This window comes from Camellia sinensis, chromosome 4 (genome assembly GCF_055761805.1).
Source record: "Camellia sinensis isolate YWXY chromosome 4, ASM5576180v1, whole genome shotgun sequence".
NCBI lineage: Eukaryota > Viridiplantae > Streptophyta > Magnoliopsida > Ericales > Theaceae > Camellia > Camellia sinensis.
The window spans coordinates 47,657,581-47,729,669 of record NC_138964.1 but is presented as its reverse complement, the minus strand read 5'-3'; the positions used below and the strand labels follow the sequence as shown (position 1 = coordinate 47,729,669).

Genomic DNA, 72,089 nt, shown 5'->3' with positions numbered 1-72,089 from the left:
ACCTTGCCTCGGGATCTCTCGACTTGCTTGTTCTGTGCTTGGTTTTACCCCAAGGACTTGTTTGTTTTTGCACCTGAGGGTAGAGAGTAGCTTGCTAGCTACCCCTGATACCCACCGGCCATGGCTTGAGGCCACCGGCCGTGTTTTGAGGCTACCGGCCATTGGTGAAATAGTCAATTGGCCGGTCGGCACTTTATGTGGCCAGCCGACCACCTGTTTGGCCGATGGCTTCCTTTTCTGGCCAGTACCACCTTTTTTCCTTTTTCAGGCATGGTGGATGCCAACTGTGCCAGCTGGAATGCACAAACCCTGCCCCCGTGCACATCTGTGGCTGTTTTGCCCCTTTTGCACCTTTTTGGTCTGGCTTCTTGAGGAAGCTTGGACCTTTTTCTTAGCTTTCTCAAGAAGCTTGGACACCTGTCCCAGCTTCCTAACGAAGCCTTGGCCCCTTTGCCTTGGCTTCTTTAGGAAGACTTGACCCTTTTTGAATAGCTTCCCTTGGAAGCTTAGTCTTTACATTGTCTATATAAGAACCCCAACCCTCTCCTTTGTGAGGTTCAGCAAAAACCAGAGAAAAATACATATATATATATATATATCTGATATACACTTTCTCTCTCTATATCTCCTTCTCTCTCTCTTCATTTGTGTGGGTTTGAGAGCCTAAAGGTGTGTTTTCTTCTTAGTTTTGCACTAAGACACACACCATTACACCATACTTCGACTTGGGAGGTCTTGAGCGTTTATTCTTGAGGTTTTGAGCTGGTTTTGATCAAAAGAGGCTGGCTGGACTTGCTGTTCTTGAGGTGTTCTTCAAGGGTAACACTTTTGCTTTAGATTCTCCAATCTTGCATTAGCTTTTGACCTATCTTGCTTACTGATTTAGACTTTGTGTATAACTAAAAAAGGTCTTGTATTTTCATGCTTAAGATACTTCATTAAGGTTGTTTTGTTCTTTGGGGTCGACCTCCCCCTCTTAGGTCTTGTTTGGCTCTTTTTGTGCTCTCTTTGTTAAGCTTTGAATACTATTGTGCTTTGGCCTTCTCACCACTGAAATCCAATGGATTTTCAGTGGTGATGAAGAGGGTTTGAGGTCTTGCATAGGGGAGGGACACCCCTCTCCCTTTGTCTCTCTTTTGTTTGCATTTTTGGCTCATAAGGGTAGCATGTATGCCTAGCTTTGTTTGGCTTCATTTCAGAAGTTATTTGGTGTTTATTTAGCATGTTTTACCTCTGTCCCATGTCGGTTTGTTGACCTCTTGCATGCATAATACACTTGCCTTGTATCCCTCCATTTTGCCTAGAAATACATCTTGACTTTGGACCATCATGTTTGCATACTTTGGCTTAGCTTTGTGAAGTTTTTGGTCATGTTCTAACATGCTTAAGGTCTGTCTTGAGTCTTTGGAGCCATGCTTGCCATGCTTTAAATAGCCTCTTTGTATTCTAACTTGTTGGCTTCGGGTGTGTGAGTTGTTAGCATGCCTCATTTGGTCTATTTCAGTGATTTTGAATCATTTGTCATGCCATTTCAGTTCATGTCTTATGCCTACATGCTTGCATTTGTTACCCTTTTAATGCCTTGAAGAGTTGTGGTCTTATGCTCCATGTTTGGGCTTGTGTGCATGCCCCTTTGTTTAAGTCATTTGGGCTGCCATATCAGTGGGTTTTGGGGCATATTTTGATGCATAAAAACTCTGTTTTGGATTGCTTAGCTCATACCATGTTTTCTTGGGGTAGGTGTTGAGCAATGCTCTCTTTTGTGGCCTTGAATACCTTCTATTTTGCATCCATTCCCTAGCATATCTTGGTGTCATCTTTTGCATACTTCTCAGAGTTTAACATGAGCGTTTAATGTCCAAACCTATTGCCCTTAAGTATGCTTAGAGTTATCTCCTTTCATGCTTAGGTGATAGGCCCTGGTGTGTGTATGCTTGCATACATAAGTTGGGCCTTTTTTTGACTCTTTTGGCCATTGTTTTAGGGTGGGCTGAGGCGTTCTCATTTCAGTATGAGCCCATCCTTGCACACTTTGCATGTTTGACATGTTGCATTGCATTGGTTGCATGCTTACATTGCATCATGTTCGCATGATTACACGTTACATAGCTGAATTACATTATATAGTCTTGTTGTATGCTTGACATGTTCATATTGCATTAGTGTAGCCTTGTATGAGTTGCATCAATTTGCATTGTATATGGCATACATGCATTACATCTCTTAGTTTGGGGTGTCAAACCAAGCATGAGGGAAGAGGTGTGTTCGTACCTGAAGTGACAAAACATGTCTCAACCCTCGGTCGCCAATACCCTTGATCTCAACATGATAGGGTGTTAGCACTCATTTGTTTGTTGCACGCATCTATATTAAGTTGCTAACTTGGCTTCTTAGGCCATCATGCCTCGAATTACGTAGTTGATGGCCCGAGGGTCGAGGGCCATGCTCTCTTGAGTCCATTGCATGATAAGGAGTGTGGCCATGCTCACATTTGCTTGAAAATTCTATGCCATACACTGTTTGCCCTCTGTTGCTGTCAACTGCAGGATTCTGCAGGAAGCAATGGCCGGCCGGCCACCTACAGTGCCGACCGACCATCAGTGGCTGGCCGGTGGTACAAAAGTTGGCCGATAATCCCATTACCATGGCCGATGAACTTTAGTTCTGGCCAGTGACATCCCAGAGCACTCAGAGGATGATCCAAAAGAGGTCTAGAGACTTTCAGAATTTTCAGAGGAGTAAGGCAGTAAAAACAGAGGCAGCAGTGCTGTGGCAGCGAGTTTCCGGGCGAGACAAGTCGAGCATGCATCATTCACACATTCCGAGACAGGGCTGCGGCCACCTTTCTTCTGCATTTAATTTGTTAATTAGTTAAGAATTCTGTAATAATTACTTTAGCGGTATTCATTTGGTTGTGTAATATTTATTCAGACCCTCCGAGTGAGGGCAATTGTGTAATAAGTGTGCATGAGTGTGTGTATGTCTCCCAACCCCACGTCTTTCTTCCCTTTTATTTACTAGCTTTCGTTGGTTAGTCTAGGGCATGTTTTAATTAGCATACAGTATGATAGCATGTTTGCATCCATTCATTCGTTTTGCATGCACCAGGCTCGGCCCATCATTCTAACTGCATTTGTATTTCAAATCCAAATTGAATACGTGCTAATTGTAGCATTTCACATGTCATTGTAGATTAGCCGAGCCTATCTTAGTTGCATTTGAGCCCATATGAACAGAACGGGATTCATCCTCCCGAGACGTTCGGGGTCGTCTACACACAGTACCCCAGATAGACTCTTCCACTTAAGCTACTTCGCCTTAATTCTATAGACCACATCTGCTCCAATATCCCCAGTTGTTGTGATAATCGATTCTAGATAACAAAAATGTTTACTCTTAGGTAGTTCTTGGTTTTTAATTTTGACTTCTCCTCTGTTTCCATTGTTACTGTTACTAAAATTACACTCCATGTACTCTATCTTAGTTATGTTTATCCTAAATCCTTTAGATTCAAGTGCTCCTCTTCAAGTTTCTAACTTAATGTTAACTCCTTTTCTAGTCTCATCTACTAACATGATATCATCTGTAAAAAGCATACACCATGACACATCATCCTGAATATTTCTCGTTAACTCATCCCGAACTAAAGCAAAAAGATAAGGACTAAAGGTTAATTTTTGGTGTAACTCACAATAATTAGAAATTCACTTGTCTCTCTAAGTGAGCTATATGCCCAGTAGGAATATATTTATCCAGGTATCTAATCCTTTGAACAATATTATGGCATCCATGTGATAAAACAACACAATAAAATTTGTTTCGCAAATATATTCCACATTTCACAAAGAGCTTTTATAATCTAATACAGATAAATTCAAATAATGTTATTTTGTTAAACAATCCACAACTATGAAATCAATTCACATACATTCCACCACATGAGTCCAATTGAGAACAACCATTTCTTTTACATCGGAAAACAAACTCCCACATTTGTCGGCTACTATACGGCGAGAGGTGGGCACCCTAAGGAAAACCATCTGTTTTTCCACTTTCGCCGGCTATTATACGGTAGGACTATGTGGACACCCAAAAACATTTTCCCACATTCGTCCAACGATAAGCCTAGACAGGGCATTTGGACACCTTTTTAACTCCCCGCGCGGATACCAACACAACACCACATTTACTTACTCCCGACTCACACTTGGACTCATACATGTTCAACAATTATATCACATTTCAATCACACAATTAAACATCACACATCATCACATTTAAATATCACATATTATTCAAAGAACAATAACATTCAAGTCACCATTTCCTTAATTACATCAATATCCACATTTTCATCTCTCCAATTGTTCATCAAATTTCATAAATCAAGAGGTGTTTCCATTATCTTAGGTAATTTTTATCCAATTGGGAACTTAGGGTTTTTACCAAATTTGGGGATTCTCATTCCTTGTCACCAATCTAGTTTCTTAGCCACATTTCTATTCATATTAAAAAGGGAAGAGATGAGGAATTTCAAATAATTTGTTAAGCAAATGAGTAATATGAGAAATAAGTGTTTAATCACACAAAATGTTCAATTAGTTCACAAATCACATCAAATGCCATGAGATTCTTCAATAATGAAGACATACAAAGATAAAAGTATCCCTACCTCAACTATCAAGCCAAATATCCAAGCTCATTCACGGATCTATCGCAAACCCACAATCCAATCGGTTGATAATGACACTCTTCAAGTGTTCTTCGCCCCTAGCAATTTCGGGTGGGTTTCAAGTGTATGAGAGGTATTTGATGGTAGAAATTTAGGGTTTCAAAGAGAGAGGGAGAGGAGATGGAGAATAGAAAAAGAAGTGTGTGAGAATGACCTAGAATCGTTGTGTTTAAAAGCTGATATCGCGTTCCCTGCTCAAGCTTGACTTCCTACGCTCGAGCGTCCAGACACATTCAAGAAGTCCTGCTCGAGCGACAACTTCCCTGCTCGAGCGGAGAAAGAAAAGTCTCAGAAGTTTTGCAGTGCTATAGCAGAATTACTGGAAGCTAACAGTTCACGCTCGAGCAGGACTTTCCACGCTCGAGCAGACACGCCTGCGATGTAACAAAATACTGGCAGCAACAATTCTACGCTCGAGCAACAGTTTCCCAACTCGAGAAGACCTAAAAACAAAATATCACAATCTAGGGGCGTTACAGACTGCTCAAGCGGTCAAAGCTATGCTCGATCAGTGAATGAATGCTTTCAGTATCTCTACTTTCTCGAACAAATCGCTCGAGAGTTTATGCTTGCAGGATCTTAGACAATTTTGAAATTCAGAGTTTGCAAGGGTCTATGGACCACTCAAGCAGTAAATCTCGCACTCGAGCAAAGTATGTCCACAGTTCAAATTTGCAAATTTCGAACGGCCATAACTATCTCATGCAAACTATGTTTTAGGTCGTTTTTGTATCTAAATCAAAACCCCGAAAATAAGCTTTCCAATGGTTCTAGCCTCACATCAAGATTCAAAGTGTGGAGAGAGAAAAAGGTAAAAGTGTGAGGACTACTCATGGGACAATTATCTGAATCAATGTTTTTGGTCCAATCTTACTCTACCGTCGCAATACCATACCAATCAATGTTCTAACATCAACTAAAGAGATTATAATTATGATAATAAGGGAGTCAAAGGTAATCCCATTAGCTCAAAGAGTACAAGTGTTACAAACTCTTTAGGCTTGCAGTTTCTTAGACTAGTTTCTAAGATACTAGACAGTTGCATTGGTTGCCAGAGCGAAGAAATGAGCGCTCAAGCGAAGTCATAGTTTCTTAAGTGGTTCATGTGTTGAAAGTTTGTTACTATTGCTTATCTTGATACATCACTCGAGCAGTCAACTCGAACTCAATTTGTAGTAATTGTTCCAACTCTTCAGATCTAGATCTAACTATTTTGAATTTCTCTATGAAAGCTCCTCAAACAGAGAATGAGATATAGGATTGAGTTCTTCGAGTTTTTCCTTGATAATTAAGCGATGTATCTCATACTTCTCAAGTGATTGATTTTCAGTTCAAAGGAGAGTCATTCATGATCATTCTTCAATGTTATTTTGGTGGAATCCGAGCTTTGTTCGAGGTTGTAGAATCAACTTAATAAGCTTCAAATTCTAAAAGCAAATTGGTTTGAAGATGGGATAGAATCTCTGGATCAACTAGATATGGATTCACTAGGAGGTAGATTGGGTGAGCTTTGTCATAGTGGATTTTCTTAGCCTCTTTGGCTTGTATTTTTTTTTACCAATTGCATTTGGTGGACTCCAGTTGGAATTGTTTTTTCCTCGTTAAATCCCTTGTGTTCCATCTATTGATTTCTGAGTTCAAAGCTAAATGAATTTTATTGAAAATGAGCATTAACTTAGATTTGACTTAGTGTGTTGAGAATTGTAGTATCCATGATTTTGATTTGTGTATCAGATTGGAGATAATCATAAATCACATATCTAGAGTTTAGGTTTTCCAAGTGTGCACTGGGTAATCAACGAATCCAAAGCCTAATCTAATGATTGTTGTTTAACTGTGTTATGCACAAATGAAACCAGATCTCAAATACCTTTAGATTTAAACCACCAAGTAGAAGAGGAGAAATAGGAAATATAAATTATAGATAGAAAACAAAAAGTTCCATCTCCAAATGGCAACCTTTTCCATCTTTGTGTTGGGATGGGTTATTCCATAGATTCAAAAGTTACTACTTTCGATTTAAACTCAAAAGTTACACCACTTGGTTTAAACTCACAACTCACGTCTCTTTATTAATTCATAAAATAATATATATATATATATATATATATTTAAATATAAATTATTCAACAGGAGTTAGGATGGGATTGAAGGTCCTGTTTGGCACTAGAGTAGATTTAGTTTAAAATCGCTTTTATAGTCCTTCAAAAGCTTTAAGGTTAATGCATCTTTAAAACACTTTCATGTTTAAGCACATACCAATTAAACAATAACTATTGTGAAAGTCCATTAAGTGCAACAATCAACAGTGCCAAATCTTTTTAGAACATAAGAATTGGTATCTCTCGTGGTTAATGTCAAAATATATGCAAATTACACTTAGGTTCCATTTATTTTGACGTAAAATATTTTTGTCAAAAATATTTTATTCATTTTCATTGTTTTGTTGAACAGAAAGTAAGCAAAATATTTTTTAAAGAAAATATTTTTGCATCATTTTTTAAAAAATGACTTACTTTTAAAAAATTATGTAAGTCAATTTTTACAAAGTTGACTCTCACTCACCCCATTCTCAACACATTTATCCTTTGCAAATAAGTATCTTAACTCACTAAAAGAATCATAAATGACACTATATTGAATTAAAATTTCTCTTTTAGGCAATAAAATATTTTTGTTTCCAGTGTCAACCAAATGCCGAAACACAAAAACAAAAACATTTTGTGTAAAATTAATTTACAAGAAAAGTATTTTTTATGTAAAATATTTTACGTCAAAACAAATAAAGCCTTAGTAACCTACTTTATACTCTGTCTCACTTTATCTCTTAACCTTTTAATTGTGATACTAAACCGTTCAAACTTTTCATCAAGTTCCAATCTAAGTCCAATGATTAACCCATTTTAGAGAAACAAACGAAAAATCCCGGCATGACTGTCAGGTGATATTATTGAAAGGGTAAATAAAAACATAAATTCACAATCCTTTTCTACCCAAACCACACATGTACTGCCAACTGCACTTTAAAAAGCTTATATACATGTATATATATTCACTTTGTAATTTTCATTCAAATTTATTTCCCCTTGGTCCTGTACTTTTTAATCGTAGCAAATAAGTTCTCAAACTTCAAATCTTGTCTTTATGTAATTTTTTCCTCACTCATTATTAAAAATTTGATAGAAAGTGTTAGAGAAATAAATGATTTTCCACAAATGTAAATCAATCGAAAGGAATAAAAATAATGCTGAAAAACAAATCAACAACGACAAAAGAATTTTTATGTAGTTCCCTCAATGTAAGGTACGTCCACGGGACCGTAGTCCGATTTTACTATCAACCAAGAGTTTTCAAATGATTACAAACAAAATACAAAAGTTTCACAACTACCCTTAAATAAATTCTAAATAATTAAGAGTAGATATCTCACCAAATAGACCAACAAATTATATTCAAACAAGCTATTGAAAAACCAAGATAATAGATCCAAATTAGTCTCCACTAAAGCAGCCAAATAAGCACCCAAACAGTAATCCGATGCAGCCAGAAACTGAAAATAGAGAAGACTTCGAAGCACCAGCTGTAGACGTCCCCGAACGCCCTGGGAGGAACGAGCTCCCGTTCCGTTCATTTTGGGGTCACTACAGCTCAGGACTCTCAAATTTGTCACGGTTCTAAGTCTGAACCAAAGAGTCCAAATCCGGCAAATCGTTTTGAGAAAAACAGATTTTTGAAAAGAAGTGTCAAACATGGACTGCTTTGCCAGATACAGAGTCGCCACCTAAATATTTTTTTTAATGGGAAATTTAGGAAACCCTGACTCGGTGCCAAAGGCCACGTGTCCATCATCACCAAAGTTGCCTCGGCTCGGGAACTTGGGTACGATTGGGGAAGGTCACTTCGTGAGCACCCCCGCTCGCCCGATCAAAGATCGGCCTCTACTAACCATGATATCCATTTTTGAAAACTTTGTGTGTCCTTATTCCGGTTATTAGCCTAGGTTACTATGTGATGTACACAGCATATAAGTATAGACCCGGGTTGCCTAAATTGGAACAAAACATTTCATGTTTATTTTTGAAAGATGATTTGCTACTCGCAAGTAGGCTTAAAATGAAGATTTTGCCACCCGCAGGTGGGCTTAGAAAAGATGGTTTTGCCACTATCTAGTGGGCTTAAAACAAACAGTTGACGATTTATTCCAATCCAAATAACCCAACCTTCACCCATAGGCATTCAGGCAGTTATATCACATAAGCATTTAGCCTCATGGTAAGCATGCTATTCATGGCATTCACTCACACGCATGCAAGGATGCTAAAGCATAAAACTTACCGAGTACTCCAAGCCAAAACAAAAACTACATTAGAAATCATGCATGATCCTAAGTATACTGAAATGCCTAATGCAACACATGCAAAATGCAACTATAGCAGGCTTGGCTATTCTAAACATGGCATATGAAATGCTACAACTAACATGTATTCACTTTGGAATTGAAAGTACAATGCAGTTAGTATGATGCGCCGAGCCCGGTGCATGCAAAACAGATGAATGGATGCAAACATGCTATCATACTGTATGCTAATTGAAATATGCCCTAATCTAACCATCATAAGCTGGTAAATAAAAGGGAGAAAGACGTGGGGTTGGAAGACATACAACACACACACGCACACTTATTACAATTATGCCCTCGCGCAGAGGGTCCGAATAAATATACAGTCCCGAATAAAAGAATATTACAGTCCAAATATTACAGTCCGAATAATATACAAATTCCTAATTAATTTACAAATTAACTAAGAAAGCTGTAAAACTGGCATGCAAGCCAGGGACTGCCTTGACTCCGCTCCGGATGATGAATGATGCATGCCCAGGTGTCTTTGCGCAGAAATCCACGGCGATGCCCCGATTAGCCTCTGTTTGCACTTTTTCTTGAAATGCGCGCCAAACTCCGAAAAGTTACTGATTCTTGATTTTTTTGCTGCAACAGAGAGCAGGGAAGGGGCATAGCAATGTATTTCACAAATATATGCATGCCTCGATCCTCGTGCCACCAATCACACATATCGATGCATGATGGCCGAGGAGCTGAATTGCACAATTCAATGTAGAATGAATGTACATGAAAACACAACAAAACCTAACTCCATCATGGATGATCCGGAGTGTCGGTGACTGGGGAATTGAGACGCGTTCCGTCACTCGGAGTACGAAACACACCTCGTTTCCCGTGCCCGGGCTAACTCCTATCCCGAACACGATGCAATATGCATGATATGCATGAATGCAACTAAGATACAGCCTAGTATGCACAATGCTATGAAAATGAGATGTCTCGAAGTGCGTACACACGGGCATGCAAACCGAGGCAATGGCATACGCAATGCAAATGACATGGAAATATGATATGGGCTTACACTAACATGAGAGAGCCTCAGCCACACTCACATAAGAGGTCGATGGATGAAAATGAAGTGCCTCGAAATGCGTGCACACGGGCACGCAAACCGAGGCAATGGCATACGCAATGCAATATGGCATGGAATGGCATATAGAATGCAACATGGACTTATACTAACATGAGAGAGCCTCAGCCACACTCACATAAGAGGCCGATGGATGAAAATGAAGTGCCTCGAAATGCGTGCACATGGGCACGCAAACCGAGGCAATGGCATACGCAATGCAATATGGCTAAAATGGCATATAGAATGCAACATGGACTTATACTAACATGAGAGAGCCTCAGCCACACTCACATTCACATAAGAGGCCAATGGATGAAAATGAAGTGCCTCGAAATGCGTGCACACGGGCACGCAAACCGAGGCAATGGCATATGCAATGCAATGGCATGGAAAATGATATGCAAACATGCTAATGGAATTTCAGCACTGAAATGTGGGGGAAAACAGCCCCGAAATGAGGCGAAAGTACACCCGATGCACGGAATAGTCCCGAAACATGAATTTTGGCACCCGAAATGGCCTATAGCTATACCAAACATGCACAATATGGACATGCAATTAATAGACAGTATCAAGGCAGCCCAAAAAATAAGCATTTTTCCAATTCAAAGCATGGCCAAACGGCAAACATAAATAGGGCAAAACTAGTATGCAAAGATGGCCCTAAATATGAGGTTATGAAGCAACTCACAGCTGCTGACTCCAAACAGGTTAGGGCCCTTCAACAACATTGAAGAGGGGCCCAAAATAAGCCACTTTACAGAACTGTAAAAACCCTAAAAACAAACATAGATATGGCTAAGCTCTTATGCAAGAAAATGGGCCAAAAGGTGGCCAAAGAGGCAAGTGGTATATGCAAACCCCAAACTGAAAAATTCCATTCTACAACATTGAATAGGGACCAAAAATATGCACATTCACAGTTTATGTCAACCCCAAAATCAGTATACAAACGTGCTAGAAATGCAATGCAAAATGAGGCTCAAAAGTGGCTATAACATGAGGTATACAAAGCATTCACCAAACAAGCAAAAACCCTTAATAAAACATGTTAATAAGGTCAAAATAAGGCCACTTTCAGTTCTGATCATGGTCCAAAAATAGAAAAATGATAGGCTAATGAAGCATGCAAGAATATTGACATACAAAGAGATATTGAAACAAGTGTGAGATAGGGTTCTCAAAGAGGGTTGAGCCCTTCAACAAACATGTAGAATAGCTAAAATAGACCTAGTTTCAGTTAAGGTCGGAGCCTAAAACAATAAGCAAATTGGCTAAGAAATTGGTGCAAAAATGAGCTACAAAAGGGGGAAAGTCTACTTACCCTTGAAGACCAACACTTTTGTTGCTTCTTGGACCAGATTTGATGACTCTAAGCTGCTGGAATGCCTTCCTTTGCTGCTGGAATGGAGTGTTGATGGTAGAGCTTGAAGATGATGAAGAAATGGAGCCAAAACTTAGGAGTTTTCAAGGAAAATGAGAGAGATGGATGGAGATATGTATGTATATGCTTGAAGCAATTTTTCCAACCCTTCAAACAAATGTTGGAAGCTGGTTATAAGGACCAAGGAGAGGGGGAGCATGGAGGGAAAGGGTGGGGAAAAAGGACCAAAGCTTTTCCCCAAAAGGTGTCCCCCGGATTTAGATATTTCTGGGGGACAACAGCTATACAACTGTAAAGTGCAGATTGTGAGGATCATGGCCGGCCACCTTTTGGAGTTGCAGGTGGCCGGCCGGCCAGCCCCCCCTAGCCGGCCGGCTAGGGGTCAAAAAGGTCAAGTTCATTTTCTGGCCGGCCACCACAAAAAGGTGTCCTCCCAGGTGTCCTCATCACAACCCTGTGGTTCGAATTTGGAAACTGTAAAACAGGAGAGAGAACAAGCCATTTTTAAGAGGGGTTCAAAAGGGTCAAATGGAATTTCTGGCCGGCCATATGATATTAGGATCCTCCCAGGTGTGTACAACACAAATATGTGGTTTGGGGTTGAAGAAAGTGGCCCCAAGGTGTTCAACATTGGCTCGGAAGTGAGAAAAACGGGTGCCGGAGGGCGAAAATGGAATATAACTGGTTGCCAAGATAATTGCTGGCCTCCCACCCTCCAGTGACCTTCCTGGTGATAAAACAGAGGTACCTGCCAAAGATGAACGAAAACCGATGCAAAACGAATGCTCGGGGGCCAAAACACGCAGTTCGGGGTCCCGAAAATGGGCTGTTAAGCACCGAAAGTGGCGTTCGGCCACGAAGTGGGTTTCTCAGACCCCAGTGTCCCTCAAAAGGGAGTAAATAAGATGCATGCCAAAAAATCAGAGCGAATGGAGATGGTTGAGCGGTCCCGAACTGAGGCACATGGCCTAACGGCTCCGAAAATCGGGAACCGGGCTCCGAAATGGGCAAAATGGCCTATAGCCACAAAATGTAGCCCACGGCCACTGAGAGATGGTCTACGGGACCTCTCTCTCCCCTCAGGAAAAGAAAGAGAGAAAACCGAGCCTGGTTCGCAAACCGAGGCAAGGCACAGAAGAGGGTTCGGAAGTCCGGAAGCAGGGCTCACGGCCGCGACTCTGAGACTTCTAAACGAGCATAATATGTAGTATCACCGAGCGCTCAACTGGTGACGTCTAAGTCTTATGGTCGGTCAAAAATGGGGTGTCTACAGTTGCCCCTCTTTGACAGAACTCGAAAGTCATAAGTGACGGGAGTGAATGTCAAAGCCTAGAGACGACCCATTTTTGACAAGGCCGAAGACTTAGACAAACATACAAGATAAACAGAGATGTGCCCGCAGGCAAAGGGGGCAAAATGCAAACGATAATGCAAGAAGCCGAACATAACTTATGATCATGCAAAGAAACATGGGGACGTATCCTGGTGTTTAGGGACGTATCCCGGTGTTTAGGGACGTATCCCAAGGTTAGAAAAGAAGGAGAAACAAAGGGACGTATCTCGGTGTTCCGCAAGAAATGAGAAACATAGGGACGTATCCCGGTGTTCCGCAAGGAACATGAAACATAGGGACGTATCCCGTCGTTTCAGAATGGTGTGAGCATTGGAACGTATTCCGAACACTTTTAACCGAGGAGGAAAAAACATAGGGACGTATCCCGGTGTTTCAGAATGGTGTGAGCATTGGAACGTATTCCGAATACTTTTAACCGAAGAGGGAGAAACATAGGGACGTATCCCAGTGTTTCAGAATGGTGTAAGCAATGGAACGTATTCCGAACGCTTTTAACCGAAGAGGGAGAAACATAGGGACGTATCCCAGTGTTTCAGAATGGTGTGAGCATTGGAACGTATTCCGAACGCTTTTAACCGAAGCGGGAGAAACATAGGGACGTATCCCGACGTTTCAGGATGGTGTGAGCATTGGAACGTATTCCGAACGCTTTTAACCGAAGCGAGAGAAACACAGGGACGTATCCCAGTGTTTCAGAATGGTGTAAGCAGTGGAACGTATTCCGAACGCTTTTAACCGAAGAGGGAGAAACATAGGGACGTATCCCAGTGTTTCAGAATGGTGTGAGCATTGGAACGTATTCCGAATACTTTTAACCGAAGAGGGAGAAACATAGGGACGTATCCCAGTGTTTCAGAATGGTGTAAGCAGTGGAACGTATTCCGAACGCTTTTAACCGAAGAGGGAGAAACATAGGGACGTATCCTAGTGTTTCAGAATGGTGTGAGCATTAGAACGTATTCCGAACACTTTTAACCGAAGGGGGGGTCTAACTCGTCGCACGCGCGAGGAGAAAGAATGATAATTGCAAGTGAAATTGGTGCATAAAAATGCAAGAAATTGAGCATAACAATGCGAGATAGATGTGCATAATCAATGCAATGAATGGGTATAACAATGCTAGTGAAGTGGGTGCATAACAATGCAATTGGAACGTGCATCACAATGTAAGCATGAGAAGTGCATAACAATGCGGGCGGAAGGATGCAAAACAATGCAAGGGGAGTGTGCGTGACAACGCATATTTGAAACAAAATGCCGAATAAGGGAATACAAGCCTTAAGTAGACCAATTTCCAAACATAACCTTTGATTTACCTCTCGGAGGGGTCAAGATACATTCCAAAAAGGATACACCTCGTGCATGCCGACCGACGATGAGCTACACATCGAAGACACGAGTTGAAAATTCCGCAGAAACCTTTTGAGCTGAAAAGAGTAGGTTCTTCTTGCACTTTCTTGATTGTACTCCTAAACCGCGATTACTACCTTTCCTTCCTGGCCATGTTCACAACTTTCCCTATTCTCCAACGGGGTGACAGACTAGGTTGATTCAGTATCCAGGATTGAGGCGCATTCACATGCTATCTCAATCTATGGGGCTGCCATACAGATTTCAAGCCGAGGATAGACCCCTGGGTATTTAAACCAGACTTTAGTCTCGGAAATTCCGAACCTTTGCGTTCTAGGCGATAGCCGTCCGAACTCTAGTTTCCACCGTCGCAGTTGGTCTCCTAGGAACTCATTGCGAACACAGCCAAGATGCCTCTGGCAGGGGCTGGTATTCAGAGAGAGCATTTCTGATTGCCATTCTGGCTTGAGGCAGACTTGATCTTGAGCTTGAGGTAGAGGCACACTCATACTTCGGAGCATTGGCAAGACTTGAAGGGGTACACACGGAATGTAGTCTCAGAACTTACTGAAGTTGAAACAAACTCAGATGCCTGATATTTTCCTCTTTTGCTTTTGCTTTGCAGTCCGGAACCATATATAGCTTCAGATAGGTCCTAGTTCTACTGTTCTCACATGACCTGGGTTGAATCCTGCGATTTTATGAAAGAACAAATTTTGTTTTGTACAAATGTGGAGAATGGCATGGCACTCAGAGTGCAAAATGATTTTATTTTGGAATTGATAAATGAGCTTTTGACCGGGTATCGAGCCTACGACTGAACACAGCAAGACAACTCAACACGGAAATAAAAGGCACACAACCTAGACACATCGAGTAACACTCGAAACGACTCAAAACAAGAATCGAGATAAAACAAAAAGACACGACACTCAAACGTGCACAGGGAGCCTGTTTCACCGGGTAGTGTTTCCCACCCTCTTTCATTTGTGGTTCTCACGTTACTCGGCCCTCAAGCTCTGTTTTTCCTGAAAAAGCCCTCTTCTCACTTTTCCTCTCATCGCACATCCTCTATTCTTCAATCTCTCATTTTTCATCCCTCCCCTGGGTGGTTGATGGATAAATAGCAAATTGTGGGCTCGTGTCCCTAGCATTCTGCTAGATTCTCTTTCTTTCGCTCACAATTAGTGAATTCTTCCCACGGAAAGGTTGCGCTACAACTGGGTGTGTAGCAAATCTGCAGCTAACATCAGTTGATGATGCTTTGTTGGGGAGTTTGGACGTGATAAGATCTGTCCAGATGATGGAGTGGAATATCTTGCCCCATTCTAGTTCGTGCTTCGCAATTTGCTTGATACCTCGTTGCTTGGAGGATGTGAGAGCTTTCTGTCCTTAGTTGTGCCCTTTTCTGGCAGGTAGAGTGCCCTTCTTGGCAAGTATGTTGACAATGGGAAAGACAGGAAGCCTGACTCAACTGTGCCCTTAGTTCATCATTTTGACCATTTTTTGTTTTAGTTTTCTCCTAAAAAATTTTGACCAAAATGAGAGTTAGATTAACATGCTTGTTCAATTTTCTGATTTAAAATCATGCAAGTTAGGCTGTGAGCACTGAAAATTTTCCTCTTTTGGGTCCAAGAAATGGTCCAGTTTTGAAAATGGAATACTTTTCGAAAAGGTTAGTCAACCTCAGTAAAAATTCTCAAAAACTATTTTTGCAAACGACCACTGCTCAACGAGCACGGAACCTACTCTCGAGATGCACAACCTCGGATTCGAAGGAAGATTGCCCCTTGCTTGAGGGGAACTGCATGGCAACGGAAAGTTGCCCCTTGTTTGAACGGCACCGCGGTGCATTGAATGGGAACGGAAAGTTGCCCCTTGTTTGAACGGCACCGCGGCGCATTTGAATGGCAACCGAAAGTTGCCCCTTGTTTGGATGGCACCGCGGCACATTGTAGTCAGTCCTCAGAGCGACGAACACAACCAGACTCTCAGATACAGAGAAGACAAAGATGACCAGAACCATCGCATGGACACAGTCGATTTGGAAGTGTTTATGGCTGGACTTCAGAATGAAGTTGCCTACGTATCCCAAACATGGGAATCAAGCCTTACGTAGTTTGGGTTAAGGTACACTCGGGTATTTAACCTCTCTTTTTGCGCTCTAACTTTTGCCAAGGCGCCCGTCGCGGGTTTTCGACCTTGCGAGCTTTGTTCTTCTTTCTTTTCATTTCTTTTCTTTTGATTTTTTTTATATTCTTTTTTTCTTTTCTTTCTTTTTTGTTTTCTTTTTTTTTATTTTGCATTTTTTTTTTTTGCTTTTTTTTTTTTTTGTATTTTTCTCTTGCTCTAACTTTTGCCTGGGTCACCCTTCCGGGTTTTCGGCCCAGCGAGCCTCTCAAGGGTAAAAGTAAAGCTTGGTCCATGCCAAATGGTTATAGGGTTTCGAAGCCATCCGTATCCAGGAGAGTGGCTGTTGATTTGCAAGAAGACTCATCTTCAGCTCTTCGAGCATGTCTGATATCTTTGCCCCTAGTTCGAGGGGTGTTTCTGTTCTAGCTTCGCTAGCTTCTTCTGATGAGGTCTGATCTTCTTGATCTGACTTTCCTGGCTTCTTGTTCGAGAGCTGCTTCAAATCTGGCCACACAAGCCTCACGTCGTAGTTGACCGTTGAACCTTCTGAATTCAAGTTCAAGGTTTGGAAGCAAAGGGGTTAAGTCTCGAGGCTGAGAGCGATCCTAGGCTATACAATCTCAAGAGCGATTCCACACAGGTCTTCGCAGGACCGCGCAAAATATTTTGTTTTTGAAAAAAATTTTTAAGAAAGCGACAAATCACTCGCGCTGAAGATAGTATGAAACCAGTCTGGATCAAGCCAGGGTCCTTCTCAGTACTCACGCTAACAAGCATGATTTCATTCATTAAGGGCTTAGCACGCCTCTCTTTCTCTCAAATGATCAAAGTTTTGCAAATCCCGAGGAATTCCTTCCTCTTCGTTTTCACCGCAGTGTTCAAAAAAAGTTTTGAAAAACTCAGGTCATTACAATGACTTCAAGGCACGAGAGAGCAGGTGGAATGTACTGCCGTTTCATTCAAATCCCGGCACAACTAGCACATGGCAGAAGCAAATGCGAGAGTGTGGAAATCACTGCTGTTTCATTCAAAATCTGTTGGTACAACTGGCTCCCTGGCTGAAACAGACTCAAAACAAAACGAAAAGACAAACAGAAAACAAAATGGTGATGCCCGAGGTAACACCCCCCGGAATCACCCGACTCCTATACAACAGGACAGACTCGATACAACAAGACAGACCCAAAACAAAAAGAGACTGACTCAAAACAAAAAGACAGACTCAAAACAAAACAACAAGACTGACCCAATACCCGAGTCAGAAACTGGCATTCGCAAATGCTCAAAACAGTGCCTGTCCTTCCCACATCTGGAGTACAGCGAGTGCCACCAGCAGCTGGTTCAATCTCTGATTAGATCACATTATCCCCCCCACAAGTTCACTTATCAAGTGCCGATAGACTTTGCAGGACCTGGTGCGGGGATGACCCCGTTGTCAATCAAATTTTGTATCTCATGGCGGAGACGGACGCAATAGTCGGTGTCATGACCGGTTTGTTGATGGAAAGCACAGTACTTAGTCGGGTCAAGCTTTGCAGGGAGAGGATCAGGTAGAGGCCGTTGCTCTAACTATTTCAGGTGTCCTTTCCTGAGTAGGACCCCCAGGGCTTTAGACAAAGACATATAGAGTGGGGTGAAAACCCTCTTGCCTTGGGGTAGATAGTCCGAAGTTCGGGGGTTTGAAGTAGACGCACCAACAAAGGTGGTGGCTGCTCTTGGTGTGGTGGTGGCGACCATGCCCACTTCGGAAGATCTTGCAGCTGCGTCACCGCTGGTGGTCGCATTCGAACTGCAGGTAAACACCCTTCTGGGCTGTTCCTTCTCCTGGTCAAAGAGGCCCTGCTTCATAGCATCCTCGATCTGCACTCTCATCTCATGCAAGTCTGGAAAGGTAGGGAAGAGGATCACGATCATTTTCTGCATTAGCTTGGGCTGGAGATTGCGCACAATCATCCGAATTTGATCTTTGTCAGTGGGCCTAAGGGTCATCATTGAAGCCTTGGCCCTCCAGCGGGCTACGAATTCTGAGAAGCTCTCCTTCGGCTCCTGCCTCATCGTCTCAAGATCACGGGTCGTAATCTCGATTTGGGTATTGTATGAATATTGTGCGACAGGCCTCGGCCATCTCCTCCCAGCTTCGTTCCACTGAATCCTCCAATTTGGCATACCAGGTGACCGCAATACCCGACAGGGTTCTACCAAAAAGGGAGAGCTTCTGTAATCTTGTCAAGCCCATCGGGCGCAAAACATCTGAAAACAAGCTCAGGTGGACCATGGGATCTCCCGACCCATCAAAACGGTCGATGTGAGGCATCTTGAACCTGTCCGGCAGAGTTACAGCTGCGTCGGTGTACCCGTCCTCAATGCCCGGGATGGACTTTACCCCCTGGGATTTCTTGAACAACTTTTCAAGCTTGCTCAACTTCAACGCTGTGGGGTCGACCTCGAACTCGAAGGGAGAGTCCGGTAGATTGGTAGGTGTTTTGGATAGTTGGGGTAAAATCGGGGGCGGAGCCGGCCCTACCGAAATGTCCGTACCTTCCTGGACATTTGGCGCCTCCCCAGGTGCTGGAGCTCCTTCTAGGGGAGGAACTTATTGTGAAGCGGACGCGCCGCTTTGCTGTTGCAGCTTGGTGATGAGCTCGGCCTGCTGAGCCATGATCGCAGCCTGCTGTTTGGCAAATTCCTCCTGACGGGCAGCATCCTGCTGCATGAGTTTCATACTTTCTTGCATCTGGCGCATCATTGCCTCCATCCCTAACGTGTTCTGCTGATCCATCTGACTGATTGGTATCTATCCCTGCAGTAGAAACTGAGACCTCAGCCTGACTGTTCGCTGGTGGGGTGGATAAGGGCCACTGATCTGGTAACTGCTGAACCAGTGATTTGTGCCCGACTGGCCCTCTTACCCCACCTCTGGCAAAGGAACACTGATTGCCCTTGAACTGAATCTCTGACCTGACAAAGTCTATCAGCACAAGTTTGATGAACCTCGGGAGATATCGGAGCCTTCTGAAGCTATGGTTCCCAGACTACCAAGCAAAAGAGAAAACAGACAGCATCTCAGCCTGATTCCATCTGAACAGATACGAGCATAGTTGAATGAGTGTGCCCTCTACTGAATTCTGCCCCAAAATTCGGCCTCAGAATCTGAGTCTGATACCCACAGGTAAAGCTGACTCCCAAATACTGATAGTAATGCCCGCAGGCCTGATGCCCAAATTCGCAAACTGGTGCCCGCAGGCCTGATGCCCAAACTCATTCACTGATACATGCATTCCTGTAGAGACGCACTCTAAAGCACATAACAGATAAGTGAAAGCCAAAACACCCCTATGTTGGGGTAGGGTTTCCCTGTCCTATTTTGTCAGGAGCTAGGGTTTCACTATGCACGCAGCGGTTTCAAACAACCTATAAACGGGTAAGCAACCTGTCCTAGTTTGGAATGGTCACTATGGATCCGAATATGCACTAGGTCGAATGGTCAAAGAGGGTGCCCCGGTAAAACCGGGGTTTGTGTTCCCATACTGGCAGAGCCCACAACCGGTTAGCCTTATGGTCATGCCTTGACAAGACAAGCCTCCGGCAAACCGTTCAGGAATAGCAGATGGCAAACACGGTGTCCTAGGCGCACCAATGCAAATGAAATGCAAAGAAACGCACAAGTGTAGTCAAAAAACAGATATCGTGAGTTCGAGTCAAGTTCTCTAATTCCCCAGCGGAGTCGCCAGAAACTGTAGACGTCCCCGAACGCCCCGGGAGGAACGAGCTCCCGTTCCGTTCATTTTGGGTCACTACAGCTCAGGACTCTCAAATTTGTCACGGTTCTAAGTCTGAAGCAAAGAGTCCAAATCCGGCAAATCGTTTTGAGAAAAATAGATTTTTGAAAAGAAGTGTCAAACATGGACTGCTTTGCCAGATACAGAGTCGCCACCTAAATGTTTTTTTTAATGGGAAATTTAGGAAACCCTGACTCGGTGCCAAAGGCCACGTGTCCGTCATCACCAAAGTTGCCTCGGCTCGGGAACTTGGGTACGATTGGGGAAGGTCACTTCGTGAGCACCCCCGCTCGCCCGATCAAAGATCGGCCTCTACTAACCATGATATCCATTTTTGAAAACTTTGTGTGTCCTTATTCCGGTTATTAGCCTAGGTTACTATGTGATGTACACAGCATATAAGTATAGACCCGGGTCGCCTGAATTGGAACAAAACATTTCATGTTTATTTTTGAAAGATGATTTGCTACTCGCAAGTAGGCTTAAAATGCAGATTTTGCCACCCGCAGGTGGGCTTAGAAAAGATGGTTTTGCCACTATCTAGTGGGCTTAAAACAAACAGTTGATGATTTATTCCAATCCAAATAACCCAACCTTCACCCATAGGCATTCAGGCAGTTATATCACATAAGCATTTAGCCTCATGGTAAGCATGCTATTCATGGCATTCACTCACACGCATGCAAGGATGCTAAAACATAAAACTTACCGAGTACTCCAAGCCAAAACAAAAACTACATTAGAAATCATGCATGATCCTAAGTATACTGAAATGCCTAATGCAACACATGCAAAATGCAACTATAGCAGGCTCGGCTATTCTAAACATGGCATATGAAATGCTACAACTAACATGTATTCACTTTGGAATTGAAAGTACAATGCAGTTAGTATGATGCGCCGAGCCCGGTGCATGCAAAACAGATGAATGGATGCAAACATGCTATCATACTGTATGCTAATTGAAATATGCCCTAATCTAACCATCATAAGCTGGTAAATAAAAGGGAGAAAGACGTGGGGTTGGAAGACATACAACACACACACGCACACTTATTACAATTATGCCCTCGCGCAGAGGGTCCGAATAAATATACAGTCCCGAATAAAAGAATATTACAGTCCAAATATTACAGTCCGAATAATATACAAATTCCTAATTAATTTACAAATTAACTAAGAAAGCTGTAAAACTGGCATGCAAGCCAGGGACTGCCTTGACTCCGCTCCGGATGATAAATGATGCATGCCCGGGTGTCTTTGCGCAGAAATCCACGGCGATGCCCCGATTAGCCTCTGTTTGCACTTTTTCTTGAAATGCGCGCCAAACTCCGAAAAGTTGTTGATTCTTGATTTTTTTGCTGCAACAGAGAGCTGGGAAGGGGCATAGCAATGTATTTCACAAATATATGCATGCCTCGATCCTCGTGCCACCAATCACGCATATCGATGCATGATGGCCGAGGAGCTGAATTGCACAATTCAATGTAGAATGAATGTACATGAAAACACAACAAAACCTAACTCCATCATGGATGATCCGGAGTGTCGGTGACTGGGGAATTGAGACGCGTTCCGTCACTCGGAGTACGAAACACACCTCGTTTCCCGTGCCCGGGCTAACTCCTATCCCGAACACGATGCAATATGCATGATATGCATGAATGCAACTAAGATACAGCCTAGTATGCACAATGCTATGAAAATGAGATGCCTCGAAGTGCGTGCACACCGGCACGCAAACCGAGGCAATGGCATACGCAATGCATATGACATGGAAATATGATATGGGCTTACACTAACATGAGAGAGCCTCAGCCACACTCACATAAGAGGCCAATGGATGAAAATGAAGTGCCTCGAAATGCGTGCACATGGGCACGCAAACCGAGGCAATGGCATACGCAATCCAATTTGACATGGAATGGCATATAGAATGCAACATGGACTTATACTAACATGAGAGAGCCTCAGCCACACTCACATAAGAGGCCGATGGATGAAAATGAAGTGCCTCGAAATGCGTGCACACGGGCACGCAAACCGAGGCAATGGCATACGCAATGCAATATGACATGGAATGGCATATAGAATGCAACATGGACTTATACTAACATGAGAGAGCCTCAACCACACTCACATTCACATAAGAGGCCAATGGATGAAAATGAAGTGCCCCGAAATGCATGCACACGGGCACGCAAACCGAGGCAATGGCATATGCAATGCAATGGCATAGAAAATGATATGAAAACATGCTAATGGAATTTCAGCACTGAAATGTGGGGGAAAACAGCCCCGAAATGAGGCGAAAGTACACCCGATGCACGGAATAGTCCCGAAACATGAATTTTGGCACCCGAAATGGCCTATAGCTATACCAAACATGCACAATATGGACATGCAATGAATATACAGTAGCAAGGCAGCCCAAAAATAAGCATTTTTCCAGTTCAAAGCATGGCCAAACGGCAAACATAAATTGGGCAAAACTAGTATGCAAAGATGGCCCTAAATATGAGGTTATGAAGCAACTCACAGCTTCTGACCCCAAACAGGTTAGGGCCCTTCAACAACATTGAAGAGGGGCCCAAAATAAGCCACTTTACAGAACTGTAAAAACCCTAAAAACAAACATAGATATGGCTAAGCTCTTATGCAAGAAAATGGGCCAAAAGGTGGCCAAAGAGGCAAGTGGTATATGCAAAGCCCAAACTGAAAAATTCCCTTCTACAACATTTAAGAGGGACAAAAAATATGCACATTCACAGTTTATGGAAGCCCCAAAATCAGTATACAAACGTGGTAGAAATGCAATGCAAAATGAGGCTCAAGAGTGGCTATAACATGAGGTATACAAAGCATTCACCAAACAAGAAAAGACCCTTAATAAAACATGTTAATAAGGTCAAAATAAGGCCACTTTCAGTTCTGATCATGGTCCAAAAATAGAAAAATGATAGGCTAATGAAGCATGCAAGAATATTGACATACAAAGAGATATTGAAACAAGTGTGAGATAGGGTTCTCAAAGAGGGTTGAGCCCTTCAACAAACATGTAGAATAGCTCAAAATAGACCTAGTTTTAGTTAAGGTCGGAGCCTAAAACAATAAGCAAATTGGCTAAGAAATTGGTGCAAAAATGAGCTACAAAAGGGGGAAAGTCTACTTACCCTTGAAGACCAACACTTTTGTTGCTTCTTGGACCAGATTTAATGACTCTAAGCTGCTGGAATCCCTTCCTTTGCTGCTGGAATGGAGTGTTGATGGTAGAGCTTGAAGATGATGAAGAAATGGAGCCAAAACTTAGGAGTTTTCAAGGAAAATGAGAGAGATGGATGGAGATATGTATGTATATGCTTGAAGCAATTTTTCCAACCCTTCAAACAAATGTTGGCAGCTGGTTATAAGGACCAAGGAGAGGGGGAGCATGGAGGGAAAGGGTGGGGAAAAAGGACCAAAGCTTTTCCCCAAAAGGTGTCCCCCGGATTTAGATATTTCTGGGGGACAACAGCTATACAGTAGTAAAGTGCAGATTGTGAGGATCATGGCCGGCCACCTTTTGGAGTTGCAGGTGGCCGGCCGGCCAGCCCCCCCTAGCCGGCCGGCTAGGGGTCAAAAAGGTCAAGTTCATTTTTTGGCCGGCCACCACAAAAAGGTGTCCTCCCAGGTGTCCTCATCACAACCCTGTGGTTCGAATTTGGAAACTGTAAAACAGGAGAGAGAACAAGCCATTTTTAAGAGGGGTTCAAAAGGGTCAAATGGAATTTCTGGCTGGCCATATGATATTAGGATCCTCCCATGTGTGTACAACACAAATATGTGGTTTGGGGTTGAAGAAAGTGGCCCCAAGGTGTTCAACATTGGCTCGGAAGTGAGAAAAACGGGTGCCGGAGGGCGAAAATGGAATATAACTGGTTGCCAAGATAATTGCTGGCCTCCCACCCTCCAGTGACCTTCCTGGTGATAAAACAGAGGTACCTGCCAAAGATGAACGAAAACCGATGCAAAACGAATGCTCGGGGGCCAAACACGCAGTTCGGGGTCCCGAAAATGGGCTGTTAAGCACCGAAAGTGGCGTTCGGCCACGAAGTGGGTTTCTCAGACCCCAGTGTCCCTCAAAAGGGAGTAAATAAGATGCATGCCAAAAAATCAGAGCGAATGGAGATGGTTGAGCAGTCTCGAACCGAGGCATATGGCCTGACGGCTCCGAAAACCGGGAACCGGGCTCCGAAATGGGCAAAATGGCCTATAGCCACAAAATGTAGCCCACGGCCACTGAGAGATGGTCTACGGGACCTCTCCCTCCCCTCAGGAAAAGAAACAGAGAAAACCGAGCCTGGTTCGCAAACCGAGGCAAGGCACAGAAGAGGGTTCGGAAGTCCGGAGGCAGGGCTCACGGCCGCGACTTTGAGACTTCTAAACGAGCATAATATGTAGTATCACCGAGCGCTCAACTGGTGATGTCTAAGTCTTAAGGTCGGTCAAAAATGGGGTGTCTACACCAGCCAAAAGCAACAACAAAAAGAGCACTAAAGTTTTAAAAACATCACTATTGTAATGCCCCAAATTTAATTACTCGAATATTATTGTTTAATCTCTAATTATAGTCCATTTCCATAATAATAATAAAAGCAAAAGCAAGAATAAATAGTTAAACAATAAATGTTCTCTCTCGTATGTATGGTGATAAACTGTTCAACTACAATAATTTATAACATGTGCCCTTAGGCTTACACAGAAGAAAATAAAACAAAACAAATAAATAAAAAGGGATCAACCCTAATTACACTGTAGGAATTTTTGGCATTAGCGACGTTTAAAAAATGCCACTATAAGCCTTAGAAACGCCGTTAAAGGATACAGTGACGTTTATAATTTGTGTCGAGGATACGACCACCGTCTTAGGTATATGACGTTTGTTAAACGTCACTAATGACTTTAGCCGGCGCTTTTTAAAACGCCGTAAATTTCAAACATCCGTTATGTACAAACCGTTATAGTTAAACGCTGACGTAATATGATGACATTTAGTGACGTTTTTGAAGAAACGCCATCTTTTCCGTTACAGGTAGACACTGACATCATATGACGACATTTAATGATGTTTTTTCAAAAACGCCATCTTTTCTCCTTATTTTAAAAAAAAATAACACTGCTATTTATAGAAAGAAAAAATATAAATAAATTTCATTTGAACTCACTAAATCTGTAAAATAATGCTTCAAAAAAAAAAAGAAAAAAAGAAGCAAAGTAAGGATTCAATTGTCAAATTGCACTACTAGCTAAATAAGGTCAAATCTAAAAGTCAAGGATTCTATACAAAAACACATAAATTAAAAATAAACCAAACAAGTTTAATTCCTCTTCCATCCTCTTCCAGATTGCTAAAATTTTACATTTGACAAACAATAGAAGAAAAATTGTAATATTTCCTACCTATTTATATTTAACCACAAACCATACCCCAAAAAATGTTACAAAACCATCAAAATATTGGATAACTCATTCATGGGCCAATGCTTATTTCAAGGAACAAGCTGGCCAATGCTCCTAAAAAAAAAAAAAAAAAAAAAAAAAAACACTGGAATCAGTCATAAAAAAAAATAAAGAAGCTAACCCAAAAAAAAATAAAAAAAATATATAAAGTTAGCAAATTATAATCATTGTCAATAATAAAGGTAGCACATCAATCGCAAGCCAGATTCAAAACTCTCACCTCCACTTGCAAGCACCACATTCAAACTTCACGTTCATCACATAAATACAGATAGTTCAACACACTATCCACATGTTACCTATGTAATGAAACCATTATAATTCCAAAGCAATGACCATAATAGAACCATATCACCAAATCCAATCAAACCAGAAGGCTTCTGAGCCAACCTTTTATGACAGATTTCTATAGAAGAATAAAAAGAAAAAGGATGAACACAATAATACATATTCCAGCTCTGCTTCTTCCTCCCAAGATTCAAATTTCAAAGTATGGCCTCAGGCAGAGAAATAATAATCCCGGGTAATCCTATAAGGTGTTGCAAAAACATACAGATCCATACAGGTCCATTTGTTACTGCCTCCCAAAAGAGTTTCACCTACATTTGTATATGCTTTCCAAAGCCTGTGAAGGCTTGTTAAAACAAAACACATCCAGATAATGGCTAGATTTGTTGCAAGAGTGCTTGGTTTAGCTCAAGTCAGTAGGCATGACTAGCATTCTCATCAATAAGTTTTATTTTATGTTCTAGTCCAATTATATAACTTTATGCTCAGAGAGAGAGAAGGGGAGAAAGAGAGAGAGACTTACTGTTCCAACAACAGATTTTGAAGATATGAAAGTGTTTGCTTTGAATCTGGACAACCCAAAATCACATACCTGAGCATAATGTATAAGATAAAGCTTGAGTTTGTTGTTTGACTAGCAACAGGGAAAAGATTATAACATTCATAGATGTACCTTCACCATCTAATTTTTATCAACCAACAGATTTGGAGATTTAAGATCCCAGTGAACTACCGGAGGGCTAAGACAATGAAGATAGTTAATACCCTTGGCCTGCATCGAGTGCAATATCGTAAATTAATAATACAACAGCAAGTGTTAACAATAGAAAAGGTTCATAACAGTAAAGCCCACTACAAACCACATCCAGAGCCATGCGTAAGCGCCTCCTTTGGTCCAAAACTTCACCAGCATCTGCCCTATGGATGAGGCGGTATAGACTACCCCTGTTCCACAAAATCAGGATTTGTGCAAAGTTAGCCTTCCATCACTTGCTTTAGATAGAAGTAGTTCAAATAATAAAATAATTCAGGAAGCAAATTTCTAAATTCACAACAATTTTGACTGCGTCCAGCAACCCCTCTCTCGTTGCAGTACCAACCCATGTGAGAAGGATGGCAGTGGCACAGCCATCAAGACTGCGGGACAATGAATTAGGAACTCAAAAATGTCTTTACCTTGGTAGATATTCTGTCACGATTGACAAATGTGGTCGTTGTGTAACCGCACCCATGAAGAGCACAGCATTAGGATGACGAACACGCTTCATTATCGCAACCTAAAAAAAGTCAACTACAACTTAAGCTACAGATAAACAAGAAAGGCACTGAACACTTGCGTTTTGGAAATAAATGGATTCAATTCATAGCTCAAAAAATATGTTGATACATGAAACCACATGCACAAATCTAGCAATTCAGATGGAAGTTCTAATTCAATCAACACCTATCTAATAACAGAGCAAATACTCTTAATAGTGTCTACTAAATACATACCTCCCTCAAGAATTCCTTCAACTGATCATCACAAAAATCTTGGACTGTTAGAACCTTGACTGCAACATCCTGTAGCATGCAATATATTTTTCTTAAGGAAGAGTGAATACGGTGCAACAATCAAGACCAATACCAAATTTGGACAGAATTTCTGTCTGGAGTTTCTCAATAGGACTCAATAATATCCATTACTCACTTTTATTGTACCTGATAAATTACTAAACCATAAACAACAGAGAGTCAATTTGATTTTGTATGCAACAATTCCATCACACTATTAATCGCTTTCTCATTGTGCCAATCAAACAAACTCCTAATGTCGATGCCCTTATTGCACACATTCATACTGAATTTCTAGGTGCCTGGGATCCTTACACCTCTCAAGCCAGAGAAGGATATCTCAACATGAAACGTTGTTCTTTCAAGAGGAAACATGTAGAAATGCATTAAGAGCGCATGTCTAAACGCTTCTACGCCCTCAATAGCATTGATGATGTCAATTTGAACCAAGCCTGGTTACGACAAATTGGGCACTCACATTTTATCCAATCTGATCCCTGCGCTTGAAGGAATTTCCAAACCAAAAAAAATCAAATACTATATGAACACCAAATCAATAATCAAATTTTATTCCAATCCAAAAACTCAAATACAAAATAATAATCAAATCTCACTCCAACCAAACACCAAATAAATAAACAATCTCAAAACTAAAACACCAAATACAAAGTCAACAATCAAAAGCTCATTTAAAACTTAAAACTATATACCGATGTTGGAGCATGATTGATTATTTCTTTTTTTTTATTTATTAGAAGTGATATATTGAGGGATGTAGTATTTTTTTAGAGAGAGGAGAATGAGAAATGTGAATTTTTCTTTTATATGACCCATTCCATATCAATGGGGGTGAATTGAAGCGTGCTCAATTAGAGGCTCTCAAAATGAGAGTGATATGTTGGGAGATGTAATACCACTCTAAAAATTAGTAGGTACTAAAAAGTCATATATATATAATTTTGAAAAAAAAAGTCAAAATTTCTTTTAATTTAGTATATATTTTTTCATAAAAAGTCAAAATCATTTTAAAACACTTTATATATTTCCACTTCATAATTTAGTCAAAAAATTACTAAAAAAAATCACTTTCCAAAAGAATCCTAAGTTTGTTTTTTCTCATTATGGGCTATTTTCTCTCTTTTATGTTGGTAGTTGATATTGATTGCTAAGCTGAGAAATTTGTGTTGGTTATTATTTGTACGGTTTGATGAAATCTTCCTCAATTGAAAATAAAAAGTAAGTAAAAAAGAGAGAAACACCTAATATATTATCCTTGTCATGTAAGTAATGTGGGATGTTATTTTGGTATGATGTTCCAAAGGCTATTTTAAAATCTTTTCTTAACCAATGTGGGATTATAACATATGTACCTACAAAATTAGAAATTTCCTTATTGTCTTTCAAGAAGTGTTTCGTGAAAGCTTGAACTCTCTTGTTATTGTCTGGTGAGCACTGACCAGAAGCCCTTAAATGAGAATGATTATCACATTCCCTTTCCCATATGAATCGTATTCTAATCATTTTTATTCTATTGTACCAAACAGAACCATTTTTATTCTATCATATCAAACAGTCTTAAATCATGTATAAAAAAAGATATAGAATTAATTTTATGATTAATTCTTTCTTTTCCCAACTTTACCCAATAAATAAAGTCACAGTTATTGAACTAATCAAACCACAAAGAGAAACAATAATATCTAATCATGAATCTCATGATTCTTATAATATTCTCACTCAGCCAGAAAACAAACAAGAAAAGCCAAAAAGATGAGGATCAGATGAGTCCGGCAAGTTGAAGCCTCAAACAACAAGATGCTGGAAACACACACAAATCAACCACATAAACTCATGCAAAATCAACCAAAGCCCAATCATGGAATTAATAACCAAATTCAAAATATATATATATATATATATATACTTTAATAAAAATCAAGAGAAAGCTATGCAATCAAGTGTATAAAAAGAAAACAGAGCGAAATCATACCTTCCCAATAGTAGATGTTGATGCTTGAAGCAGCCCATTTCTCTCCTCTAAGCTCTTTTGCAATCTATACATCTCCTCCTCTATCTTCTTAGCTTTCGCCTCTGCCTAGGAAAAAAAAAAAAACCAAAAATACACAAAATTAGAGAAGGTCCCACAAAGAACATCACTTTACAGAGAAGAACAAAAAGGTGAAATGAAATGATTTTATTTCCAAAGTACACACAGATGCAAACAAATATACATAGAAACATATAAACAAATATACAAATTCACATGCCTGTCTTGTTAGGGTTTGGAGAGCAAATGACTGCTCCTGTGAAGCGAGACGACTTCAGACCTCCTTGAGCTCCACCGCCAGCGACACCACGTTCCGCCGGAAGCTCTGCTTCTTCTCACTCAGATCCTTCTGTAGACACCCCATTTTTGACCGTCCTCAAGACTTGGACGTCACCGTTTGAACACTTGGTGATCATCCATGTTCGTGTTCGTTTTGAGTTTTCGGAGGTCTCGGCTACGCGCCTTGCCTCAGGATCTCTCGACTTGCTTGTTTTGTGTTTGGTTTTGCACCAAACACTTGTTGTTTTGCTTCTGAGGGTAGGGAATGGCTTTTTGGCCATCCCCACACCTCACCGGCCATGGCTTGAGGCCACCGGCCCTGTTTTGTTGCTACCAGCCATTGGTGATGGCCGGTCGGCACTCTTTATGGTCGGCCGACCATTGTTTTGGTCAATTTGTCATATTTGGCTGGCCGACCATTGTTCATCTGCTTTTGGAAGATATTTTATGCCAGCTGTGATAGCTGGCATCCACAATGCCCCCCTCCATACACGTGTATGGAGGGATTTCCCTTTTGCTTAGCTTGTTTTGTAAGCTTTGCAAGATTGGAATTCCTATAAAGGGAGGGCTTCTCCTCCCTCCTCAGGGGTTCCCAAAAAGGTCCAGAGGTCTGAGATTAGGGTTAGAGAATCCTATATCTATCTATCTCTATATCTCCCTCTCCTTTTGATTTGTGTGTGCTAAAAGGTGTTTTGTTCTTAGTTTTGCACTAAGACACATAGTATTACACCATACCTTGGTTGCTGAGGTGCCAAAGGGTTGTTCTTGAAGTTTTTGAGCTGGTTTTGACCCAAGGAAGGTGCTAGAGTGGTCTTCTTGAAGATGGTCTACAAGGGTGAGAACTATTCCCTTTATTCCCCATTTTTGCATATGCTTTTAACCTATCTTCCATCCGTTTTTAAGCTTAGCTACAAACTAAGAAAAGTTCTATTTTTACCTGTTTTTAAACTTTGTTTGAGGTTTCTTTGAGGTTTGGGGTTGTTTCCCCCCTCTAAGGCCTTGTTTAAGGCCATACCTTTTGGCCATTATTTTGAGCTTTGCATGACCTCTCTACCACTAAAACCCAGACGATTTTTAGTGGTGGAGAGGTGGTTTTGAGGTCCTAAATAGGAGAGGGTCATCCCCTCTCCACGTTGTCTTTGATGCTTGCATAAGTGGCTTGTGTTGTAGCATGTGTGCCTAGCTTGCTTTAGCTCCATTTCAATGCATATTAGGCTTTGTTTTGCCATGATATAGCACTATTTTAAGTTAGTTTAGACATGCCTTGTATGCTCTATACACTTGTCCTGTAATCCCATGTTTTGACCTTTAACATGTGTTTTTAGCATGATTTTGGCTTAGCTTTGTGAAGCTTTTATGCATGTTTTGGTGTGCTTGAGGTCTGATTTTGGTTGTTTGGGTCATCCATGACTTGCTTTGTATAGCTACCATGCAATCTAGCTTTGTAGGCTTTGAGTATTGGATTCTCTAGCATGCTCTACTTGCATCATTTCAGTGGTTTAGCATCACTTATAATGATATTTCAGTCCATATAGCATGCTCAACTACTTGCATTTATCACCTATTCCGTGCTTTGGATAGTTTGTGTTTTATGCTCCATGTTTGGACCTTTGTGTACGCTTCCATGCTTAGACCATTTAGATGCCATCTAAGTGTGTCTTTGGCCTTATTTTGGTCTGCCTCGGGACTGTTTTGAGTCCTTTTGGCCCTTTGAGGCTTGGTTGACATGGTCATGGCTTGAGCCCCTTGGCTAGCCTTGAGTTTTGGACCTTGTTGCATGCCGTATTTGCATGGTTTGGTTGGTTTGGCACCATCCTTAACATGATTTCAGAGTTTATCAATGCTTGTCATATGTCCATGTTCATCCCTTTTAAATGTACTTAAAGTTGCTTTATGCTTAAGTATTGGACCATGTATGCATGCATGTTTGTATGTAAATTTGCCTTCATGTTCTTAGCATTTTGGCCAATAATTTGGGCTTATTTGAGGGCTGCCCATATTAGTTTAAGACCATCCCGGCATGTTGTTGCATGCTTGCCTAGTATGTTGCCACATACTTGTTGCATGTTTAGTGAATTACATGTTGTAGCATGCTAGTTCAATTGTGCCTCGTTGTGTACTTGATCCATGACATGTTGTTGCATGCTTAGGTTGTAATGTATTTGGCATGCATTCTCTCTTTTAGTCACTTAACATGTTGTTACATGTTTGTATGTTGTCACATGCTTGCATGTTTGCATGCTTGTTCACATCTTCATGGTGCATACTTAGCTTCCATGCTTAGGTTGCATAGTATCATCGCATGCATCTCTTGCCTCTTGAATCAATCATGATAGAGGTTGGGACCCCTTTGTGTGTTCTATGCATTGCATTCCATATTGAAATTGCACAACTTGGCATCTTGGGCCATCATGCATTGAAATACGTGATTGGTGGCCCGAGGGTCGAGTACCACACTCCTTTGAGTCTCAAACATGATGAGGAGGGTGGTGGTACAAACATTGCTTTGAAATGCATTGCTATGTCTTGTCTATCCTCTACTGCTGTCAAACAGGGTTCTGCAGGAAGAGATGGCCGACCGACCACATTCAGTGCTGGCCGGCCATGAATTGTTGGTCGATATCCCCACAACTGGTCGATGACCACTTTTCCATGGCCGGTGATCATTCCTCTTGGTCGGTGACCTCCCAAAGTGATCAGGGAGTTGTTCAGAAATATCCTGGAGACTTGTACAGTCCTCAGAGGTGCAGAGCAGTGTAAACAGAGGCAACATGTGACATGGTGGTGGGTTTCTGAGCAGAGCCGAGCGTGCCTACATTCGTCCCTCTTCCCGAGGCTGTTTTACTGTTTTCAGTAATTTAATTAATTTGTTTAATTAATTAAGGGTCTGTAATATTTAATTAGCTTATTAGTTAATTAATTTGTATCATTCATTCGGACCCTCCGAGAGAGGGCAATTTTGTAATAAGCGTGCGTGTGTGTGATGCATGTCTTCCAACCACCATTTCTTTCTCCCTTTTACTTAACCGCTTATGATGGTTAGTTCTAGGGCATGTTTCAATTAGCATCCTTATGCTATGCATGTTTGCATCATTCATCTGTATTGCATGCACCGGGCTTGGCGCATCATACTAACTACATAGTATTTCAAATTCCAAGTTGAATACGTGTATCGAGTTATTGCATTTCACATGCGGATGTCGAGCCTATTCTAGTTGCATTTTGTATGCGATGCATTAGCCATCTTAACATGGACTTAGATCATACATTTGATTACTAACATGTTCCTTGTTTTGGCTCGGAGTACTAGGTGAGTATTTATGCTTTAGCATCTTGCATGTGTGTAAGTGTTAACATGACAGCATGCTCATCATGAGGCCATGTGCTTATATGATATAACTGCCTAAATGCCTGTGGGTGAAGGTTAGATTACTTGAATTGGATCAATTCATTGAAATTCGTGTTTTAGCCTGCTCGAGAGTAGCAAACCCCAAACCATTTTCCAAACAAAACGGATGTGCGATGCTTTGTTCCAAATCAGGCGATCTAGTCTATACTTGTTTTGCTGCACGCATCACATAGTAATTCTAGCTAATTAATCGGAATAGGAACGCATATGTTCTCAAAAACGAGATATCATGTTTAGTAGTGGCCGATCTTTGATCGGGCGAGCGGGGGTGCTCATAGCTGACCTTCCCCAATCGTACCCAAGTTCCCGAGTCGAGGCAACTTTGGTGATGACAGATATGTGGCCTTAGGCAACAAGTCAGGGTTTCCTAAATTTTCCAAAAAATAAAAAAAAAATTAGGTGGCGACTCTGTATCTGGCAAATCAGTCCATGTCTGGCACTTCTTTCTAAAAATCTGTTTTTCAAAACGATTTGTCAGATTTGGACTCTTTGGTGATTTATCAATCTCACATTGCACATTGTGAGATCAGATTAAGAACTGTGACATTGAGTCCTGAACTGTAGTGAGCCCCAAATGAACGAGACGGGATCCCCTCCCGGGACGTTCGGGGACGTCTACACCTTCAAATCGATATTTCTCGGCGCGCAGAACGCTTCGCTCTATGCAATCACCTCATTGTGCATGCGATTGAAGTGTCTCTCCATCGCGATCTTCCACTCCTTTGTACTCGAATCCTTCTTCTCTATCTCTTCCTTTACAAGTTCATGTAACTGATCTCTACACTTCATCGCCACCTACAAAGAAATCAAACACCGATTTTGTTAATGAAAAACAAAATAAAAACGACTTCCTTTTTCAATTTCGGATCTGCAATTTGTGAGAGAGAGATCAGATCTAACAAAATGCAAAAGAGATCAGATCAGATCGAGTTCGGATTTTGATCAGATTAGATCGACTTTCTTTTTCGATTTCGGATCTGCGATTTGTGTGAGAGAGAGAGAGAGATCGAGTTCGATGAACAGCTAGGGTGAGAGAGATCGATATTAATCGTGAGAGAGAGAGATTGTGTATTACTTTTGTAATTGGAATGGGGTTAAGTGTCTGTTAAGTTAAACAGACTTGGCTCATTGAGACCATCAACAAGCATCACGCCTTGAAAAACGTGTTGACTATTGAGGTATACCACAACATTTTTTAAAATGTCTTGATTCAAGCGCCGTTATAGACCACTTTTCTTGTAGTGTTACAATAAGATGGCATTCCGCCTACAAGTAATAGACCCCATGGCCAACAAATAAGGAGACTCCATGGTCTTGAACAATATTCCAAACTTCTCACTTGAAAAATGGTTAACAACGTGGGATGAACACTAATATCCAGTAGCGATCCTAATGATTTTAAGCAATAGTATATTATAGATATATAAGATCATGAATGCTCCAGCTCAATAAATATATATATAGATAGTGTTGTTTTTCATATCCAAAATATACGTACATACATACGTATAATTTTTCTCAAAAGAATCCTTTTTTATCATTTCAAGAAAATCCATTTTCAGACCTTTGTAACTCATCATTTTCAATTCAAAAAGATTTTCAAAACTAAATCACATCTTAAATATCATATACACATTAACCATTTCGGCAACTCCACAACTCATCTTTTCCAATCCAAATGATTTCATCACTTTGTTTATTTTCAAAATCTGTAGCAATCTAGAATTTTTCCTTCGCTCGAGCGAGGGAGTTGACGCTCGAGCGGACTTGTGAGACTTCCAATACTTTTGTAATCTGTCCGAGATTCTGAGAGTTGTGAATTCCCGCTCGAGCATAGGAGTGGTCGCTCGAGCGGCTGGCTTTGTTGGTCTGCGCGCTTGAGCGCAAGTTTGGACGCTCGAGCGGTCTGCCTGGTTGAGTTTGAATTTCTTCAAGCCTTCTTCATTTTTTGGTCAATTCATGAGTTTGAATTCCTTCACAAATCCGAAAGGAATCTCATCAAAGCTTGCTCTTTTGCTCGATTCTTGAGGTAGGGGTCCTAGTTCTTCTTCAATACTTACATTTATAGATAGATTTGTGGTATTTTGATTATATACATACAAAATCTACATTTTTGAGCATGTAGTATTAAATCATGAAATTTGGGGGTTTACGGTTTGAAGTGTTGGAGTTTAATTGTTGGGTTAAGATTGTAGATTATGAATCTTAGGTGTATAATCAATGGGAAATTTGGGATAAAAAGTGGTGGTGTGAGAAGTTTTAATTATTTCTTGAAAACCTTAATTTTTCTTGAAAACCCGAAGTCGATCCATGATGATAATTAATGATTTTTCCCAAATTGAAAGTAGAATCATGAAATTGGGAGGTTAAATTGTATATATACAAGTTTAATTGAATTTTGGAAATGTTTGAAAATTATGTTAAAAATTAGCGATTGAACCTTTATTATGGATATTGTAAATCATGCTATAATATGAAATGAAATTTGGGGAAAAGAATTTGTTAATGATGTGGATGGCATGAGACTTGGGATGAAAAGATGAAATGGGGATTTAGGAGTTCACCTTGAATTATGTTGAATTACATTTAGTGGTGTTGAATTGAATCATGTTGAATAGTGTTGATTATGTTGAATTGTGTTGACTATGTTGAATTGTGTTGAATCAAGTTGAGTTGTGTCGAGTTTGGGTTGATATTTGGAAGAAGGGGAGTTTTTCCCTAATTGGATCAAACTGTTATTTTGTATAAAAAAATTAAAATTGTCATTGTAAATGTGAAATCGGAGGATTATTAATGATGATGGTGGAGTTTGATATGCATTATCACTCCTATATGAGATTTTGGAAAAGCATATCTTTAAAGGAATTTATGTATCGGTTTAGATGTATTTGTTTTGATCTATCAGTGGAGGATAGCTGTGATTGGTGTTGAAATTGCATGTTAACTAGGCAAACCGGACTATTTTTTTAATCATGCATATCATGGAGAATGCAATGGATTTTGAGGATTTAAACTGTATGTTTTGAAAAGAGATTTTGGAAATTCTTGTGTTATGTTTTAAGTGCACTTGTTTCATTTTGAAAATCATATTTTGGATCACATGTATTGTGCTAGTGAAAAAGAGTAAATAATATGATAAGTCTAAAAAATGGTTGTCATTGAATATGACTGTGTGTTTTAATACATTGTATATGTATGATTGTTTGGGAGGAGAAAGGGGATGTACTCCATGTGTGATTATGTGATTAAATACATTGTATATGTATGTTTGTTTGGGAGGAGAAAGGGGATGGACTCCACTGTTTGGGAGGAGAAAGGGGATCGACTCCATCATAACTAAGTTGGCCGGAGTGTCCTGGGTGAAAGTCCCAAAATTTATACATGGGTGCCGATCTCGTGAACGAAATTTTCGTAAAATGGCAATTTGAAATGTTTATGTGTGTTTTGTATGATTGGAAAACCATTGAGTTGTAGTCTCAGTTTGGTTGTTGTGAAATAATGAAATTGACTCATGAATTGAGAAGAATAAATGAATTGAAAATGAACTGAAGGAAAATGGACTAAGGATTGAAATTGGCATCATGTGGGTAATTGGATTAGGGGTTAGTGATGATGAACTCAATGGATTGCTTGTGACAAAAGGGAAGATTATGAGTTTTATTTTGTAAATAATTGGAAAATTGAATTAAAAAGGGGTTTGTAATTCTTGTGTTATGTTGAACCCTAATTCTTTGGATTTTGATGTTATGGAGTATGGTACTTGGAAATGGAAATGAAGTGTGTAATATTAGAATAGAAATGAAATGTGGAATATTAAAATGGAAACGAAATGAGGAATAATTTGGAATCAGGTTGATAAATTTAAGATGATGTTCTTCTTTAAGTGTACTACTACATTAATGGCAGGAAGTTTTCTTAAATGTTCAAGTGAAATTTTAAGAAAAGATACTTTCCGTGTAATATTTTGAATTTACAAAATGTCACTTTACTATATGGTATCACCCTGCATGCATGATCATTTCTATCTGTGTGTTAGTTATTCATTGAGAACTATGAGATCCCTACTAGGCATTAGTGCTCACCCCGTGGTTGTTTCATCTTTTTACAGGAAGAAAGTTTGGATTATTTGATTGAAGATTTATGGAGTTCTTGAGTCCCTTTGTATAACCTTGTAGTAGATGTAAACAAAATGGATCTTGTACTTGTATTTATTTATTTGTAACACAGTAGGAGACTGGCATGTATTGTTGTCATTGTAATATTCATTGAGAGAGAGAACATGTTTCATTGTATTTCTATTACTCAAGTGTAATAGATATTTGTATACGAAAAAAAAATGGACCTAATTTAAAGGCTTTGATAATGTTTTCGAGTAATTAAAATTTGGGGTGTGACAAAATCAATCCACAATTAATCCTTTGTAATCTTGTGCTACTCATTTACATCAAACAACACTCACATTATTACCGAATTCAATATCCACCTCATAATACAACTTCAACTATATTCTCAATACATATTTTCGTCAACAGTAATCTCTTCAAATATACACACATTAGCAATAAAACCTTATAATAATATAAACAACTTATGGTTTCGCCAAGCTCCACGTTACCATCCTGGTCTCGCCAAGACCCATGTCTGCCTACTTTACCGATTGCTAGCCGGAAGGAACGCATTACCTCTATATAGCACAACCTGCTTTACCGGGTGCAAACTGGAAGGAACGCATTACCTTTATATAGCACATTAGCCCGCTTTATCGGTTGCTAGTCGGAAGGATCGCGTTACCTCTATATAGCACAATCACATTCCATAACACGTGCATCTCAATTTCCTTTCATTCATTCTCACATAATTATGTAATTATGTAGTTAATCAACAACACGTAAGGTTTCATATCAACCTATTTCACATCCATTCCACAACAAATAATATCATTCTCCACCAATGGTCAACGACAAAACCTCTAAGCATTTAATAGTAATAATATAAATTATTAGAAACAAGTTAGTGCGATTCTCATAACATTTCCATACCTCAATATTACTAATATTGTCTAGAGTTAGATTAATAATTATATCATTTCGTAATGTTCACAATTGATTCCCCTATTTTCAATCACCAATATTTACAATGTAGGCCAATTTCATGATAATCATTTACTTCATTCTCTCTCTACTTTTCATTTCTAGTTCACAATGATTATTACAATAATCTATTAATTACTTTTTAACTATCACATTTTTCAATTTTCCAATAACAATACCTAGCTCAACTATTCATAAACACTAACTCTTTTTCGTACTACATAACCATGAAATAAAAATTAAGCTTTTTCATTTTAAACTTCACAACTAACTTTTAATAGCATCAGTTCATCATATTTTCACATCACAAGATCAACCATTGAAATTTCCTTCTCTTCCCGTTTCACATTTCTTATTCACAAAAAAATCAACATGACTCAATGTTTATATAAGAAAAAAATCATCTTCTCTTTTCATTCTCATAAACATTAAATTAAAAAATTAGGACTTTTTTATTTCAACCATAATAAACATGTTCTCTTAGCTTAAAATTTTCACAATCAACAACAAAATATAAGATTAAACTATTTGATGCAAGACCCAAAATCTCATCTACATGTATTTCGAAAATCACTTATAAACTCTTTTTTTTTTTTTTTTTTATGCAATAGAAAGTACCACATATCTATCTATAGTGATCTATTGAAAAGAATCAAAGAAATTCTTACCTCAAAATATGAAGAAAAACAAATCTGAAAATGCAAAGCTTGTTGGATCAAGAATCAAAGACTGCCGTTATGAAAAGTATGACGAGCTCTCCAACTTCCCTTTACAAAGATTATGCAAAATCTCACTCTAAGGACTCCCACTCTAAGCTCAAAACTTGAGCAACAATGGTGGAAATTAGAAAAAGAGAGAGACGAACAACTCTCTGAGAAAGGGCCAAAAAAATAAAAAGAAAGGGGAAGTAAATTACACTCACCTCCCCTGAGGTTTCTGTGATGTCCCAGGTCTTGGACTTGATTAGTATTGACTAGTAAGTTTGTGTGCATTACTTTCGGCGTTTTGTCTATCGTGTTGGATTGTTGAAATTTCTTTCCTAACCTTACTTAACCTCTCGTAACTTTTCCGGGTTGAAAATTTTGAGTTTTGGGCATTGGAACTTGTCTTGGGTTGCAAAATAAAATTCTAAGTTTCTGGGCAAACTGCTCGTGTTGTAACAACCCACATTTTATGTCCTAGTCATGCTTGCATGCATTTGTATGTTTTGCCATGTTAAGATGCGGTAACGACCCATATTCATGTCCTAGTCATATTCATGTTCATTTACATAACTTGTCTTGATAAGTTTACATTCATGAATCTTGACTTGTTTTGCCTAAGTAAGGTCCATGCCTTGTTTTGTGTTTATGAGATTTGCCTGAGTGTTGTGTTCATGCTTTGTCCCTTCCTTGATGTTAAGCCTAGGTTATGTTAAGCCTAAGTCATGCCAAGCCTAGGTTATGTTGAGCCTAGGTCATGCCAAGCCTGAGTTATGTTACGCCTAGATCATCCCAAGCCGAGGTCATCTTCAGTCTAGAAGTATCTTGGAACCCCTTTGTTTGACCTCCACCTTTGCTTTGACATATTGGCCGAGATGTCATTATCTAGGCCGAGGTGTTAATCACCAAGGCCGAGATGTGTATTATCTAGGCCAAGATGTTACCTTTGCACCCAAGCAATCTTGTCCTGGTGTGGTATGACCTAGACCGAGGTGTGGCACATCTAGGCCAAGGTGTGGCACAGCTTGGTCAAGTGTTGTCCTTCCTAGCCGAGGTCATTGTCACCACTTACCGGGGTGCCTTACCGAGTAGCTTGTTAGATACGCTTTGTCATAGTCTTGTCTTGTCAATCTATCACCTTTTTGAAGAGAACCAACCAGTCGTTGCCACGTGTCCGAGCTGAGAGTTAAGTCAGCCGGCAGAGAGAGAAACCCATGATTTGTTTCTATACTTGTTTTGAAGAGTAGAGAGAGAAGCTCTAGAAGAGGGAGAGGAGTTCTTGAGGGAGAGAATATTTCCAAGCTTGATCCCTAGAGATCGAACCGATAGATCCGTGTTCTAAGGTTAGATTCCTGATCTGCTCATGTTGTTCTTTATGTTCATGTTATTGCATTGCATGATTGAATATGATTTGTAATCCATCCATTGCTTTGAAGTTCGGTTTTAGAAAGAGAAATAGCATTCATGTGTTCTTCAAGAAAAGTCATGTTTTGATCCGAAAGTTCATGCCTAGATCCATGTGTTGTGTTTGTTTTCACATGATTTTCGAGTATGGGTACCCAGGTCCATGTTTTCGAACTCATAGCATGAAATCCCAGATTTTTGTAATAAAGAAGTTATGATTTTGGCATCCATGTTCTTCATGATCTTCATGTTCATGTTCTTCTTGTTCTTCACGGGTGGAAACCCAGATCTCCAGACCTCACTTCCCGAGGTGTAGTCGCCGAGATCACTCTTACCTAGACCTCACACTTAGGCCAAGCATCGTATCTCACCTTGGCCTACCTTGCATGATCACTTACACCTTAGTTTGTCTTGTGCGCACCTCGGCATGCAGCCGCATGCCGAAGCCTAGGTAGCCACACCTCGGCCAGGAGGTGTGGGATCTCGGCAAAGACCTGGTTGGTACCCAGCATGTCTCCCTGACATGTAAAACAGTGTTTTGACTTCCAGCATGTTTTCCCTAGATATTTCCCAGCATGTTTTTCCGAGATCATTTGCATGCATGTAAGACTTGTTTTGAGAAGTATGTTCAGTAGATTTTGTCATGTGTTTGTAGGACTTGGACCTTTGCCTTGACCCCGACGTCCCAAGAACTAATGTGAGTGGTATTCTTAATAAAGTTATGTTCTTAAGGTTTTGATAAAGCTTTGCCTTGTTTTGATAAAAGTATTTGTTAAGCATGAATGACATCCCTATTTTATGTATCAAGTATAAGCTTTGTTTTGAATGGCATCGTATCAAGTAAGCTTTGTTTTGACGACATTCTCGGAAAGTCCCTCGTGCTGGAGGACTCTAAACTTTCGCAGCACCCTTGATTAGTACTCTAGTGTTAAAGGGCTACGGGCCTTTGTAACATAGGTCCCTCGTGCTGGAGGACTCTAAACTTTCGCAGCACCCTCATTTGAGATATCTCCCTTGCCACCGACTGCCTTGTGCGGGTGGGTTTGTCTAATCGATCCCGGGTTGATTATTCCCTTGTTTTGGAAGTCCCTCGTGCTGGAGGACTCTAAACTTTCGCAACACATCTTGTTTTGGAAGTCCCTTGTGCTAGAGGACTCTAAACTTTCGCAGCACATCTTGTTTTGAGGGTCCTTTCGTGCTAGGGGACTTTAAGCCTAAGTAGCACCGTCCTTTCGTGCTAGGGGACGTTAAGCCTAAGTAGCACCCTTGTTAAGATATCGGCCACCTACGGACTATGAACGGGTGTGCTCGATGCCGAGGTTATGCTTTTGTTTTGAAGGACCAAGGTTATGCCGAGGTTATGTTTTAAGATTTGACGTATGTTAAGTAAGTTTTGAAAGACCAAGTTCAATTAATGTTTTATTTCAAGCCAAGCTAAGCTATGTTATGTATGGTTTTGACAAGGATATACTATGTATTGTTTTGAAAAGATCTCGGGTATCATTCATTTAACCTCTTTATTACTTATACCATTCACTGAGTATTCAAGCTCACACTCCCTATGTATGTATGTAGGTCACAAGTAAGAAGTCGGCTACGCCGAGATGTGTGTTTTGCAAGATGTTTTGGATGCAAGTTATGTTGGCAACATTTATGTCGACAATCCTGAAAATTATGTTTCATGATTTGTAGCTCAAGTGTTTTTGTTTATGTCGGCAATTTTGATGCTTATGTATTTCGAACATGTCGGCTTGTAAAGCCCTTTTGTTAAGATGTAATATGTATTTTTGTACTTCATTTTATTCGTATTCAAGTTTTAAAACTACGTAAAGATCTATGCCATTCCATTTGACTTATGCACTGCTCTTATGGACCACTTGTATTTTAAATTACTGCTTCCGTACTTGTGAGCCCCATATATTTATACTCTGATCGTGTGTGAATTTTGAAAGTTGGCCTTCGGTAATCTCGGATTACTGGCCATCACAGCACCAAACTACTAGGAGCGGTTTGGGGTCATGACACGTGTAGATTTGGAAACCGCTCTAATGGATCCTCACAGAGTTTTTCAAGTTTTTTAGAGTTTTCTGGGCAGAAAATTGCTCAAGCGGATTTTGGTGGATTTTCTAGGCAGTTCTCTGGAGCAAACCACCTGTGGAGGCAAAAAGTCTGCTCGTGCAGATTTTGGCACGTCTGTCTCAAATTTTGTGTACTTTTCCTCAAAACTGATGCCCAAAAACGTGTTTTGGGCACTTTTTCACTCCTCTCTCTCTATATTCATCTTTTCTCTCCCTTCTCTCTACAAACACACCCAAATCCAAACTTCTCTCTAAGATTTAGCTCAAATCTTCAACAGTTTAAGGAGGCTTTTTACACCAAATCTAAGAGGGCGACAAGGGCTACATTTATAACTGATTGGATCGAGTTTTCACCAACTTTGAGTTCTAGGGTTTTCTTCCCCTTCATCTCCCAAGCTTGAGGTAAAGATAATCATTGAGTTATATATATATTTTTTCAAGACTATGTTTGTTTGAAGTATTTCTTATATAGCGATCTGGGTTTTGACCCGACCTTCATAGTATTCTGGACTCGGGTTTTGTGGTTTAATATTATATCCATGTCTTGTTTTCCTCATTTGACTCTTTGCATTTGAGCTTGAGGGTATGTTGGGCATGTTTGGAACAGGTTGGTGGTTAGGTGGTCCAAATTGTTCTTGCCCAAATTTTGGTCTCTTCGCTCGAGCGAGGTTTATTGCGCTCAAGCGAGCCTTGTGTAATTTGCTTCTTCGCTCGAGCGACGTTTCTTGCGCTTGAGCGAGGTCTGAGGGTTTTCAGGTTTCCTTCCCAGACGCAGGATTTCTGGAGAAGATGGAGTTCTTCGCTCGAGCGAGGCTTCTTGCGCTCGAGCGAGCGTTGTGTTATTTGTTCCTTCGCTCGAATGAGGCTTCTTGCGCTTGAACGAGGATGTGCGTCTGTGAAATACCTGAAGGTATGTATTCTACACTCGAGCGAAACTCCTTGTGCTCGAGCGAGCATGTGCATCTGTGAAACTTCTGAAGATTTGTATTCTACACTCGAGCGAGGCTTCTTGCGCTCGAGCGAGGTCACTTGTTGTGTCTGGTCGCTCAAGCAACAACTCCTTTGCTTGAGCGAAGACCGCGCATATTAGTTCGGAGCAGAGGAGTTTTACATCACTTTTTGAATCTCTTTTTGCTAAAAACCCTAGATCAGCTGTCTCTTTCTCTCTCTAAAATACTCTCTCTCTCTCTCTACAAATACTCCATGATCTAAGGGTCTCTCCACCCTACTCCCTTTAATAAAGAGTTAGAGCATCTTGTGGGCTTCCTCTTGATCCGAGCAAAATCGAGTTTGGGCACCTTTGAGTTTCTTCTTCATCTCCTTTGAGCTTCTACACTTGAGGTAGAGATATTCTACACCTTGTGATGGTTTTTAACCTAGGTATTTGTCATTTTGTATAAATGGTGGGATTTGGGGAGGTTTTAGTGAAGTTAGGGTTTGAAATCAAAAACTAAAGAGGGGTTTTCCATGTGGATCTCTAAAGTGACTATAGGCCTTGTATATGATGTTTCTCTAGTGCTAAATGGTGGAATCTAGTCATTTGATTGAATTTGAGAAAATGGGGAGATTTGCCCTAATTTGAGTTAAATAAATTATTTTGTATAAATAATGAAATTGATGTGGGAAATATGAAATTGGGATGGTGTATGAATGAATAGTGTAGTTGGATTTGTCATATCACTCACCTATGAAAATTTGATAAATTATTTGTTTAAAAGATTGTATATCCATTTAGAAATATCTGTTTTGGGCTATCGGTGGAGGATAGCTATGATTATTGTAGACAATGCATGTGGATTAGGTGAACTGGAACCATCGTTAAATTTATGTCATTGAATATGACGGTATGTTTGAGATATTGAATATGTGTCGTGGTTAGTCATTGTATATGACGGTGATTTTAATGCATTGTATATGTATTTTGTTTGGAAGGAAATAGGGGATGTACTCCATTGTTTGGGAGGAGATAGGAGATGGACTCCATTTAAAATTAAGTTGGCCGGAGTGTCCAGAGTGAAAGTCCCGAAATCTTATATTTTTGGGGTGCCAATTCCCTCGGATGTGAATCCTGTAAAATGGCAAGAATGTTTAAGTGTTTTGAATAAGAAAGGTTGTTGAATTGTGAACCAATGAATTGTAGTTTCATTTGGTCTGTTTCAATGAAAATGAACTTGACCTATAAGTTGGTTGAAAAGAAAAAGGATGGAAATGAATTGAGATACGATAATCTACGTTAAATGGTCTTGGAGAGAATATAAGTTGGTTATGTAAATTGAACACTTACTTGATACTCATTCTTTAGTTAAACTGCATATATTGTGTTAGTTTGTCTCTACTGGGCTTTTTGGCTCACCCTAGTTGGGAAATCATTTTCAGGTACAGGTGATATGCCACCTCCAAGGACATAGCTTGGGAGGACCAGGGCTGAAGGCTCTATTTTTGTTATATTTATGCTTTAATGTTTATTCAAGCCGAGGGCTTTATATGTAAAAGAGTTAGGACTCTTTCTTTTGTTGTAACCAAGTGATAACTTGGATAGATGTAAGCCCATAGGGCATTTATTTTGTTGTTGTTATCTTAATATTACATCCTATAGATTCAGGATAAACATTTATGAATGTATAATGCATGTGATATCTCTTTTGTAATATAAACTCTGATGAATAAAGTATACCACTTTATTATGTTCATGGACCTTATGAATGGTTTATTGGTGTTATATTTTGGGGGCGTTATATCTTACATGTTTGAGTTATGGTTTGGCTTGATGAACCCTAGATGATGTTAGAAAATGATTTTTTTTTTTTTTTTTTTCTATTTGTCTCAAAACTTTTGAGAATATGAACTATGTTCTAAGGTGTGGGTGTTGTTTTGAAAAAAATCTTTTCAAAAATGGAACAAAAGCCTTGTTTTGGTGGAAAACTTAGAATTTGGGAATTTTAGGAAAATATTGAGATATTGTAAAATTTATGCTTAATAAATTGTTATGTGAAGAAATGATGGAGAAATTTGTATAATTGTATTAAAGAATGAAATTCATGGAGAAAATGAAAATTGTTGACTTTGAAGCTTATTGTTGATTTGTCTTGGAAAACCAATGTTTAGAAAATGATTTTTAACATGTGGAGAATACATGTATGTTGATGTTGTTACATTATCTCTTGGAAATATATTACGATGTTATATTGATAAGAGATATGAAAATTTGATCGCAATGGCGGATTGTGTGATGGAATTGAAAATTGGACTATATTAATGCATTGTTTCATTATTGCATTGCCATTCCATTTTATTATTGTTGCAATTAATTTTGAATCTTGCATTGGAAAAGTATTGTTTGAGAAAGGAAATTGTTTGTGAAACAAGATCTTTTTGGATTTGTTTTGGGATAAATACGTTAGTAAGTCCGGATAGAAGATGTAGTTGGTATTGGTTAAGTTGGGTTGAGTGTCCATTGTGAAAGACTGAAAACACGCACGGAGGAGGTACCACGTGCCTTCCGGTTAGCAACCGGTAAAGTAGGGATTAATAATGCTTGTTCTGCCTACTTGCAGACACCAACTTAGGGATTACCTAAGTCATATTTACCGCCCCTTTTGAACTACATTGAAATCATTGAATTGTTAAATTGTCAAATTGCATTGTGCACAAAGTTTTCAAAAGATATATATATATATGTATATGTTTTTGAATATGGCATGGCATATACATTCATCTCAGGAGATTGTATAAAATGCATATACTTTGTTAAGATTTTCCTACTGGACTTTATGCTCACCCTATGGGATTTTGTGCAGAAAAGGATGTGGTGTGCCCGCCGAGTAAAAGGCGTGGAATATATTTTGAGAGCACAAGACTCTCTTCTTTTGTTGTAATTATTTTTGACAAGCCAAGAGCTTTATATGTATAGGTTTGAAAACTACTTTTGTGTAACCGGGTTTAAACCTTGGAAAATTGTAGCCCTTGAGGGCATTGAATTGTACTTGATGTATTGTGTCACATGCTATAGATTCATATTCTAGGAATGTTGAATGTATAACTACATGTGGAACATTCTTTTATAAATCACTGGAGTTTAATGAATATCCATGTTGGAGATTTGATGACAATGTAAATGTTGAGACTTTATTCCTTATATATATATATATATATAACATTGAAAGGGTTGATTAGTTGTAACGCCCTGAAGTAATTCAACATCAACCACCACATCAACTAATATTTACTAAATAATGACAATAATCCATCCATCTTTACTTGATTAATGAAACGAGCTTATGCAAAAGTTTCATATGCGGATATACATTCAATGATAAGAAAAGAACGCATGAATCTATAGCATGTGAAGCATCTAGGCTCAAATAATTAAAATTCCCATAAGGGCTTACATCTTCCAAGGCAATAGCCTGGTTTCACAAAATGGTCTCTCGAACCCATACATGTGTTAGCCTTTGGCTTACAAAAATTTACCACAAAATAAAGAGCAATCTACTCTTCTCAAAAGATATCCATGTCCTCAACTCGACGGGATCACCACATCTTTACCTGCACCAAAATCCCATAGGGGTGAGCATAAAGCCCAGTAGAGAAACCTTAACAAAGTATATACATTTATACAAGATTTCCAGCATTTAATGCAAATGCAAATGCCATTCAGTGCCATTTTGAAGATAATCCCATGTCATGATTTTCTTGAAAATCACCATATTCTCAATAACATTTTGCAATCTTATCAATTTCAAACTTCCAATTTTAATCATTAGAGGCGGTAAATACGACTTTGGTAATCCCTAGGTTGGTGTCTGCAAGTAGGCTCAACAAGCACTACCAATAACCCCACTTTACCAGTTGCTAACCGGAAGGAAAGTGGTACCTCCTCCGCGCGTGTTTTCGGTCTTTCACCCCGGACACTCAGGCCAACTTATCAAATTCATCTATACTTCCTAACCGGACTTACCAACGTATTTACCCCATAACATTTCAATAGTTCTCATTCACAATATTATTTTCTCAATGTAATGTTCTCAACTCAATTTAAGATGCAATACAATCAATTGAAAGAACATATAATGCAAATGATGCTCAGAATTTCATAACATCCTTCCGTTTTTAAGTATCCCATCAATGCTACAATGTCAACTACATATCCCATTTTCCTCCTTTTAATAGAAGTCAACAAAATACTACTGGTTCAATTAAGTGCAACATCACATGACAACCTTCACATTTTGTACCATCCTCAATACCTTAGCCATTTCAAGGCCTTATGCAATATCCTTGAACATTAAAGATTTCAATGTTCATAGTTCATGTGACTCAACAAATAGATCAACTCATCACTATGCATGTATAAGCATTTGTTAACAAATTCAAATATAGTCCCCAATTTCTCATACTTCAAGGGGTCATCATACTTAAAAGCAATCAATATAGAATACTCACTTTTTTCAAAGAAAACCCCCAATTTCTAGGTTTTCACAAAAACCCTAATATTTTCCATTTCTTATGTAAAACCTCACTATACACCCCAATCTTCAACCCATGTGTCCAATATTTCAAGAAAGATCATTAAAAGAATAAAGGATGAGCTTCTTCTACAACATCCCCAATTTCTTAAATCAAAAACCCATTTTCGAAATCAATCAAGGAAAAGTTCAAAAAAAGTCAATCAAAAGCTTGCAAAATGTATATATAACTCAAAGGAGACCTACCTCAAATCTTGATGAAGATATTAATGAAACTGTAACGCCCTCAAAATAAACCCATAAATCATACAATCTTAACATGCTTAGACATAAGAGAATAAAGCATAATTTCATTAATCAGAGTATTCATTACAAAAGTATTACATGTTGACATCAAAAGTAAATGCCCTACGGGCTTACAACTTTCCAAGTCGACACTTGGTTACAAAAAAGAGAGTACTAACTGAAAACACAAAATAAACCCTTGGTTTGATTTACATGTAATACACAAAAATAAACAAGAGCCTTCAACTCCCACAGCCATCCAAGCTAAGGCCTCGGAGGCGGCATAATACCTGAACCTGAAAAATGATGTCCCATATAGGGTGAGCTAACGCCCAGTAGAGATATGCTAAACATAATATGAGCAATAACTAAAACATTAGCATTCGATGAATGTTTAACTCATATATACCAACTTATAACACATTTCAACTTCATGACAAATATGTCCATGTTTCATTCCATTTTCCATTACTTATCCAGTTCTCAATTTATGAATAAGGCTCAGAACCTGGCCAATAATTAAATGAGACTATAGCTCATATCAAAACACTTCTATACTCTCATAAATGATACACAGATTCGTTATATCAATAACACATTAAAACACTTCCATACTTCATAAATGATACACAGATTTGTTGTATCAATGGAGTTCATCCCATATCTCCTCCCAAATAAAATTCGGTTTAGGAGTCCATCCCCTATCCTCCCCTAAACTGTGGAGTGCATCCCCTATCTCCTTCCACACAACGCAATGTATATAAACACATATCATATACATGAGCATTCAATACATAAATTTGATGTATTATTCCAACCGTCATATTCGATTACATAATCAATTGATTAGTTTTAATTCGCCTAATCATCATGCATTGTCTACAACAATCAAGACTATCCTCCACTGATAGCCCAAAGCAATTTATTTCTAAACAGATAATAAATGTATCAACAGATAATTTGACAACAATTTCATAAGTGAGCGATTAATAAATCCAACTCCACCATTCCCTCTTATAATGAGCCAACTTCATTATTTCCAACTTAATTTCATATTTCCATAACATTCCCAAATTAATTATATAAATTAATTCATACAACAATTTAGGGCTTTCTCCCCCTTTTTATCTACAATGACCCAAAGGTCCCATCTATCATCAACAACATCAAGACCATCATTTTAAGACCCAAGATACACATTTATGAGTCAAAATAACCAAACCCCTCTTTATTCATTTTGAAACCCTAACACCCAAAATTACCCAACTTCAACATTACATCAAAATGACCAATAATTTATGTCAAAGACCATAAAAATGAGTAGTTATCCCTACCTCAAATTCAGAGCTCAAAGAAGAAGATGAAGAAATTTGAAAGTGCTCTAAACCCCAATATTTTCGGATCAAAATGTAGCCCTCAACAAGCTCCACACTTTTTACAAAGGCCTAAGGATAGAAGATCACTCCTACTAGATCAAACCCTAGAGAGAAGTTGGAGTTTTAGAGTGAGGTGCTCTCCAATGGAGGTTTTGAAAAAGAAGGAGAGAGAAAGAAAGTCAAAAAGTGATCCAAAATGTCACTTTTCAGACTGATATAAAAGTCGCCCCGCTCGAGCGTGGAACTCCCTGCTCGAGCGTCAGACACAGACTCACGCTCAAGCGTGAAAAGCGCCACTTGAGCGTCGATTGCACACTTCCAGAAGTTTTGCAGACCATGGTTCCCGCTCGAGCGTCAGACTCCCTGCTCGAGTGGAGGAACAAAATTGAAAGGGCCCACTCGAGCATCAAAACTCCCGCTCGAGCATACAATGACTTGCAAAGAAAATACTGGGAGATGAATATTCACACTCGAGCGTCAAAACGCCCGCTCGAGCGGATGAGCAACAACAAAGGGCCCGCTCCAGCGTCAAAAGCCCCGCTCCAGCGTGAAAGCCAAAATCTGGGCATTAACTTTTGATTTCTAAACACAACCAACCTGTTCCAAACCTGCCCAACACAACCCAAGACTCAAGTACAAAGAGTAAATGATGAAAATGAGAATAAGACAACAACATAACCACGGAACCAAGTCCGGAATACAATAAACAAAGAAAGGGAAAATTGGGATCGTTATAGAAACCCTAGGATCAAGGATGAGAGAGCTTTGATTTCTACCACACCAAGTGAAACTCTAGCTTTTGATCTCCAAAGCTTGAGAGGGAGAGATGATGATGATGATAATGATGATGAATAATCTAGATCCAAGGGGTTGTAAAATCAAAGAGTTTTAGTGTTTGAAGAGGTTTTCTAGAGAGAATGAGGAGAAAAATAGGGTTTAGAATGAGAGGGAAATGCCTAAAATGTGATACACACACGACCAAAAAGAGAGAAAAAAACAGAGATTCGGACTGCCCAGAGTGCCGCACGTACGGCGCCCAACCCCGCACGTGCAGAGCGTCATTCCCCGCACGTGTGGCCCTCAACCCCGCACGTGCGGTGGTCCCCCGCACCTCAGTCCGCACCTGCTTTTTAGGCAGTGTGCAACCCTCTGCAGTCCAACCCTCACCGCACGTGCGGCCTCACTCCCGGCACGTAGGGCCCCACCCTGCACGTGTGGCCTAAGGACACCGCACGTGTGGCCCTGGCCCAGCAGCCCAGAATTTTCTGGTTCGGTCCCCGGGCACTCCGGACTCGACCGTGCACCCACCGAAACAAAAGAAAAGCCGACCCGAAATAACAAGGGTGAGAGTCAGAGAAGAGACATCCGGACACAGAATTTCAAAGAAAACAAAAATGAAGAGGCGTGTAGCAAAACCGATCATCACAATTTGGAATCAAGTTAATGTAATTGGAAGTTAATGAGTACTTATTGTGTTATTTATTCGGAGCGTTACAATTTCTGACAATTATAGGAACCTCTTCTGTAGTTTCAATAATTATAGAAACTACCCTTACTTTTTCTGACATTATCAATATCCCCCCCCCCGGCGGTTAATTTAAGCCAAACTGTGTTAACTTGGTTATGCAAATGACTATAATACCCTTTACACTTAATACTTTTTAATTGTAATTTACCTATATATTAAATTATCATTTTATCTCTCACAATTATTATTATTATTATTTATTATTTATTTTTATTTTTTTGTATTTCCATGACTTTGTATTTTTTTTTCCCACTATAAGCTTTGAACATAAGTTTAAAAGAAAAAAAAAAATCAATCATTAATCAAATTAAGAAAGAATATCCATGTTTCTTATTTGAATTAATTTTGAGATTTCATTTAATAAAAATAATTTAAATGAAAGAAACAAAGAGGGAGATATAGAATTCAGATATAATAAATAACAAATTATTTGAGTATTTTATTATTTTCAAATAATTATTTTCAAATAATTTATTTCTTCAAGTAAAATTCTATTTTAATTAGATGTAAGAAATGACAAATTTAAATAGTTTATTATTCTTAAATGATTTCTTTATCTTTCATTCTCTATCATCTAATTTTAATTTATTATAACGTGATTAGATATTTTTTCACTTTTTTATTTATTTTTAAAATTTTTATTATTAAGGTGAGAAATATATATTGACTTTTTTTTTTAATGATAATTAAAATTGAGAATAATATAGAATTGTGAAAAGATAAAATGATAATTTTTTTAAAAATATATATTTATGAGGTAACATTTGGTAATTTTTATAAGTCAATTTTTTTATTATAAATATAAAATGATATTATGTTTATTTTTCTTTAAAAAAATTAATACAAAAATATGTTTACAAAACAAAAGAAAAATTCATATTTCGTAAGTTGCTATGATATTGGGTGATGCTAGCTAACATTGATGAAAGAGAAAAAAAAATGATGAAAAAAATTGAGGAAAAAGAATAGAGAAGAGAACAAATAATAATAATAATAATAATAATAATAATAATAATAATAAATTATATGGTGTTGCTATTTGCTGCAGTGACATGAAAAAATGAATGAGAAAATAAATAGAAAGAAAAAGAAAGAAAGAAAATAAAGAAAATGGAAAGAGAGGAATAATTTCTCCAAATATATATTTTTCATGCCGAAAAAAAAAATCAAATACCTATATGTATTTTTAAATTTTTATTCAAACTCTAATTTCTCAAAATAATTATTATAAAATTGGCAGTCTTTTTAAAAAATAAAACATCTTTTATACTTTGTTTCGTAATTTTCAAATAAAAGATTGTATTTAATCTAGTATAAGGTTTAATGATGATCAATTTGTGATGACCGGTTCCTTTTTCTCCTTTTCATTTCTTCTTCGATCCATTTTCTGTTATCCTCGTTGAATTTGAAACGTCCGGAAATTATTTTCTTGTTTGTATCTTAGTCGTTGTTGAATATCACTTTTTCGGAAGGTGTGCGAGTGAGTCTGGGGTACCCGGGAGCGAAGTTGAGATTTTGAGCGACTGGGCCAAGGCCGCACGTGCGGAGGAGGGCCGCTCGAGCGGTGGAGCTTGACACCCAGATTTTTTGCTACTGTCTAGAGCGCACAAGTGGAGCACGAGCGGTCAAGGTGAGCCGCTCGAGCGGTGGATTTGGCCGCATGAGCGGCCAATTAGGCAGTCCGAAACTCTATTTTTTATAACATTTTGGTCCGATTTTTTTACACATTTTGCTCATTTCTCTCTCTCTCTCTCTCTCTCTCTCTCTCTCTCTCTCTCTCTCTCTCTCTCTCTCTTGAAGCTAGGGTTTCATCTCTTCTTCATCAATCATTAAGGTAGGGGTTTCTTTGATTCTTTTCAATACCTCTACTATGGATAGACATGTGGTAAGTTTGTATTGCATTAAACCATGTTGATATGGATTATTTTTCGAAAATCATGATAGAGGGTATATGATATGGGTGTAGAGATTGAAATATTATGTGGTGGGTTGATGTTGGGTTAATTTGGGGTGTGATTCTTTATATTCTTGATTAGAGAGTTAAAACCCTAATTTTGTTGAAATGCCTAATGGATAAAAAGGGGTTAAAATTGTTAAATAATTGTGTGATGAATTTAAGAAATTTGATGAGTGATTTGAGAAATTGATTTATGATTAAAATGGGTTTCATAATTTGAGCTTTTATCTGTGTTGGATTGGCTATGTTTAAAACACAACGAGTTGATGAATTTATCATGTTATGAACCAAGAGATTTAATTATTGATGTGGTTATGCTTGGGAATTAAAACGAGTTTTCATGAATTTGTGTATTTGACTTGTGTTAAGTTGATTTTAGTTAAGTCCAACAATTGATAATTCGTTGATTGATAAAAAGGGATTTAATCATGAGATTAGAATTCATTGAGTTAAACCTTCGTTAAGTAGAAATGGAGTAAATTGTGATTGTCTAATCAATGTGGGAGTTCCTTGTCTAAATTGTGAAAGTTGAGTTGTGATTGGTGTACTTTGCGTTTTGTAAATTTGGAATTTTTTTAAATTAAATATCAAAGGAAGATGAAACGATAATGTCCTCTTAATTGAGAAAAGTACATCAAGCGATAGATGAAACCTTGGAGTCGTGTTGATTGTTGGTCTAAAACCTTGGAGAATTGGTTAATAGTATTATGAGTTTAACATATGTCTTGCTTAGAGGTTTTGTCCTTGGTCATCGGCGGAGGATGACATTGTGATTGTTGTTGTGATTATATGTCTATAGTACACTTGTGTTATCCATGAATGTGGTATGAAATGATGGTTGGAAGATGTGCAATGCGCTGAGAATCAGAGGTACCATTGCCTTCCAGCTAGCGCTTGGAGAATTGGTTGCGCTGAGAATCAGAGGTATCATTCCCTTCCAGCTAACGCCTGGAGAAATGGAGGTAGAGGTACCATTCTCTTCCATCTGGTTTCTGGTAAATTGGCATGTTATTGTGGAGAGATGTATCATTGGCCTACCGTGCTGCGGCAGGTCGAGCAGGGGGTTGTGTATCGTCGTTGTTTCATTTCGATTGTGTATCATGTATTATGATAAATTGTGGTTTTGCAAGGTTTAATGGTCTCACATGTTGAGTAATTGCATACATTATAAATTTTGAGAGTGGTTGAAGGAGTTTCGCCATAAGTTATCTTATTGAAAGTATTTCTTGGATTATGAGTTTAAGTTGTGGAATGTGATGAGTCCGTTGAGACAAATCATGTTTATATTTGAGTTACGAACAACGTGAGAAAAATGAATTTGATGAACGTGTTTTCGAAAATTAAGTAAGGGTGTGTAGTATTTTGATATAAAATGGAAAAAAAAAAAAATACGGCCATGGTGTGATAGTTGTTTAGATGGAAAAAGGAATAATAAAAGTGAATCTTGGTGTTATTGAATCAAAAGAATGTTTTGAGAAAGTTATTATTGTAAGTATACTTTAATTATAAAGTGTCACATTATTATATGGTATGAGCATTCATGATCATAGCTATCTGTAAGTTGTTATTGTTGAGGATCATGTTCAGATCCCTACTGGACTCTATGTTCATTCCACGTTGTTGAATCTTTTTAAGGTGATAATCAGGATGTGCTTCAAGATTTTGGATCTTCTTATTTGTTGGCCACGGGGCCTCTTTTGTGTGAGCGGAATGCCATTGATGTAAAAAGGTTACACCCTTCTTCTTGATTTTTAAATGATGTAAGCCTACGGGCAATTTATCTAATTGTACATTTATTTTGCATTCATCCTTACCCGAGCGAGAGAACTTTTACTGATGTACTCATATAAATGTAATGAGCTTCCTTATATTATCTCTGAAATGGAATTTATATTAATGGCTTTGGTAATGGATTCCGAGTAATAAAAAAGTGGGGCGTGACACAATTTATTAGCTCTTTTTTTTTTAGATAAGGCAATGTTTGGTTATTCTACTATATATATATGCTTGTCTTAACAATTTAGAATTTTTTTTTATATTGTATAGAATTTAATAGGGATTTTTATTGATAAGTCCAATTTAGAAGTGTTTTAACCCAAGAAGTCCATGAATAAATTTTTTAACCCATTTAGTCTCATGTATGTATAGTTTTATTCCATAAAGTCCATTTTCTTGATTTACACTATTTTCTTGGACACTTATGCCCTTATATTTAATTTTGATACCCTTATAAATATTTTTTCAACGATTAGTAATTTAACTATGCGAACATTCATATTTTAAAATTCACATTTGTAGGAATGTAAATTGGCCCGTGGGCAGCCCGAAACCCGCCCGCGAGCCAGGGCGGGCCCCGCCCGTTGACAATGTGAATATTCACATTGACATGTTAAAATTCACATTAATAGGAGTGCAAAATTGGCCCCCGTCCCGTGGTGGCGCGAAACCCGCCCACGGCCCATAGGCGGCCCGGGGCGGGCCCGGTCCAGCCCGTTGACAATGTGAATGTTAACATGTCAATGTTAACATTCACATTGATAAGAGTATAAATTGGGCCGCGGCCCATGGGCGGCCAAAAGCCCGCCCGCAGCCCGGGACGGGCCCGGCCCGGTCCGTTGACAATATGAATATTCACATTGACATGTTAACATTCACATTGATAGGAGTGTAAAATTAGCCCGCGCCTCGTAGCTGCCCGAAACCTGACAACGGCCCGTGGGCGGGCACGGCCCGGCCTGTTGACAATGTGAATGTTTACATTGACATGTTAACATTCACATTGATAAGAGTATAAAACTAGACAGCAGCCCAGGGCGGGCTTGACTCGGCCCGGCCCGGCCCGTTGACAATGTGAATATTCACATTGACATGTTAACATTCACATTAATAGGAGTGTAAAATTGGCCCCCCTCCCGTGGCGGAACGAAACCCGCCCGCGGCCCATGGGCGGCCCGGGGTGAGCCCGGTCTGGCCCGTTGACAATGTGAATATTCACATTGACATGTTAACATTCACATTGATAAGAGTATAAAATTGGCCCGCGGCCCATGGAAGGCCAAAAGCCCTTCCGCTGCCCGGGGCAGGCCCGACCTAGCCCGTTGACAATGTGAATATTCACATTGACATGTTAACTTCACATTGATAAGAGTGTAAAATTGGCCCGCAGCCCGTGGGCGGCCCGAAGCCCGACCGCAGCCTGAGGCGGGCTTGGCCCGACCCGTGACAATGTGAATATTCACATTGACATATTAACATGCACATTGATAGGAGTGTAAAATTAGCCCACGCCCCGTGGCTGTCCGAAACCCGTCCACGGCCCGTGGGCGGCCCGAGGCGAGCCCGGCCCGGCCTGTTAACAATGTGAATATTCACATTGACATGTTAACATTCACATTGATAAGAGTGTACAATTGGCCCGTGACCCGTGGGCAGCTCGAAGCCCGACCTCAGGCCAAGGCGGGCCCGGCCCGTTGGCAATGTGAATATTCACATTGACATGTTAACATTCACATTGATAGGAGTGTAAAATTGGCCCGCAGCCCGTGGGCGGCCCGAAGCCCGATCACAGCCCGAGGCGGGCTTGGCCCGACCCGTGACAATGTGAATATTCGCATTGACATGTTAACGTTAACATTGATAGGAGTGTAAAACTTGTCTATTGCCCAAAGCTCGCCCGCGGCCCGGGTAGGCCCGAACCCAAACCCGGGCCACCTCGGGCTGCACACGGGCTTCGAGCTGCCCATGGGACGCGAGTCAATTTTACACTCTTATTAATGTGAATGTTAACATGTCAATGTGAATATTCACATTGTCAACAGACCGGGCCGGGCCCGCCTCTGGCCGTCCACGGGCTGTGGGCGTGTTTTGGGCAACCACGGGGCACGGGCTAATGTTACACTCTTATCAATGTGAATGTTAACATGTCAATGTGAATATTCACGTTGTCAACGGGCTGGGCCCGCGTCGGCCTGGGGCCGGGCTTCGGGCTGCCCACGGGTCACGGGCTAATTTTACACTCTTATCAATGTTAATGTTAATATGTCAATGTGAATATTCACATTGTCAACGAGCCGGGCCAGGCCCGCCCTAGGCAGCGGGCGGGCTTCAGGCCGCCCACAAGCCACAGGCCAATTTTACACTCCTATCAATGTGAATGTTAATATGTCAATGTGAATATTCACATTGTCAACGGGCCGGACCGGGCTCGCCCCGGGCCGCCCATGGGACGCGAGTCAATTTTACACTCTTATCAATGTGAATGTCAATATGTCAATGTGAATATTCACATTATCAACAGGCCGGGTCGGGCTAGCCCCGGGCCGCCCACGGGCCGTGGGCTAGTTTCGGGCAGCCACGGGGCGCGAGCTAATTTTATACTCTTATCAATGTGAATGTTAACATGTCAATGTGAATATTTGCATTATCAATGGGTCGGGCCGGGCCCGCCCAGGGCAGCCCACGAGCCGCAGGCGGGTTTCGGGCCAGCCATAGGCCGCGGGCTAATTTTACACTCCTATCAATGTGAATGTTAACATGTCAATGTGAATATTCACATTGTCAATGGGCCGGGCCGGGCCCGGGCTTCGAGCTGCCCACAAGTCATGGGCCAATTTTACACTCTTGTCAATGTTAATGTTAATGTTAATGTTAATATGTTAATGTGAATATTCATAATGTGAACGGGCCGGCCCGAGCTCGCCCCGGGCGACGGGCTGGTTTCGGGCCGCCCACAGGCCGCAGACCAATTTTACACTCCTATTAATGTGAATGTTAACTTGTCAATATGAATATTCATATTATCAACGGGCCGGGTCGGGCCTATTTTTTTGGTTTGTGGGCCGACCCGGCCCGACTCGAATTTTTCCGGGCACCCACGAGGATCGACATGAGCCGGGCCCCTACACATTGACGATATAAACATTTATATTGACGGTGTGAACATTCACATTAAGGGTATTTTGGTAATTATGTCACCCATAGGACTTATTGAAACATAAGAAAATAATGTGAACTAAATGGAACATAAGTAGATGAAAAGGGTATTTTGGTCTTCTTATCTCAAATTGGACCTAATGGAATAGTCAAAAAGAATATGGGTTGGATGGAATAAAGCTCTTAGAAAATGGATTTATCAAAAAAGCTCCCAATTTAATAATTTTGTTTAACATTATTAAAATAATGTATGAGTCTTTATTAATTTTTTGTAAAACCTCAGCGGTTGTGAGTGAAATTTACTATTTGAATATATAAGGCCAATCTTGAAATTTTTTACTCATAGTACATGGCGTCAGCATGACGTCATTAGAATTCTGTTAAATAAATTAATAGAAGACTAATGGTAGAGAAATCTTAATAATAGTTTCAAAAGTAAAGATAATTTTTGTAATTATTAAAACTACAGGAAAAATTCCTGTAATTATCAGAAATTTCAAGGGAAGTGAGTGTAATTTACCCCCCAAAAAAAATAAGAAGAAAGGGAAAAGAAAAGATAAAGGAGAGGGGGTGCCCACGTGGGTTGCCTCTCTATTTATTTATTTTTTATTTTTTTATATTCAAATATTGATCTATTTATATATATATACATCAATTAAAAATATTTTAATAACACTTTAATATTTTGTAATATAAAATAATATAATTTTTCTTGTCACAAAATATATTTTTTTGTTTAATAAAACACACCATAAATTTGCATTTTAAACATTTATTATAATACAGTATAATAAATAATAACTACTCTCGATGTGGAACCTTCCATTCACATAATTAAAAAGCGCCAAACAGTTGAACATGTATTATATAAACCCAAATTAGATTGATTCTAAATTATGACTCTTGAATTAAATTTTCACTATAAACCAAACATGCCCCAAATATATATAAAACTAAACCCAATAAGTTTTACCTCAAGTCATGATTTTAACATCAAATCTCAACACAAAATTCTGCTATAAATTAAACTGAACACTGTTCAATTTGTGAATTTTCAAAAAATAAATACTCATGCATAAACACTTCATAAAATTTTCATAATGTTTGAGCTATACGACTATTTTTAAAATTTTACAAAAGTAAGATATTTAACTTAAGAGACACAAATTTCACCCTGAACTTGTGTAACAAATTAAAAATTGTGTTTCAATTATCATAAACCCATTTACAAATGATCTTTTAATATAAAAAATAAAAAAAAATCACTAATCACGTGGTGCAACAACCATTCAATTAAATTGTATAATGATTTTATAAATATAAAAAAAAAAATCCAGTCATTACAACTATTCACCAAATGAATCCACGGAAATTGAATTGACAATCTGCAACACTACACAAACAATACAAAGTGTATTGTCACTATCACCAATTTCCACCCATCAGATTTTGAGAAACAACATATGCTGGCTGCCAATAACTATTGAGTAAATGACTAGTGACACTCTAAAAGTCAAATGTATATACAAATAGCAACCAACACTCAACTATAGTGAATCAAATGGATCTCAAATTGTCAAATGAAAATGTCATTTTCTTTTTTTAACAAATTGCCAAATTAAAATGTCATTTTTGGCCTTATTAACATGTGAGATGCAGAGAGAAGGTGCATGCATGGCCAAATATTGGCAATTGTAAATTTACGCTTCATTTTTTTGGGTGGAAAATATTTTTCTATGTTTGGTGGTGGTAGTAGTGGTGGTAGAATGAAGGTAGAGGTAGAGGTGGTAGCATGGTAGTGGGGCAGCGGTGACGGTGATAGAGACAATGACAATGGTGGTGGCCATGGTGATGATGGTGTGGTGCTGGAGGTGAGAGTGGCGGTGGTAGTATACAAACTGGCTTTTGTTTAAAAGTAAAAAACATTTCATATCTAAATAAGCTTGTTTTTTGTTGATAATAAAAAAAAAAAAAATTTCATTGACTTTCGTTTTCTATTATTCCAAACACGAGAAAATACGAACCGAGCAAAAGATTCCAATCCAAGATCTTCAATATGGGAAACAATATCTTTACTACTTAAATAGCACACAACATATTTATTTTTATATCAAAATTAAAATTTATATTTTACAGATTTAACAAATACACTCATCAAGTAAACACACACCCACTAACATATATATATATATATATATATATATATATTAACCTTTGATATTGTATCTGCAACTTCCCAGCATTGCGTAATGCATCAGCTTGACCAAAATTTGCCATGGCTCCAAAAGCTACGCCGCTTAGATCAAATTGAAATGCACCACAACTACATGACACAAATCAAAGATTGCTACAATTACTGAATTCCCTGAACATATTAGATTTGACATACATGTCACCCAAACATATTTTGAAAACCATATATATGCTTATTAGATAGCTTAAATTAATGTATGAAAACAATGGGGAAAAAAAATGAAAACAATGAAAACATTTTCGGTGTTTCTCAATTTTAATGGGAAATGATTCTCTCCCATCCACAGTTTTACTAGGGGGTGTTGTTGGGGTTTATAGGGCCACCGCATATCCTATTTTGATAATTTTTTTAAAAATAAATTAGATTCATTTTATTTATAACTATATGATTTCATTATATTTGTTTAAAAAAAACAAATCACAAGTATAATTTTGAAATTGTCCATTCATTTTTTTCACAGACTAATATGAAAATATATATATGGATATAAATATGACATTAATCTAAATTTTATTTTATGTTATCTACACAAAAAAACTTTACAAATTGTGCAATTCAGATTATCAAAATAAGACCTATAATGTATCTTACGAACCAATTATCACAGTTCTATTTCAACAGTAAATTAGATAGAACTCTTTCCCATATTAATAATAGAAAGCAAAAGCATAAAAGAGGGCTTGTTTTCTTCAAATTTTAAGAGAAACCTGTGTAATTTACTCTAAATTGTACAACCAAAAACACATTTGTTTTATTCGTTATTTGAGATGAGCGGTAGAGAGGAATATAGGTGTTTAGTTGTAAAGGGTGAGCTGTCTTGTAAGTCTGAATAAGAAAAGATAGGGTTTAGTTCTATGATTTAAATTTTCTAAATTCTTAAATTATTATTTTTACCCATTAGATTAAAATTTCAGTATTGCTAATTTGCAGATATTGTCTCCAATTAAACCATATGAATTGAAATAAGAAACAATAAATGGATGCAATGCAACTAATAATTTAGGAATGAAGTAAAAAAACGTGACTATAGTTTACCGTATAACAAAATATTAAACTATTAAAAAATTCATTAAATATAACAAAATATGAAAATGTATTGAATTTTAATATATATATATATATATATATATATTTGTAATTTTTTTGTAATTGGTGAATTTTTTATTTTTTATTTCACAAATATTATATTTTTTAAGTGTATCTAAATTAGATGTATTTAAGAAATAAAAAATTTGCGTAAAATATTTTAAAAAATCACTAAAAAGGAAAACAAAACAAAACAAAAATATTCAATTTTTTGAAAAGTGAATTAAACCAAACAAGGTAAACGTATTATTTTTTCATCCATATAACTAATGTTACTGATAAAAATAAGTTGAGTGTTAACCCACTATCATTAGGAGAGGTTGATGTAAATTTACCGAACCACGCACTCATTTTCTTATTCATTATTTGAAGTAGAAAGAACTATGGGTGTTTGGTTGTCCAAATTGTAAAATTATTTTTTTAACCATTAGATTAGATTTTTAGCGTTAATGATTGGACAAATTGTCTCCAATCGGACTATATGAACTGAAATCATGAACAATAAAGACTAAATAGATGCAATTAATAATTTACAAATGAAGCAGAAAAAGTGACTATAGTTTAGAGCATAAAAGTAAATTTAAATATATATATATATATATATATATTAAAAAAGTGTCCAAGTCTTGTACCTTTTTCAATTGCAGCTACTAGAGTCAATAACAAACCTTTATGTTCGCTACTCATTTATTACGTCCATGATTTTATTTTTTATTTTTTCGCATGATGATTTCCAATCAAGTGCTTTGTATAAACATCAAAGGAAATAAACTAGCTTTATTATGTATGATACAAATAACTGCTAAGAAACTAAAAATAGACTAGATAAAAACTATAACCAAGCCATAGTTTTTCATGATCAAGCAAAAGATTGCAGAAATTCATTGTAATACTTACCAAATGACACCACTTGCATTGGCTAATTCACCTTCTTCTGTTCGTGTGAGCATGCTTTTTAAATCTCTTTCTGCTTTCGTTTCGTTCACCTTCAATGATCCTCACAAGCCATTGAGGTTTTCCTCTAGAGAACATAAGATATCCCATAACAAGTCCCCACACCAACCCACATATATAACCCGGTAATATGACTTCCCAGTTGAATCCACTTGAAGTATTGTCTTCTTGTTGAAACATCAAGGTTGGTGGTTGTGGTGTCCTTGGATTGCATGCATTTGACAATGGAGGTCCACATAATGCCAAGTTGTCAGTGTAGGAACCATTTAAGAATGTATCAAATTGGTTGCCTTGTGGTATCGGTCCTATTAGTTGATTTTGTGAAAGGTTTAAGACTTCAAGGGATTTCAAATTCCTTAGTTGTTGAGGTATCGCCCCATTGAGTTTGTTGGAAGAGAGGTCTAACCATTCGAGCATTGTCAAATTAGCAACAGATGTTGGTATATGACCTGTAAGCCTATTGTGTGACAAGTTGAGCCCTCGGATTGAATTTAACTTTCCAATGATCTGTGGAATCTGACCTTTGAATTTGTTTTTTGATAAATCAATTGCAGTGAAAATGGTTAGGACTTTTTCCATTTCTATGGTTGATCCTTTGATTACTATAGTCAAACGATAGTAATATCCACCAGCTGTTAAGTATTCCAATTTAAAACTGGCTTCGTCGACATTCATCATAGCATTGAAATTCTTGAAATATTTTCCCGGCAATGGACCAGTAAAATAATTGTCTGACAAATCCATAACTCGCAACTTAAGGAAGGGAAATTTGGCTTTGGAAGCTGGCATGGCTCCATTGAATTTGTTAGATCTCAGTATTAGAACTTGCAACCATTGTAGTTTTTCCAACCAATATGGAAATTTGTCGGACAACTTGTTACATCCAAGATCTAGCACTCGTAGATTTTTGCAATTGACTAAAGATTTTGGTACTATCCCCTCAAATCCATTTCCATTAAGGTTGATAGTATGAAAGTAATTTCCCTTTACAAATGTATTAGGAATGGTGCCAGAAAAATTATTCTTCCCCAGATCAAGCACAGAGAAACCTAAATTTCCTAAACATTGTGGAATAACACCATTAAAGCTATTATTAGACAGGACAAGAATTTGAAGGGAAATTGCATGGCAGAGCATGTCTAGCTTACCACTGAAGTTATTTGATGAAAGAATGAGACTATTAAGGCTCACGAGTTTGAAGTTTGAACTTGGAAACCTACCATGTAGGTTGTTACTGCTCAAATCAACATCAACTAAATAAGTGGATTTGAACTCTTTTACATGCCCAGTCAATTTGTTATTACGGACGCTTAATTGATTCAATGCTGGTAAGCTGAAGACCCAAGATGGAATTTTACCATTGATTAAGTTATCATCTAAACTTAACAACGTTAGATTTGGAAATCCAATTATTTGTGATGGAAGAGGTCCTCTTAGCTGATTATGCGACAAATCTAACTCAACCAGTGATGTTAGGTTTGAAACCAATGATGGGAATGGACCGCTGAAGTTATTTGAACCAATATGTAAAGAAAGAATACTTTTACTGTTGGGTAAAAAATCCGAAATTATACCTTCAAAATTATTACCTGAAACTTGCAAGTAGACGAGATTTCCAAGGTTTGAAAGTGAAGATGGGAGCATGCCAGTGAAATTGTTATTTTTGATGTCTAAAACAGTCGTTTCCGTAAGGTTTCCGAGAGACGTAGGGATGGATCCATAAAATTTACAATCATAGGCAGCCAACATTTTCAAGGACTTCAAATTCCCAATTGAGTCAGGTAGTTCTCCAGAGAAATTAGTTTGTGAAAGGTCCAAGTACTGGAGAGGACTGCTTGAGTTTATAAACTCGGGAAAATAACCAGTGAGAGCAAGATTATCAAATATACGCAACTCATTCAGATGTGGTAAATTGAATATTCCGTCAGGAAATTTTCCAAGCAATCCACACCAACTAAGATCGAGAAGTGTTAAAGAAGTGAGATTGAGCAAGGAATTAAAGACCACTGAAGATATGCTTACACCCGCAAGATTAAGTTCTCTTGCCTTGGTTAAGTTTTGAACAAGTAATTCAAACCTCAAATCATTGTAAGAGAGATCAAGCGAGACCAATTTGCTCAGAAAGGAGACTTCTATAGGGACTTTGCCAGAAAAAACAGAGCCAGAGAGGTTGAGGTGTGTCAGTCTGGTGAATCGACTAAATTCAGATGAGATTGGAGACATACCAAAGTCATTGAAAGCAAGGTTGAGGCTTTGGAGGTGAGGAAAGTAGTAGAAGATGGTGCTATTGGGGTGGATGGTGCCGTCGAGCCAGCTGCAACTGAGGTCGAGGCCAATTACTTGACTTGTGTTGTTGTCACACTCGACCCCATCCCACGAGCAACAATCAGAACCCTCCTTCCACGACTCCATCTTCGGGTAAGAAAGGATTCCGTAGTAATAATCACAGTAATATTCGGAAGCAAATTTATCGAAGGATAATTGTTGCTTAAATTGGAGCAATGCAGAGCTCTGCTCTTCAGTGCACAGTTGGGCATGCAAACAAGTAATTTGGAAAAAACAAAGAAACAAAAAGAGGTGAAAGAGTCGATTGTTAGAGACCATCTTTGCCCCTAGATTCAAAAACAAAGGTTGTAATGGTTGCTGACTATTAACAGGGGGGAGGCCAAATGCTTTATGGCCAAATGCTTTATGGTTGCTGACTATTAACAAAGGTTGTAATGGTTGCTGACTATCAAATATGGTTTATTTTCATTTTTATTGAATATTTTTTTAAAAAAATAATTAAAAAATTTAAATTTAACTTGATAAGACGAACTAAGAAATTTAAAAATAATTTTAAAAGTCTAGAAAAGACAAAAATAAGCGCCCCCCAAAAAAAAGAGACTTTTTGGCTTATTTTTGACTTTCTCATTATTTTGGAATTTTTTAAAAAATTTACTTTTTAGATTATACAAGATGGGGCAAAAAATGAAAAAGAAAATTGAGATAATTTTGAAAAAAAATTAGGATGAATTATACTAACAGTCCCTGTAGTTTGAGACTTGTGTCACTTTGATCCCTGACCTTTCAATTGCGATACATTTGATCATAAATTTTGAATCTCGTTTCAAATAAGGACAATTGAAGACATTTTAATTCATTTCAAGGCAAAGTCATCAATTTGATAAAACATAAACTAGTTTGACAAAAATAAAAATTATTTCTACTCACCAAAGGTAAAATATATAAAATGATAAATCTTTTATCTTTTATTTTTTTACCAAATTAATTTTTAGTATCCGTTTGGATGATGATCATGTAATGGGTGATTGTTTTTGTTGATATTTTTATATGGTTATTATATAATAGATGGTTGTATTTGTTGTTAATATATATTTTTGGATGGTTATCATGTAATAGATGGTTATTAGATTTTTAATATATAATCGATATGTTTAATATATGAAATATTTTTAATTTTTAATTTTTTTATTTAATGGATTGGTTTAATAATGGCATCAAAGTTGTCGCTATATTTGATTTTTGAAAAAATAAAACTAATTTAATGAAAATAAATATCAAAAAAAATTATTTCTACATTCTCATAGATAAAATTATATAAAAATGATGTGTTTTTAATTTTTTTCAACAATTTAATTTTTAGTTTCTTAGAAAAAAAGTTTGAAAATAGATTTTGAAAACCAAACCAAACAAAACTTTATAACTAATAAAGTTCCAACATTATTCATTAAAAAAATGCCATTATAATTCAAACAACATATAAGTTTACCAATACAAAATAAGTTGTATGATGACTTTATCCTTCAAATTGAGCAACAATGCCTTCAATTGTCCTTATTTGAAATAAGATTTAAAATTTAGGGTCAAATATATCATAATTGAAAAGTCAGGAATCAAAATAACACAACTCCAAACTATAAGAACTGTTAGTGTAATTCGTCCAAAAAGTTATAAAGACAAAAAGAAAATGGAAAAAATATGAGATTTTTTTATGACAACCCCATCCTTAAAAAGACATACACCAAGACCTGTAAAATTCTATAATACACACTCATTTTTGGGTATGTAACTTATGCCAAGTTATAATTTTTTATTTTTATTTTGATTTGTTGTGGTGTTGGTTATAACGTAATTATAACTCATTGTGGTGTTAGTCTATTATTATTTTTATTTTGGTTATTACTAAAGATTTTTTTTTTTTTTTTGTTTTTTTTTTTTTTTGGTTATGCCTCAAGTGATTTTGATTATAATCTTTGGTTATAACTTATTGTGATATTAGTTATGACTTATTATGGTTATTATTTTGGTTACAATCGAAGATGTGTTTTCCTATACCTCAATTAGTGTTTGGTTATGAGTTACTATTATTTTTAATTATGACTTCAAATGATTTTGTTATGACATTTGCGATGTTGAATAATCCCGAGAGAAATTCTATAGTACACACCCATATGCATCTTGTTACGCATTTTTGTGATGTATATTACTTATTTTTGTGGTAAATGTAATGTAATTTTTTAGTAGAGTTATGACAATTTGTGATTCAAAAATGAAGTTATATATTTTATGGTAATGTTACTGGTAATGCTACACATATTTTTATCTAAACATTTTCTAACAAACAAATATGTAACATTATCACGAAAATACGTAACATTATCACGAAATTCGTAATATCATTTCTGAATTATAAACTAAAAAATTTCGTAACATGACCATAAAAATATATAACATATATAAAAAAAGCTACATAAAAATAATACGTATATTGTATATAGCATGCATTAAGTGAGCGATGACTCGTAAAAGACAAGCTCGAGAGGAAAAATCCTCTCTAGTCCATTTATTACGTTGGAAGATGTTTGCATATATATGTGAGATTTTAACGGGTCAAATTTTAGTGATTTGCATTATTTATTTTGTACGTATTAATTTAAAAAATTAAATTAATTTGATAATTGACCACATGACTTTATGATATTTATTTTCAAAAATAATTGTCATTAAAATTTATTTTATAAAAAAAAATATGATAAAATTATTGGGAGATAATTATCAATTTTTTTTTTTCATAGAGCATTTGACAACCCATAATGTGAATAATGGAGAAAGCAGAATGCCTTATACCCAATATGGAGAATGCTATGGTGTGCATACCATATACACCCTACTATAAAATGAGTAATTTTATTCTAAAATTTTGTAACATTAATTATAAAATATATAATCTCATCACAAATTAGCGTAACAAAAAATATCGTAACCAAGTCATAAACTATTGCAATATGAACCACAAAATTTTGAACATTTTATTATGTTAATTTATGACAAGATTATGCATTTTGTAATTGATATTATGAAATTTTATAATAAAATTATATATTTTTATGATAAAATACATATGGTATACACCCCTAAAACAGTACGCACATGATTTTCCACCAAAATATTAATGCAATACAAAACCGACAAGTGACTTTGACCAGCTAGTCTTCTCTGATATCTACGTCATGATTATCAAAATTCCAATTATGATACTAAATGACTTTGACTAGTTACTCTTCACCGATATATACAGTATGGTTATCAGAATTCCAATTTTACTAATAGGATTTTAAAATTCTAGGATTGGTGCAATTCAAACCGACAAGTGACTTTGACCAGCTAGTCTTCTCTGATATCTACATCATGATTATCAAAATTCCAATTATGATACTAAATGACTTTAACTAGCTAGTCTTCACCGACATATACAGTATGGTTATCAAAATTCCAATTTTACTAATAGGATTTTAAAATTCTAGGATTGGTGCAATGCAAACCGACAAGTGACTTTGACTAACTAGTCTTCACTGATGTCTACATCATGATTATCAAAATTCCAATTATGAAACTAAATGACTTTGATTAGCTAGTTTTCACCGGTGTATACAATATAGTTATCAGAATTCCAATTTTACTAGTAGGATTTTAAAATTCTATGATTGATGCAATGCAAACCGACAAGTGACTTTGACTAACTAGTCATCACTAATGTCTACATCATGATTATCAAAATTCCAATTATGATACTAAATAACTTTGACTAGCTAGTCTTCACTGGTATATACAGTATGGTTATCGAAATTCCAATTTTACAAGTAGGATTTTAAAATTCTATGATTTATGCAATGCAAGCCGACAAGTGGCTTTAACTAGCTAGTCTTCACTAATTTCTACATCATGATTATCAAAATTCCAATTATGATACTCAATGACTTTGACTAGCTAGTCTTCACCGACATCTACAGTATGGTTATCAAAATTCCAATTTTGCTAGTAGAATTTTAAAATTTTACGATCTTAGTTCGATCAAATGATTTGAATCATACTAAGATTTTAAATACTATAGAATCTTAATGTAACGCCCCAAAATAATAACCATAATTCATCCCACAATATTAATTAAATAACAACATGTGTCGAAGTAATTGTCTTCCATTCATGTAATCTCATTGTACAAAAGGTAACACATGCAATTATACATTCGTAAGTCCTAATCCGGAATCTATAGCATGTGCCACGAGTTAATGATATGAAATACAAGTTAAACAGATATATAAATGCCCTAGTGGCTACAACTTTCCATGAAGATGCGTGGTTACAACAAAAGTGAGATTAAACTTAATATAATTAAAGCCCTAGACTTATACAAAATAGTTACAACAATAACAAAAAGCTCTCAGCTCCAAGTCCTCCCAAGCTACAGCCTTGGCGGAGGCATGTCATTAGCACCGGAAAATGGTTTTCCACATAAGGTGAGTCAAAGCCTAGTAGAGATACTCTAACATAGTGTATAAATCTTAACAAAGCTATAAGGTAAATGCATATGTAATGCTCGTGCCAAAACATTTTATATCTCTTTTCAAAACCATGCAATGCCAGGTTTATATCACAATTCATAAAAACATTTCCTTTACAATAGAAAACAGGGCAGTTGTCACACCCCAAATTTTGTTACTAGGAAACATTACCAAAACCTTTAATCCAAGTGCATTTATTCAATACATTTGTAAATACAAATAAGCATTACACTAGAGTAATAGAAATAGTGTTCTCTCTTGAAGAATTACAACAATAATACATGCCAAGGTTTACAGTCAAATACTCAAAATAGATAATTACATAGGGAGACACTCATCAACCCTAAATCAGAATATACATTTCATGTCACAATAAATATCTAATTCACAAAGAAATAAATAGACTTCTTGAATCTTCAACCGGTGTTTCTGACTTCATTCTAGAAAATAGTTAAAAATAGATGGGATGAACATGAAATCCAGTAGGAATTTTCAAAGATTCTCAACAATAATATATCTAGATATATGTGATCATGAATGCTAAAGAATGGTACTTATATAGGTAATGTGCTCTTTTCATACTCAAAATACAATACAAATAGTTAATTTTTTTTTTTTTTTCATGAAAGAATCCGTGAAAACCTTTCAAAGGATACTCTTTCTATCATTTCCACACCATTCACATATAGTTTTCAGAAGTTCATGCCAAGAATCCCTTGTTAACATCACCTAGAGATCTAAGTAAAGAAACCATTCATTCTACTATAATTCACAACAAGCCATCACCCCCTTTTAATCCATATTAAATTATTCAACTCGATTGCATCTATTCAACCACACACAGTTCTATTACTCATTTCCAATTACCACAATCACACATCTAAATCCCATTATAATTATTTCACATAATCCAAATAGGAACTGGCTCCGTTACCAAGCCGCATTATCACACCACATGCTTTTCCAAGCGCTACCCTAGAAGGAGTGCAAAACCTCTATTAAGCGCCACGCTTTACCGGTCACAAGTTGAAAGGAATGTAGAACCTCAAGCTTTACCGGTCATAAGCCGAAAGGAACGCAGAACCTCCACACGTCTCAATAGACCACACGCTTTACCAGGCTCTACTCCGAAAGGAAGGCAAAACCTCTATTAAGTGCCACGCTTTACCGGTCATAAGCCGGAAGGAAACAGATCCTTATTCTAGTATCAGCATCCATCAATCATTATGTCATTCATTGTTTCCATCACACATTAATCTAGTAACATATCCACCATAAACATCAAAGTCATCAACAATTCCAAATTTTTGTATTCCACATCTCTCTTTTCTTCTCCATATTATCATTAAATTTTACTACTCAATTATACAATGCAGTAGTTATTATATATTATCCAAGATTCATTGATTTAATTACCAACATTAATTTCTCTTTATATATCAAGCCAACCACACTCAATTCCTCAAAAATAATTGTAAAAGTTCATCTTCCGAATGAGTACCAACTATACTCCACACATTCCCTATTCTTCAACATTGACATTTCTTATTCAATTATAACTTGTCACAATTTATTTCATACTCTCCTCATATCTCATTAATACAATTCCCATTATCAAATTCTCCAACATAGTTTTCTGACGCAATAAGCATTTTTACCACAATTAATAATCGTGATTTTTTACTCATCTTCACAATCACAAACTTAATTTCAAGAATATAAGGTCAATTGAACATTTTTCACTTCAAAAATAAATTCCACAACTAGGGTTAGGCATAAATTAGGGCTTTTTGCCTTGAGGCACAAAATCATGTTCAAATTACTTAAAACTTCCTCAATCCATTTCTATTTTTCATTTGTTTTCCTTATGTTGAAAACCCTAACCCCTTATTCATGCTTTTTAAGAAAATATCCTCTTCAAGAGGTTTTTATGTAATACAAAAACTACCACCCATCTATCTATAAGAAAATATTGAAGAGGGGCAAAGAAAATCCCTACCTCAAGCAAGAGGGTGAAAAACCCTAAATCCCGACGTAAAAGAAAACGCGATCCGCTTGGATGGATAGAAAACTATAGCGTTTCTGGTTAGACCCTACCCATTCGATGTTTTGGATCCAGGTTTCATTGTCTTATACAGTTGTTCATGTCTTGTTTCCCCTTACTTCTCGTGGGTTTGGCTATTGGGTTGTGTTGGTGACATTTGGAACAGGTTGGTAGCTTATTTTTTTTAAATTGTTGTTGTCTAGAATTCTGCTTCTTCGCGTAGGCAGTCTTTCAGAACTTCCATTACTTTAGCAGGTCTACAGAGATATTGGAAGTTGGCATTTTATGCTCGAGCGATCTTTCTTGCGCTCGAGCTGTGTTGGCTCGAACGGTCCTTGTTGAGCTCAAGCAATGGTCCTCTGTCTGCAAAACTTCTGGGAGTTCGTATTCTTCGGTCAAGCGGAAAGTCCTACGCTCGAGCGGTCCCATGTTTTTGTGTCTGGACGTTCGAACGACATTTCTTGCACTCGAGCAATCTGCGTGTATATCAGTTTGCATCAACTGTCGCGAGCCATAGGCTACTACTTTCCCCTCTTGCATCAAAACACAACCCAAACCTTCCCGCAAGGCATCACAATAAACTGAGTAACCCAAAACCCTCTCCGAGATAATCAAAACTGGAGCAGTGGTGAGTCTAACTTTAAGTTCCTGGAATGACTTCTCATAAGTCTCATCCCACACAAATTTGACCCCCTTCCTCATCAGCCTAGTTAAAGGTGAAGCTAGATTAGAGAAATTTTTCACAAACCTCCAGTAATATCTGGCCAACCCTAGAAAACTACGAATATCAAAGGCATTCTTAGGTTGT

General features: G+C 38.0%; 2 protein-coding genes across 4 annotated transcripts; both read right to left on the bottom strand.

The window, feature by feature from the left end:
- Positions 1-25,460: 25,460 nt before the first annotated feature.
- LOC114292238 (serine/threonine-protein kinase CTR1) lies at positions 25,461-29,500 on the bottom strand. 3 transcript variants are annotated; one of them, XM_082924804.1, is made up of 6 exons: positions 27,488-29,500; positions 27,170-27,270; positions 26,854-26,938; positions 26,695-26,765; positions 26,517-26,585; positions 25,461-25,759 (listed from the first exon to the last, which is right to left on the bottom strand). In XM_082924804.1, the coding sequence occupies exons 1-6, from the start codon at positions 27,563-27,565 to the stop codon at positions 25,735-25,737; spliced, it is 429 nt and encodes a 142-aa protein (XP_082780930.1). In that variant the 5' UTR covers positions 27,566-29,500; the 3' UTR covers positions 25,461-25,734. The 3 variants fall into 3 exon arrangements, with proteins under 3 accessions (XP_082780930.1, XP_082780931.1, XP_082780929.1); XM_082924805.1 differs by having other exon boundaries at positions 26,727-26,765; positions 27,488-29,493; XM_082924803.1 differs by having other exon boundaries at positions 26,691-26,765; positions 27,488-29,491.
- Positions 29,501-33,942: 4,442 nt separating this feature from the next.
- On the bottom strand, positions 33,943-64,804 carry LOC114292227 (uncharacterized). Its single transcript, XM_082923252.1, has 4 exons — positions 62,367-64,804; positions 60,311-60,421; positions 35,927-36,014; positions 33,943-34,077 (listed from the first exon to the last, which is right to left on the bottom strand). The coding sequence occupies exons 1-4, from the start codon at positions 64,802-64,804 to the stop codon at positions 33,943-33,945; spliced, it is 2,772 nt and encodes a 923-aa protein (XP_082779378.1).
- Between the last annotated feature and the right edge of the window lie 7,285 nt (positions 64,805-72,089).

Excerpts from the sequence above, each read along its gene's own strand:
- LOC114292238 (XM_082924803.1), bottom strand. The coding sequence starts at position 27,565 with ATGCTACAGGATGTTGCAGTCAAGGTTCTAACAGTCCAAGATTTTTGT. Across the intron at positions 26,586-26,690 it reads TTAAATCTCCAAATCTGTTG|GTATGTGATTTTGGGTTGTC; the intron begins GTTGATAAAAAT and ends CATTATGCTCAG. Across the intron at positions 25,760-26,516 it reads CAAAATCTGTTGTTGGAACA|GAGCATTGGCCAGCTTGTTC; the intron begins GTAAGTCTCTCT and ends TTTTTTTTTTAG.
- LOC114292227 (XM_082923252.1), bottom strand. The coding sequence starts at position 64,804 with ATGGAGTCGTGGAAGGAGGGTTCTGATTGTTGCTCGTGGGATGGGGTC. Across the intron at positions 36,015-60,310 it reads TTGCAGATACAATATCAAAG|TTTGATCCAATTAGGGAAAA; the intron begins GTTAATATATAT and ends ACAAAATAACAG. Across the intron at positions 34,078-35,926 it reads ATTCAACACAATTCAACATA|GTGGCGATGAAGTGTAGAGA; the intron begins GTCAACACAATT and ends ATTTCTTTGTAG.